Here is a 72089-nt window from a genome sequence, read left to right as displayed (position 1 = left end):
ACGATCCGACCACATAATATCACTTTTAAAAATAGCATAACATAACTTAATGAATTTAACAATTACCATTTGATTGTAATTAAAATTTTAAAATTAAAATATTAAAGTAAAATTAATTATGAAAATTAAATATACAACTTATACACAATGCAAAAATTATTAAAAGTTAACTATTTAAATTATAAATAGAGTTTAATCAAGTCTTACTTTTGAAAACAGTTCGAGGTTATTTTATTTAAATATATCATTAATTAGTTTAGAGTTATTGATTTTGCTTTTTTTCATTTATTTTATTTTTACTTTTAGAATAAAATAATAATTGAAAGAAGACTCAATGATGTGAAGACGTTTTTTAAAGTCAAAAGATAAGCATTAAACATAAGTAAGAAAAAGTGGTTATTTTATTTTTAAAAAAAATGTGGTGTTTACTTATAATTTTATCTCTTCAAATCTTCAATAGCTTTGCAATCTAGGATCACTATTTTGAACACGCTTAAATCACTGATTTGTGATAAAACTCCTTTTTTTTTTGTTTGGTTTTTGAAGAGAAGTATTTTCTACCTCTGTTATTCAAAGTCAGTCAATCCATTAAGTTTATTTTTTAAAAAAATTGCTTAATCCTTGAATTGGTATCTAGATTTTGTCATTTTTCCCATTTCAAAAATGCCTAATCCTTAAATTGGTACCTAGATTTCTTCATTTTTCCCATTTTGGTACATAAATATTTTTTGGTTACAAGTGCTATTTGTAGAAGCCTAAATTGCCCGGGCCTGATTACATCAAAACCCAACCAAACCTCTAAACCCACTAAAACCCTTAACCCATGACCCATTTATATCTACCCAAACCCATTACAAAACCCAAATATTAAACCCAATTCAAAAGCCCATTAAACCCCCCCAAAAAAAAACCTAACCTAAAAAAAAAAGAAGAAAAAACCTAACCCCCCCAAAAAAAAAACCAAGAAACCCTAGCCACCTAGCCACTTTCCCACTTACCCCATTTTTCCTCCCATTTTTTATATCCATTGTCTACCACCATCACCTACAAAATAGAAAAAGAAATAATAGAAAATCATGTAAAAGATTGCTATAAAAAGCCATTCAAAAATCATGTAAGAAAAAAGGAGGGGGATTTTACAAAGATTGAAAAAGGAGACAAACACAAAAATCCCTTCAAATTTTGAACACAAAAGAAACATCAATAAAAAGGTTGCATTTTTTCTTTTTTTTCCTCTTTTTTCTTTCTTTTTTTGTGTTGTTTTTTTTTTCTTTCTTTATATATACATATATGGTTAAGAAAAAAAAATTTACCTTTTCCTACCACCGTAGGCGGTGGCCCATGACAACGGCAACAGACGATCGACCGTGACCGACCCCCCTTGCCGGATTTCCTTCCCCTCCCTTCTCTCTTCTTTCCCCTTTTTTTAGGTATTTTATATATATTATGTATATATTTTTAATGCCATTAGTTATATATTTCTTATGTATATATTCTTAAATACTATTATATATATATATATATTTTAAATACCATATTGTGTATATATTATTATTACAAATTAATACTATTGCTAGTATTATTATTATATTAGTGTATATTTTATGTACATATGTATATATATATATATATTTGTACATATCATTATTTTATATTATTGTTGTAAATTTTTATGTATATATTTTTTATATACGTTTCCTAATATTTTCTTTTATTGTAGATATTATTATTATTATTACATACTTTTATTATATGCATATATATTTATATATATGTGTTTTATGTACATATTATTATTTTATATTATTATTACCAAATATATCATTTTTCCTATTTTATTATTAGTACATGATTTGTTTTTATTTTGTAAATATCATTATTATTGTTATTCTAATATTCTAGTATTCCATGTTAATATTTTTCATTAATGATATCATTTTTTTGTGTTCTTTATCTATTTTAATTTCTCACTTTAGGAATATTTTTTCTCATGTTTTAATTAATTTCAAAAATAAGGCAATGTACCGATTTAATATTAAGCCATCGATTTCATCGCTATGTTGGTGAAATTAAATGGCTTGTGTTAAAAACGGAACACCCTTTCTAAAAAAATCAAAACTAAAATTCTCATTTTCAATCGGATCACGATTAAATATTATATTGAACTCGTATTTTTGAAAATCAAGTCAACACATGTTTATGAGATACCAATTTTGGGCGTCGCGAGGGTGCTAATACCTTCCTCGCGTAATCGACTCGAACCCCAATTTTTCTCTGGACTTTCACGTAGACCTAAATTTGGCCTTCTTTTTGTTTTAAAATAATTTTATTAGGTGTCCGATCACACCTATAAAAAGGATAGGTGGCGACTCCTTTGCTAATAAAATCAAAAGTCGGTTTAAATTTTCAAATAATCACCTTAATTAGCGGTAAAGCAGAAATTTTTACGTCGCTACAATTGGCGACTCCACTGGGACAAAATTTTTGAGAGTCGAGTCGAATTAAACTCGTGTTGTCAAAATTTTCAAATTTTCTTGTTCAAATTAATATTTAGTTGTGATCCTCAAATTTTGTTTTCAAAAAAAAAATCATGCATTTGCATCATGTTGTAAATATTTTTCTAACTTGTTTTATCTTTTGCTTTTCAGCTTTAAGTTTTTATAGTTTTAGTTTCGTAGTTTTTAAATAAGATGAAAGGTTTGTGAGTTTCTCCCTACACACCGTGCACTTGCATTTTGCATAACATAAGCTCTCTACCCGGGCTCCATCCGTTTAAGTGAAAGTAAACGCTATGCCTTCGTGAGTTAACTCGTCCCTCCGTACAGGCTAGTGAATACTTTCGGGTTACATATGACTTATGCTTTCGTGAGTTAACTTGTCCCTCCACATAGGCATAAGTAAATGTGATCCCTCAAATTGAACTCGCAAGTCTGTGATAGGCAATGACCGAGGCTTCGTACTAATCTTAGCAGATGACAGTACGGACAATTCGAGTATCTGGCTAGAACCAAAACCGTATATAGTGAACCGTATGAGCCACTTGACTAGAGCCATGCTGAACCTCCGTCCGTTTAGTAGTCACCAAAATAAGTACACGCGAAAAACACCTCTCACATTCTGTTTCTTTTACATTTATACCTGTTATTTAAAGGAATCTAGTCCATTGGACCAAGTAGCTTAATTTGTTAGATTTTCCACAGTCTTTCTCTGGTCATTTTTGTTGTACTAACCAACGTTGTTTGTCTGTATTTCTATTTTTCACCATGCATCATAGGCATCTTGTTAGGAAATGTTGATTAGAGATTGGTTGCCAAAAACGGGTTTCTGATGGAGGAGTCAATTACACAAGTGACTGAAACATTTTGTAATAGACTCTTTTGATTAATGAAATGCCTAAATAAGGGCTATCTTGAAATTAACACCAAATTTTTGCATATTCATTCATGACTGACATTCATTTGACATTCATGCATTCATTCATGCATCCATTCATTCATTTCATATCTCATACTCGTTCGCTGAGGTTAAAACGTACAATTTGCAGTTGCAATACCACAAGACTGGAACCACGTCATTCGTATAGAATGCGCCGACAAACTAGAGTAATGGAGGCCGAATTTAATGAAAGGATTGAAAGGATGGAGGGAATTCAAAAGGAATTACAAGAGTAGTTGGCTAGGTCACAGCAAGAGACGAGAGACTTAATGGTGAGATCACGAGAAGAATCGCTCGAACAGAAGGATCAAATGGCCAAGATGATAGAGATGATGTCAGCTTTAGTTAAAGGAAAGGGACCCATGCAAAGCCCTGACATTGAGGAATCTCGATCAAGAGTTAATCATAATCAAAACCCGCTCTATCCCCCCGGATTCACTCCACTACACCCAAGGAGAACCCACAGACCTAGAGCAACGGCCGGTGCCACATACTCATTTAGGGCAAGGAATATTCATATCAAATTCTGGGGCTAATCCTGCCAATGAAATTGTTCTAGATTTGGACGATCCAGCGGAAATAGCCAGGTTGAGAACAGACGATCATGAGGCTCAAGAGAAGTATAGGAGCTTAGAGGAAAGACTCAAAGCAATAGAGGGTACTGAAGCCTTCTCTGCACTAAGTGCCAAAGAGCTCAGTTTGGTGCCCGATCTAGTTCTGCCTCCGAAGTTCAAGGTACTTGATTTCGAAAAATACGATGGCACGAGATGTCCAAAGGCGCATCTTGTCATGTTTTTTCGAAAGATGACTGGTTACGTGAATGAAGACCGGTTACTCATAAATTGTTTTTAAGATAGTCTAGTATGATCGGCTCTTCGGTGGTACAACCAGCTTAGTAGGGAAAGGATCCGATCTTGGAAGGACTTGGCATCAGCATTCTGTGAGCAATACAAGCATGTATCGGATCTGGTGCGAGACCGGATGACTTTGCAAATGATGGAGAAAAAGCCATCGAAACTTTTAGACAAGATATCTTGCGAGAGATGGAGGGATGTCTTAGCCCAAGTGGAACCCCATTAACAAAAAAGAGATAACCGTTCTTTTCATCAACACTTTGAAAGCACCGTTTTATGAAAAACTAGTGGGAAGTGCCACGAAGACTTTGCGGATATTGTAATATCCGGTGAACTTATAGAAAATACCGTCAAGAGAGGTAGAATGGAAGGTCAAGAAAGTTCAAGAAGGGTAGCGCCCGTGAAGAAGAAAGAACTAGAAACCCACATGGTGGGAATGAAAAGCTGTTATACCTCTAATCCGTATCCAAACCAACCCCGACCTCGAAATTATCCACCTCGGAATTTCTATTACCCTCCTCAAACCCCTTACTACCAAACACCGCCTCATTACCCTTCTTACCCCGTTTACGCCACAAGTAACCCGAGACCAACCACCACATTCCCACAAAATACAATACCCGCCCAAGGTCAACCCAAAAACGAGCAGAGGCCAGCAAAACCCAATTCCGAGAGACTACAATTTACCCCTATTCCTATGTCATATGGGGAACTGTACCCAAAACTTTTGGAGAAGCAATTGATATCCCCGTATTACATGGCACCCCTCAAACCTCCATACTCGAAATGGTACGACCCAAATGCTAATTGTGCATACCATGCCGGGAACCAGGGGCATTCTACGAAAAACTGCCTAGCCTTTAAAAGGAGAGTTCAAGAGCTCATCGATGCGAGTATACTACGCTTTGATGGCACTGGTGGTACATCCGGGAACCCATTCCCTAACCACGCTGAAGGGAATGTGAGCGCAGTGGGAGAGGAGGACAAACGATAAAGTAGAAGATGGGTTTCTGAAACAAGAACACCTCTGCAGAAAATCTGGGAGGTGCTAGTTGAAAAGGGTTTGCTTTGTCATCTTAACAGAGTATTCGAGGGAAGGAATACAAAAGGTCAAGGTTTTTGCAAATTCCATGGTATTGAGGGGCACGACATTCAATCCTACGAAGAGTTCAGGAGATTACTGCAAAATATGATGGACAATAAGGAGATTGAGATTTTTTATGAAGGCGAAGAGGCCGATAGAGGAGAAATATATGCCTTTGACCATTAATCGTTAGGTTTCCCGTATAGCACCGACCGACCGTTAATAATTTATTATGACGCGAAGAAGGAACTAGTGAAACCAAAAGTGATAATCGAGGTACCATCTCCTTTCCCCTACAAGGACAATAAAGTAGTACCATGGAAATATGATGTTAATATCGTCACACCTGAAGATGAAAAACCCAAAGTCACGACTGGAAGCGTTAGGGAAGTAGGTCATTTCACTCGTAGTGGAAGATGTTATTCGAAAGAGGTCGAATCAGTAAAGAAGAACAGTGACTTGAAATAGAAAGGAAAAGCACCGATGCATATGACCGAAGATGAGTATGAAACTGTGCCTGAACAAGAAGCTAAAAAGCCTGTGGACGAGGAATAAGCACAGGAATTCTTAAAATTTATCAAGCACAGTGAGTACAACGTGGTAGAACAATTGAATAAGGAGCCAGCGCGAATCTCGATATTATCTCTGCTGTTGAATTCTGAACCACACCGGAACGCTCTGCTGAAAGTGTTAAATCAAGCTTATGTGGCAAACAATGTATACGTTGAAAAACTGGATAGGTGGGTGAACAACTTGAATGCGGATAATTTCATTTCTTTTAATGATGATGAAATACCGCCCAATGGTAGAGGCTCAATGAAAGCATTGCATATCACAACCCGTTGTAAGGGCTATATAATACCGAACATGCTCATCAAGAATGGATCGGCACTCAATGTCATGCCTTTGGCCACACTTTCCAGGATTACGATGGATTTGTCCTATCTAAGGCCCCGCCATTCTCTGATGAAGGGCTTTCAATGGAACAAGACTAGAAGTCATGGGAAAATCGAGATCCCTCTAGAAGTGGGTCCCTACATATCGATGTTGAGTTTCAAGTCATGGACATCACACCATCATACAATTGTCTCTTGGGAAGACCTTGGATCCATTCTGCTAGAGCAGTCCCATCATCCCTCCATCAAAAGGTGAAATTTATCATGGATGGTTGTTTGGTCACTGTCGAGGGAGAAGAAGACATTGTCGCATCTATCTCTACTGATACGCCATACCTTGAAGTAAGCAAAGATGCAGTAGAATGTTCCTTCTGATCCCTTGAATTTGTCAATGCCACATTCATTGCTGAGGGTAACAAAATTCTCGAGCCAAAACTGTCGAGAAATACTAGGACGGGTATCAAGTTGACTGTAGGAAAGGGAGCCCGAGCAAAGAAAGGTTTGGGAAGGTACCTGCAAGGAATAGTCAGAGCTCTAAAGCTAGTACACCACAAAGCCCGATACGGTTTAGGGTTCCAACCTAACATGCGTCAAAGAAAAAGGCAGTGGAAGAAAGATCAGGAAAGAAGGATTGCGAGAACACTAGGCTGAGAACCAGAATGGGAGCCCATGGAATTCCCTCCTTTGTCAAGAATATTTACGTCTGCGGGAATGATATACTCAGGGCAGTATAGTGCACAAAGCACAATGTTAATGATCGAAGAGGGTTTTCAGAATATCAGTATAAATGTCATTGACAAAGAAGCTGACGCGAGTAAACACGTCTCAAAGATACGCCCTTGTCCCCCAGGTTTCAGGTTGAACAATTGGACTGCCGAGGATCTTCTTGTAGTTTATAAGTCTTCAGAGTAATGCACAAACGTTAACATTCTGTTGTGTCCTTAGATATAACAGAATTCTTTTGTAAGAGCTTCCATTCGCTCTTTATCATTTAAATGAATATAAATGAAGATGCATTTTGTCACGATTTCTTTTGCATTATCCCTAATTCCATAATCATTTCATAAGCCTATCTTTACAATTGCGTCATGCCATACCATAACATTCAGTTTGTTGGTTTCAATACTTAGATGCCCCTCTATAGTTTTCTTTTTCATTCAACTTTCAGGTGCTCGGATATCAATTGCATGAACAAACTCGTTACGAGTCCTGAAATCAATTTTGAAAAGGTTGTTTGTTTAGGAGAATTCGAAGCTGAAGAAAATGCTAAAGACTATGTTTCGTCTCCTGACTTCCTAAGAATGGTGGAACAAGAGGATAAACAGATTTCGCCTCATCAAGAATCTGTTGAAACACTAAATCTAGGAACTGAAGAAAGGAAGCAAGAAGTGAAGATTGAGACTCCTATTTCAGGGGGCACCAGGCATAATTTGATTGCTTTGCTCCGTGAGTACAAAGATGTATTCGCATGGTCATATCAGGACATGCCAAGATTAGATGAAGATGTAACGGTCCATAAGCTTCCATTAAAGCCAGAATGCAAGCCCATTCAACAAAAGCTAAGACGGATGAGACCTGAAATGTTGTTGAAGATAAAAGAGGAAGTCAAGAAGCAATTTGATGTTGGCTTCCTACAAGCCTCCAAATATCTAGAATGGGTGGCTGATATAGTCCCGGTGCCAAAGAAAGACGGCAAAGTATGAATGTGCGTGGATTATCGTGACCTGAATCGAGCAAGTCCTAAAGATAATTTTCCCTTACCACACATTGATACGTTGGTGGATAACACAACAAAACATTCATTGTTTTCTTTCATGGACGGCTTCTCAGGGTATAATCAGATCAAGATGACCCCTAAGGATATGGAGAAAACTACCTTCGTAACAATGTGGGGAACATTCTGCTACAAGGTGATGCCATTTGGGTTAAAGAATCTTTGGGGCAACATATCAAAGGGCTATGGTGACGTTATTCCATGACATGATGCATAAAGAAATAAAGGTCTCGTCGACGATATGATTGTTAAATCCTGAGGGGAAGAAGAACATGTAGTAAACCTGAAGAAATTGTTCGACAGACTAAGAAAGTTCCAGCTAAAGCTCAATCCGGCCAAATGTACGTTTGGGGCTACCTCGGGAAAATTGCTTGGCTTCATTGTCAGTGAAAAAGGTATCGAGGTTGATCCAGATAAAATAAAAGCTATTCAAGAGTTACCACCTCCGCGCACGCCAAAGGAAGTTAGAGGATTTTTAGGGAGGTTAAACTATATCGCCCGATTTATCGCTCAACTTACCAACCAATGCGACCCAATCTTTCGACTCCTTCGAAAACATAACCCAGGAGAATAGAATGAGGAGTGCCAGGTGGCTTTTGATAAGATAAAACAATATTTGTCTAGTCCTCCAGTGCTAGTACCGCCAATGCCGGGAAGACCATTGATATTGTATTTGACTGTGTTCGAGAATTCAATGGGTTGCGTACTGGGGCAACACGACGAGTCAGGAAAGAAAGAAAAGGCGATCTACTACCTCAGCAAAAAGTTTACTGAATACGAGGCAAAATATTCGTCCATAGAAAAATATTGCTGCGCTCTGGTTTGGGTAGCTCGGAGACTCAGGCAATATATGCTGTATCATACGACATGGCTAATTTCAAAGTTGGACCCAATAAAGTACATGATGGAATCACCTGCACTCTCAGGAAGAATGGCACGATGGCAGATCTTACTATCAGAATATGACATCGTCTATGTGAGCCAAAAGTCGATAAAAGGGAGTGTAATAGCTGACTTCTTAGCAACTCGAACAACGAAGGAATACGAGCCATTGAAATTTGATTTCCCAGATGAAGACTTAATGTGCATTACAGAAAAAGAATGTGAGTCATCAAAAGAAAAGACATGGAGGATGAGTTTTGATGGTGCATCGAATGCATTGGGGCATGGGATTGGAGCGATCTTAGTATCACCGAAAGGAACCATTATCCGTTCACCGCCGGGCTGAATTTCTTACGTACCAATAACATAGCGAAATATGAAGCTTGTATCATGGGACTTCGTGCACAATTGAACGAAACATCCAAACTTTAGAGGTATACGGAGACTCAGCATTAGTGATCTATCAGATCCGTGGAGATTGGGAAGTGAGGGACTCAAAATTAGTCAAATACAGTGATTTCGTGGCAGGGTTGATTAAAGAATTCAAAGAAATAACTTTTAATTACTTTCTACGAGAAGAAAACCAGTTAGCTGATGCCTTGGCCACTTTGGCTTCAATGTCTAAAGCAAACAGAGAAACAGAAATAATGCCTCTTCAAATGAGCATATATGAAGTCCCTGCACATTATTTCAGCATTGAGAAAGAGCCAGATGGGCAGCCATGGTTCCATGATATCTTAGAATACATCAAGAATCAAAGGTATCCTGAGCAAGCAAATGTGAATGACAGAAGAACAATCAGAAGAATGGCAGCAGAATTTATTCTTGATGGGGACATCCTATACAAAAGAGGAAAAGATCAGGTGCTCTTGAGATGCATGGATACAGTTGAAGCCATAAAAATACTTGAAGATGTCCATGAAGGAATTTGTGGAACACACGCTAATGGTTTCACTATGGCCAGAAAGATTATGAGACTCGGTTATTACTGGCTGACGATGGAAAGTGACAGCATTAGTTTCGTACGGAAATGTCACAAATGTCAAATTTATGGTGATAAAATTCATGTAGCTCCTTCGCCCTTTCATGTCATGACTTCTCTGTAGCCGTTTTCTATGTGGGGCATGGACGTTATAGGACATCTACGGGAGCAACTCCTTTCTCTCTAGTCTATGGAATGGAAGCTGTGCTACCCATCGAAGTTGAGATCCCCTCTCTACGAGTCTTAATGGAATCAAAACTAGAAGAAGCAGAATGGGTTCGAGCTCGATATGACCAGTTAAACCTTATTGAAGAAAAACGATCAAGGCGATCGCCATGGACGATGTACGAAAGAGAATGATCGCGGCCCATGACAAGAAAGTACGACCAAGAGAATTCCACGAATGAGAACTCGTGCTGAGAAAGTTTTTCCCAATACAAAAAGACTTCCGAGGAAAATGGGCGCCAAATTGGGAAGGTCCATACGTCGTAAAGAAAGCATTCTCGGGCGGTGCTTTGATTCTCACCGAGATGGATGGGAAGGAGTTCTTGAATCCAATGAACTTCGAGATCTTTGTAAAGAAATATTATGCTTGAAAAAGGAAACCAAGATGAAAACCAGAAAAGGGCATCCTAAAAAAAAAAAAAAGGGGGAGTAATCAAGGTGAAAACCTAAAAAAAGGGCATCTTGATTAACACAAAAGATTAGGATGAAAACCCGAAAGGGCGTTCTAGTGAAGCAAACACTGGCTTAAAAAGCAAGGCATTTTGAGGGGTGGGTCAAATAGCGAGACTACAGCATTTGAAGCATTTTTCAGTAGCTCGAAGTCTTCTACACAAGAAGCCATGATCGAAAAGATTCTTGATTGAGGAACGTGGAAGAGTTCATGCATTGAATATCTAGAGCATTTGTATTCGTTGAATGCAATCCCTTTTCTCTTTATGACACTCTTTTACTATCATTGGTTAACTTTCTTTGTTTGATACATTTGAAATGAATAAATGTGAGGTATCCTTTTGTCCCTACCTGACCATTTTCACGCATCTCATTATGTGATTCATTTACATGATAAATAGTGAAATGACATACTCTAAACGAAAGAAATGTTAAGCATTACCCGGGTAAGAATTTGATAAGTACAAGAGCCGCAACGCAAGGACAAAGCTCAACTAGGGGCAAAAGAGTGATATTTGAGAAACATTGATTACTCGTGAAACTTGAGGACGGGTACAGGGCCTAAAGAGAAAGTCAATAGCCGAAGTAATGAATACAGGTCATCTCAAAAATCATGAGAAGAAGGACATACGACAAACATGCCTAAAGCTCATAGCATAATCATGTAGGCATAAAGGCATTTAAGACCAACATGTGCATGTCATGATAACATTATGCATGACATATACAGGTATTCCAGTAGAGCAAGAGGATGTGATGATAGCTGTACTGAATCAAAGGAAAAGGCACCTGAGTTCCACCAGTTGACATCTTTTGGTATTTTAATGTTTTTATTTCTGTTTCAAAAAAATTCAACTCATATTGCGAGAGGTGAGTTGAGCCTCGGGGCACGCTGAGGTATTGTCAATTTTTGTTTTTAATTTAATTTTAAAAAATCAACTCATATTGCGAGAGGTGAGTTGAGCCTCAAGTCACAGTGAGGTATTTTCAATTTATTATAAAAAAAATCAACTCATATTGCGAGAGGTGAGTTGAGCCTCGGGTCACACGCCGAGGTATTTTCAATTTTTGTTTTTTCAAAAAAATCAACTCACGTTGCGAGAGGTGAGTTGAGCCTCGGGACACGCTGAGGTAATTTCAATTTCTTTTTTTCAAAAATCAACTCATATTGCGAGAGGTGAGTTGAGCCTCGGGACACGCCGAGGTAATTTTAATTTCTGTTTTCAATATTCAACTCATATTGCGAGAGGCGAGTTAAGCCTCGGTTCACATGCTGAGGTATTTTCAATTTCTGTCTTTCAAAAAATCAACTCATATTGCAAGAGGTGAGTTGAGCCTCGGGACACGCTGAGGTAATTTCAATTTCTGTTTTCAAAATTCAACTCATATTGTGAGAAATGAGTTGAGCCTCAGGACAAGCCGAGGTAATTTCAATTTCTGTTGTCAAAAAAATCAACTCGTATTGCGAGAGGCGAGTTGAGCCTCAGGTCACACGCCGAGGTATTTTCAATTTCCGTTTTCCAATTTCTGCCTTTCAAAAAAATCGACTCATATTGCGAGAGGTGAGTTGAGCCTCAGGACACGCTGAGGTATTATCAATTTTTCGTATGTTTCAAAAATCAACTCATATTGCGAGAGGTGAGTTGAGCCTCAGGACGCGCTGAGGTATTTTCAAAAAAATCAACTCATATTGCGAGAGGTGAGTTGAGCCTCAGGACATGCTGAGGTAATTTCAATTTCTGTTGTCAAAAAAATCAACTTGTATTGCGAGAGGCAAGTTGAGCCTCAGGTCACACGCCGAGGTATTTTCAATTTCCGTTTTTCAATTTACGCCTTTCAAAAATCGACTCATATTGCGAGGTGAGTTGAGCCTCGGGACACTGTTGAGGTATTGTCAATTTTTCGTATGTTTCAAAAATCAACTCATATTGCGAGAGGTGATTTGAGCCTCAAGACGCGCTGAGGTATTTTCAAAAAAATCAACTCATATTGCGAGAGGTGAGTTGAGCCTCAGGACACGCTGAGGTAATTTCAATTTCTATTGTCAAAAAAATCAACTCGTATTGCGAGAGGCGAGTTGAGCCTCAGGTCACACGCTGAGGTATTTTCAATTTCCGTTTTTCAATTTCTGCCTTTCAAAAAAAAATCAACTCATATTGCGAGAGGTGAGTTGAGCCTCAAGACACTGTTGAGGTAATTTCAATTTCATTGTCAAAAAATCAACTCGTATTGCGGCGGCGAGTTGAGTCTCGAATCACACGCCAAGGTATTTTCAATTTCCGTTTTTCAATTTCTACCTTTCAAAAAAATCGACTCATATTGTGAGAGGTGAGTTGAGCCTCAGGACACGCCGAGGTAATTTCAATTTCATTGTCAAAAAATCAACTCAGATTGCGAGGCGAGTTGAGCCTCAGTCACTGCCGAGGTATTTTCAATTTCCGTTTTTAATTTCGCCTTTCAAAAAATCGACTCATATTATGAGAGGTGAGTTGAGCCTCGGGACACGCCGAGGTAATTTCAATTTCATTGTCAAAAAATCAACTCAGATTATGAGAGGCGAGTTGAGCCTCGAGTCACACGCCGAGGTATTTTCAATTTCCGTTTTCAATTTACGCCTTTCAAAAAATCGACTCATATTGCGAGAGGTGAGTTGAGCCTTGGCTCACGTGCTGAGCTATTTTCAATTCATCTTTCAAAAAAAATCAACTCATATTGCGAGAGGTGAGTTGAGCTTCAGATCACACACGGAGGTATTTTTTTTTAATCAACTCATATTGCGAGAGGTGAGTTGAGCCTTGAGTCACATATCGAGGTATTTTCAAAATCTACTTTTCGAGTTAAGTTTCAAAAATCAACTCATATTGCGAGAGGTGAGTTGAGCCTTGGCTCACGCGCTGAGCTATTTTCAATTTCTGTTTTTAATGTCTATTTTAGAGAGTCAATTCATATTGCGAAAATGAGTTGAGCTCGAGGAGCACATGCCGAGTAGAGAATAAAGATTGAAGCTAATTGAAGACGTTAGATTCATCTCCTTAAAGTTGCGATGGAGTTGATCGAGGCATCGATCTTGCCTTTACGAAGTCGCAGAAGAAAAGACCACAAACCTTATCTCACCAAGCGATAGAAGAGCAGATTGAAGTTGTAGATCTCACCTTTCGAAGTTACGTTGAAGTAGATCAAAGCCATAAATTTCATATCCTTGAAGTTACATTGGAATAGACTGAAGCTACGAGGCGTATATCATAAGATGCAGTGGAGTGAACCAAAGCTACAAGATGCGGTGGACTGAAAAGGGACTAACTAAACAAGAAGAGTTCCAAAGCAAGTCAAGACCTAGCAAGACCGGGCAAATTTGGTCTTCCTTGAAAGTCTTTGCTCTATTCCCGTTGCACGAAAATGAGCAAACAGGAGCAGCTGTAGAAGCCCAAATTGCCCGGGCAAACTCAACCAAACCTCTAAACCCACTAAAACCCTTAACCCATGACCCATTTACATCTACCCAAACCCATTACAAAACCCAAATATTAAACCCAATTCAAAAGCCCATAACCCCCCAAAAAAAAACCTAACCTAAAAAAAATAAGAAAAACCTAACCCCCCCAAAAAAAAACCAAGAAAACCTAGCCACCTAACCACTTTCCCACTTGCCCCATTTTTCCTCCCATTTTTGATATCCATTGTCTACCACCATCACCTACAAAATAGAAAAAGAAATAATAGAAAATAATGTAAAAGATGGCTATAAAAAGTCATCCAAAAATCATGTAAAGGAGGAGAGGGGATTTTACAAAGATTGAAAAAAGAGACAAACACAAAAATCCCTTCAAATTTTGAACACAAAAGAAACATCAATAAAAAGGTTGCATTTTTTCTTTTTTCCTCTTCTTTCAAATCTTTTTCTTTTTTTTTTTTGTGTTGTTTTTTTCTTTCTTTATATATACATATATGGTTAAGAAAAAGAAAAAGTTACCTTTTCCGCCCACAGTGGTGGTGGCGTGACAACGGCAACGACGATCGACCGACCCAGCCCCCTTGGTAGGATTTCCTTTCCCCCTCCCTTCTCTCTTCTTTCCCCTTCTTTTTTAGGTATTTTATATATATTATGTATATATTTTTAATGCCATTAGTTATATATTTCTTATGTATATATTCTCAAATACTATTATATATACATATATATATATATATTTTAAATACCATATTGTGTATATATTATTATTACAAATTATTACTATTGCTATTATTATTATAACTATTATTATATTAGTGTATATTTTATGTACATATGTATATATATATATATATATATATATATATATATATATATATATATATTTTTTGTACATATCATTATTTTATATTATTGTTGTAAATTTTTATGTATATATTTTTTATGTACGTTTCCTAATATTTTTTATTGTAGATATTATTATTATTATTACATACTTTTATTATATGCTTATATATATATATATATATATATATGTATTTTATGTACATATTATTATTTTATATTATTATTACCAAATATATCATTTTCCTATTTTATTATTAGTACATGATTTGTTTTTATTTTGTAAATATCATTATTATTGATATTCTAATATTCTAGTATTCCATGTTAATATTTTTCATTAATGATATCATTTTTTTTTTCGTCCTTTATCTATTTTAATTTCTCACTTTAGGAATATTTTTCTCATGTTTTAATTAATTTCAAAAATAAGGCAATGTACCGATTTAATATTAAGCCATCGATTTCATCGCTATGTTGGCTGAAATTAAATAAACTTGTGTTAAAAAACGGGACACCCTTTCTAAAAAAAATCAAAAACTAAAAATTCTCATTTTTCAATCGGATCACGATTAAATATTATATTGAACTCGTATTTTTGAAAATCAAGTCAACACATGTTTATGAGATACCAATTTTGGGCGTCGCGAGGGTGCTAATACCTTCCTCGAGCGTAACTGACTCCCAAACCCCAATTTTTCTCTGGACTTTCACGTAGACCTAAATTTGGCCTTCTTTTTGTTTTAAAATAATTTTATTAGGTGTCCGATCACACCTATAAAAAAGGATCGGTGGCGACTCCCTTTGCTAATAAAATCAAAAGTCGGTTTAAATTTTCAAATAATCACCTTAATTAGCGACCGAAAGCAAAAAATTTTACGTCGCTACAATTGTCACACATTTATCACCACAGATGTCGTTGTAATTTTGCCAAATATTAACTTACCTTTGGGTAAATTAATAAACACATGAATCACAAAACATATAATCATCTTAATATTTCAAATAAACTAATCTACACAAAAGAGGTCACTTTGGTGGCATTTTGTTTCAACTAACTTATTTAAAATATTAGACATCCTTAATTAAAAGCAAAATCTGAATTTATTTGTTTCAAAATATTTACCTTAATTTCATCTTTCAATCAAATTAAAAGATAATAATAAATATTTATATATATATATATATATATATATATATATATATTTATCCCAAAACAACATACAATGATGTTGGCAAATATAATAATAGTTGAATAAATCATAAACCATAAACAACTTCACATAAGACTTCAAATTTAAACCAAAATAATTTGAATAAAGGTAAACCTCATCTTAAGATATCGGACACTCCGTTAATATTTCATCTTTGGACAAAATATTAATTTGTAAGTGATATCTTGGTGTAGTAATCAAACATTGACAATAAGAGCATGTCGAATAATAAATCTTCCTTTGGGCCAATTTATTACTCACATGTAAAACCGAATAACCGTCACATGTTTATCACCATAGTTGCACATGTAATTTTATTAACCTTCACCTCGGCCAATCAATATTAACATAACTTAAGTTACATGCACACAAACTTTTATATTTTAAAACAAAATAATTTATACAAAAACATCACTTTGGTGACTTTTTGCTTCAATTAAACATACCAATATTCAAATTTAAATTTCCCCAACAGTCAAATGTCAAAACTAATTTTTTATTGCTTTATAGACTCTGTAATAACCCAAAATAAGATTATCTTAATAATGCAATAAAAAAATAGAAAACCTTAATTTTTTTTTACTATTTCCTTTTTTTTTGTTCCAAAATCATATATCAAAACCAAATAGAAATAATGTAGTGGTTCAAAGCCAAATAATTAACAAGCACATGTATTCATAATTTTGGTATGGATAAAAACACCAAAACAATTCACGCATGTACATGTATTCATAATCAAATAGAAAACTTATGCTGAATTTACAATGTAAATCCAAAGTTGTATTTATGATTAAACATATATTCACATAAATACTTGAAAAATATTTTCAATCCAATAAATCTCAAAAACAAAATCATAATAGTTGGTATATCACACAATTCATACAATAAACCATATCATCATAATTTAACCAAATATTTGGAACCATAAGATGCCAAAACCTAAAATTATATAACCAAATTTAAAACCAAAATATTTAAATATGTATATAGTTGACATGAATTTGCACCAAAGCACCCAAAAATTGTATATATAACCATAACTTCAATGATATCCATTAAAACTTAATTTCACCAATTAAACTATAAAAGATATCTTATTGAATAATGATTATAGACAACTATTCACACAAACTATAATCATGCATTAATCCTTAGAATCATTGATATGCATATAATATATATACGCACACAAATATAAAAAATAATCGGCTTTGCTTACATATTTCATGTAAACTCAAATTTATTTTCATGACTAAAGACATTATCATAAAACTTCTTTATACGCATAAATACTTAAAAAAATCCATAACCACAAAATATAAAAGAATCCCTAACTTATTGGGTTGCCATTTTTCTCGTTGAATTCGAATAATTAAGTACCCTTCTAAGTTTTCTTAGAGGTTTTCTAAATGCAAGCCACTATCTTGGAATTTCAAAGCAATATGTCCTAACTTATTGGATATAGCATTTTGTTTGTTTTAGATAGGAATTTCAAAAAAAGGATAACTTAATGTCAATACTTTGACGCTAGTGAGTCCCAATTTTCAAAGTTAAAATATTTTAAAGAGGACTACATCTTAAAATTTTTTTTTCTTTCGACATTAAAGACATTTGATAATCAATCAGGTACCAATTTTTGGGCGTTACGAGGGTGCTAATCCTTCCTCTTACGTAACCGACTCCCGAACCCGTTCTTTTATTTCGTGGACCAAAACTAATGATTTTAAAACAAAATGTTTTAAAAGTGATCCAATCACACCTAAAAAGATTGGTGGCGACTTCCATTTTCGTTTTTTAAAATCGATTCCCATTTTCCAAAACTCGATTTGAAAATGATTTCGACAGCTTGGCAACTTCACTGGGGACGTAATAAGAGAGTCAGGCCATGTAATTGATTATCTCTCGTCTTAATGTCGGAAATTAAAAATTTTAAAATTTAATCCTCTTTGCATTACATGTGTTTGTATTATTACATGCTATATTTTGATCGCATTGCATTTTGCATGACCGTTGTGGTCACACCCTTAAGTGAGAGTGAGAAGCTACGCCTTCGTGAGGTTTTCGCCTCCGTGCAGGATAGTGGATCACTTTCGGGATACATCTGTACCTATGGTTTCGTGAGATTTTCATCTCCGTGTAGCCATAGGGAAATGTATTTCCCTCAACTGAACTCGATTCAAATAAGCCTATAATGGGTGAGGATCAAGGAATCTGCTGGTTCGGGTACCTCAAACTTTAGAACCAACCCCATGTCAAAGGACCAACTTAGACATTACCCTTGTAAGTTATCGTTGAAATCTATTGATATCATGTGATACTGACTATCTCTTTTCTTTTGCTTGTATGTCATTTTGCATTTACAAAGATATCGGTTCATGGTCAGTTTCTAAGTTAGGAAGTTTTATTATGGAGAACAGACTTCTTGATAAAGTGGAAGGCAACGTTAACGTCCACAGATGGTCCGAGCAAACTCAACTAGAAAAGGGAGACAGTATAGCTATAGGATATGTGTCGGAGCTGCCAGATTATACTTGTATAAGTGTCACACAGAATAATCTCCAAGAGCTTAAGGAAATTTGGGATCAGTGGGGCAAAGAGACTAAGAAATTATTCTACGGTAACTATGGAGACTTACCTTGCTTGCTTGATGTTCAGATAGACGAGCATTTATTCAGAGCCCTTGCTCTGTTTTGGAACCCACGTCTGATTGCTTCACTTTTGGGAAGTAGACATGGTACCTCTGTGACGAGTACACTGCTTTACTTCGTTGTCCCCGGTTTCAGAATGATAGGATCTATTCCTGAGCTCCTTGTGTCCCTACTTTTTGGAAGAAATTGATGATTATTACGGGGATGAGCGAGCAGTGGGCCACGGCCCGAATTAAAGAAAAGGGTGAGTGCAAGTGCATTTCGTGGAATGCTTTGAAAGATTTGATTCTGACACACCCTGATGAGACAAAGAAGATAGATGTTTTTGCTCTAAGTTTATATGGATTGATGGTCTTCCCTAAGGCTTTGGGATATGTGGATGAGGCAACCACGGATCTTTTTCATCGACTCAGTAAAAAGGTCACTTCTGTCCCTGCAATTTTGGTAGAAACACTTAGGTCTTTAGGTGCATGTAGGAGGGTTGGTGCTGGCAGGTTTATAGGGTGTGCTCAGTTGCTTTTGGCTTGGTTCTACAGTCATTTTCGATTGATAGATAGGGTGGTTTGTCGGGTTTACTTTGAGGATTATTCACCGTTGAAAGATATAATAGCTTCAACCAGGAGAGTTGATGTTCCAGAAGAGAATTGGATAGCTTTACTTCAGAACCTTCAGTCGAAAGATGTCGAGTGGAGGGCTCCGTGGATGATGCCTGGTGAGGTTCTTTACTGATGCGGTAGTTTTGATTGGGTACCCTTATTGGGGATTTGGGGTGCCATTGGCTATGCCCCTTTGCTCGTCTTGAGGCAAAGATGGATTGAGATAGTTCATACCAGTGACTCAGGGGTTGGCTCAAAGTGAGTTTGTATATAGAGGAGCCGATTACAAGAGGAGGGTTAGTGAAGTTTCTAGTGCTTGGAAGAAGACTTGTCGATTGAGAGGAAAAGCTATTAGCCTCGCTACGACACCGGAATACATAGAATGGAGAGGTAGATGAGTTAATGATAATATCCCTAACCCAAGTATGGAAGGAGCTCGACCAATGGAGGAATATTTGCAAGTAAGGCCCTCAAAGTTAGAAATTATGAAACAAGAGTTCGAGAGACAAAGCTTGGAGTTCGAGAGGAGGATAGCAAAGCTCGAAGAAGAAAAGATGTACTTGAGTTTGGACGTTGATGTTCAAAAGATGGAAGTCGAGAAAGAGAGGAAAGAAAAAAAGAAGATTGAGGAAGATCGAGATGATCTAAGGGAGCATTACAAAAGGGCACAAGTAGCCTTGAGGAGGGCGAGAGTAGGAGGATCTTCGAATCAGTGGCAGAAGGAGGAGGTTCAAGAAGAAAAGGATAGAGCCGAGTACTAGAAGAGGAAATTCCAAGAAATGCGGGGGCAGAATTTGGCATTAGAGGAAGAAAATAAAGGATTGAGGACCAAGGTAATGGAACTTGGAAAATCCCTGCGTTGGCACCAAAACCATAATTCTACGGTCGAGTTAAAGGAACTAAGAAGCAAGGTTGAAGATTTGGAAGTGGCATTGCATGACGGTGAACTCCGGGTTAAGCAGCTCAAGGCGCAAGAGGATTATCTGAGGGGAGAGCTATATCAGGCTATAGAACAGGTCAGAAAAAGGGATCATGTCATTGGTGAAGCCATAGCTCAGATTCGAGAGGTTGCTGAGTATGTGCAAGACTTGGCAATTCGAGCTGATGTATTGAGTCTGATGTATTCATCATCGTCGGATGTAGGACGAAAGTTAACCCTTTTATTAGATGGAGTTAAAGCTTTGGGCCTTAGGGCAAAATCATATTTGTAATCCTCTTATATGTAAATATATTCTTTTTCTAAATAAAATTTTCTAAATGAAGTTGAACCAGAATCAATATTCTTTTTGCATTCATACATTTGCTTCTCATAACATTTCATCATATCATTTGCATTCAAAGTTATAGAAAGACCCTGATTAGTTAAAGTTTACTTTCCAGAGAGGTAGAAAAGAGAGAGGTAGAAAAGAAAATCTGGAAATCACACATCCTTACGACACTCATACTAAAACTAAGAACATGGATTAAAGGTTTGAGCAATTACAAAAAGATATGCAAGATCAAATGCAAGAGCAGTTGGCCAAAATACAGAATGAAATGAAGAAGCAGATGCTAGAGGCTTAGAGAAACATGATGGTTGAAATGACTCACCGCTAAGAGCCACCGATAAAGGAAAAGCTCCCATGGCGATCATCAAGAGGATAATGAGGGTCCTCCTCCGGTTTTACTCCGCCTCATGTGCCCCTCGCAAACCAAACACCTCCTAGAAGGCCATCTGTCACAGTAAGGCCTCAATATGGGCCAGTGGATGCTAGAATCCCCATAAATTTCCCATCTGGGTTGGGAAATAATTTGGGTGATAGCTCAACCAACCCTATTACTCCTGATCTGGATTTAATGGAGAAGGAAAGAATGACCACTGAATCCTCAAAACAGTTGGAAGATCGTTGCAGATGATTAGCGGAGAAGTTTAGGGTTTTAGAAGGTGCTGGCAATCATCATGGGATTGATGCCAAAGACTTAAGTTTGGTTCCAGATTTGGTGCTTCCTCATAAATTTAAGATGCCAGAGTTTGAAAAGTACAATGGGACTACTTGCCCAGAGGCACACATAACAATGTTTTGTAGAAGAATGCCTGGTTATATGAACAACGATCAACTATTGATCCATTGTTTTCAAGACAGTTTAGTGGGAGCGGGGGCTAGGTGGTACAATCAGTTGAGCCGTGCAAGAATTAGTTCATGGAGAGATCTTGCACAGGCTTTCATGCAACAGTATAACCATGTGACTGATATGACGCCAGATAGGATCACACTTCAAAACATGGAGAAAAAACCTAATGAAAGTTTTAGGCAATATGCACAACGATGGAGGGAGGTGGCAATGCAAGTACAACCACCATTGTTAGAAAAGGAAACCACCATGTTATTTATTAATACTTTGAAGGCGCCATTCATCACACATATGATTGGAAGTACCACAAAAAGTTTCGTGGATATAGTTATGGCGGGTGAGATGATTGAGAATGCCGTGAGAGGCGGTAAAATCGAGGGGAAGTGGCTAAAAGATCGGCCCCAAGAAGAAATGAAAATGAGGTGAATAGTCTCAACTCGAGGGCAATCACAGTTGGTCAACCCAAAGCAGCTATAGTCGAACAACAAAATACCCAAAGACATGAATCGGGCATAAGATAGAATTCGGAAAGAATGCAATTTACGCCTATCCCTGTGACGTATCGTGAGCTTTATCAAAGCTTGTATGATGCACATGCCATTGCTCCATTTCACTTGAACCACTACAGCCACCGTACCCCAGATGGTATGATGCAAATGCTTAGTGCGAATATCATGCGGGAATACCGGGGCATTCAATCGAAAACTGCACAGGATTTAAGAAGGCAGTGGAGAGGCTTATCAAGATGGGAGTTGTGAAACTCGACAGTACCCCTAATGCTGAAAATCCGTTACCAGATCATGGTAATCAAGGAGTGAATGCCATTGATGAAACAAAGAAAGGAAAAATCAAGGGAAACATTACTGAGGTGAAGACACCTATGAAGGTAATATGGGAGGAGATGGTGAAGAGAGGTATACTGACCTCTAGAAAAGGAAGAGAAGGAATAGATAACCATTGTGAGTTCCATGGGGAAGTGGGTCATATGATCCAAAATTGTGAACAGTTCAAGGTCATGGTACAAGGCCTTATAGTTAACAAAGAGTTACAGGTTTCTGAAGGTAGTTCTTATGAAAGACAAATATATGTGCTGGAGAATGAACGACAAAGAACCAACCAACCGAGAATTATTATTTCCTTGCCAGGGAATAATGAGGAGGGGTCGCAAACTAGGCCCAAAATAGTCATCTGTAAACCCAATCATTTCCCTTATAAGGATGACAGGAGGGTGCCATGGAGCTATGACTGCAATATAACAATACCTGAGGGGGAGAGTATAGCTAGCGCATCCAGGGGCACGCAAAATGAAGGTTCTCATACACGAAGTGGGAAACGTTATGACGGGGGGAATATCATAGTAGAGCCCGCAAAGACAAAAGATGTCGAGACTGAAAGGGAGAAGGAGACTGAAGTACTCATCAATGAGTCAGTAAAAGAGGAAGAGGCTAAGGAGTTTCTAAAATTCCTGAAACATAATGAGTATAGCGTGGTCAAGCAGTTGCACAAGCAGCCGGCACGTATATCCGTGTTAGCCCTACTTTTGAATTCTGAGGTGTATCGAGATGCGTTGTTAAAGGTGCTTAACGAAACATATGTTACCCATGACATATCCGTTAATAAGCTAGACCGGTTAGTAAACAACATTAGTGCTGACAATTTCATTTATTTTAATGATGATGAAATTCCACCTGGGGGCATAGGGTCAACCAAAGCCCTACACATCACTACTCGGTGCAAAGGATACACACTTCCAAGTGTACTCATGGATAATGGGTCTGCTTTGAACGTCCTGCCACTATCTACCCTGAACAGATTACCCATTGACAGTTCGCATATGAAAACGTGTAATAATGTGGTAAGAGCCTTTGATGGAACTGAAAGAAAAGTAATGGGACGAATTGACATCCCTTTGGAGATTGGGCCGAATACGTATGAAGTTGATTTTCTAGTAATAGATATCAAGCCCTCCTACAATTGTTTATTGGGGAGACCATGGATACACTCGGCAGGAGCGGTGCCCTCTTCATTGAACCAAAAATTAAAGTTAGTGACAGATGATCGCTTAATAACCATCAATGCGGAAGAGGACATCATAGCGGCAGTTACCAGCAAGACCCCTTATGTTGAGGCAAATGAAGATGCTATTGAATGTTCTTTCCACTCTTTAGAGGTCATCAATGCTACCTTTATTTTAGAGGGAAGCAAAGTGCCGGTACCCAAAATGTCTGGAGCCACGAGGATGGCCTACAAATGATGATGGGGAAAGGAGCATTGCCGGGAAAAGGGCTAGGAAGACAGTTGCAAGGAGAGGTTCAAATCCTAAAACTGATTGAGAAGAAGGACCACTTTGGCTTAGGCTTCAAGCCAGGCTACAAGCACAAGAGGCAGGAAATAGAGAAGCGCCAAGCGAGAAGAAAGGCGCGTTTGAATGGAAGAGAAGTGGAGTGGAGACCGATGATATTCCCACCTATATCCAAATCGTTCAAATCAAGAGGATTGCTGATAAAGGAAAGTCATCAAGTTAATGCTGTACACGATGAAGGATTGGAGCAAGGAAGCCTCCAGGGCATTCGCCCTTACAAACCGGGAAGCTCTCTGAATAATTGGACTGTGGAAGACCTTCCTGTAGTCTTTAGGAGTTTTTCAGAGTAATTCTCAAAACATGTCTGTTACTCTAGGGCCTAGGAGTAGTAAGATTATATTCGTGAAATAGGCTTATGTTCATCTATAATTATTTAAATAAAACATAACTTTTTTTATCAATTTAAACGAGTATCATTCTATTTTTATCGACCAATATTCCTTCAAATTCTAGCAATTCTTATTATTTTATTCATAGCACATAAACAATCATTCTTTGATTCATTCATTCTTTGTACATTCTTTCATACCCCACAGTGTCCCTAGATATCAATGATATGAGCGCTGATACTACAGCTCTAAATTTCTCTGGCGAGCAAGACATGTGTTTAGAGGAACCTCGAGGATTTTGAAGATGTTCAGATTGTGACGTATCTCTCGATCTGTTAAGAATGGTTAAGTAGGAGGAGAAACAAATCATGCCACATGAGAAAGAGGCAATAGAGAATATAGTTCTAGAGGAAGGGAAGGAGTTGAAAATCGGAACCCTAATTGGCGTGGACACAAGGCATAGTCCGATTGAGTTGCTTGAGAGTTCAAGGATATCTTTGCTGGTCATATCAAGATATGCCTGGATTGAGTACTGACATTGTGGTACATCGTCTTCCGATAAAATAAGATTGTAAGCCAGTCCAACAGAAGTTGCGAAGAATAAGGCCAGATATCGTTTTGAAGATAAAGGATGAAGTCAAGAAACAGTTTAATGTAGGATTCTTGCAAGAAGTGAAGTACTCCGAATGGGTAGCTAACATTGTGCCAGTCCCCAAAAAGGATGGAAAAGTACGAATGTGTGTTGATTACAGAGATTTGAACAAAGCAAGCCCAAAAGATAATTTTCCTTTACCCCACATTGACACTTTAGTAGATAACACAGCGGGATATTCATTGTTCTCCTTTATGGATGGTTTCTCAGGATACGACCAGATAAAGATGCATCCAGAGGACATGGATAAAACCACCTTTATAACCTTGTGGGGCACCTTTTGCTATAAAGTAATGCCATTTGGACTAAAAAATACAAGGGTAACGTACCAAAGGGCCATGGTGAACTTGTTCCACGACATGATGCATAAGGATATTGAGGTATACGTCGATGATATGATTGCCAAGTCCCGTACGGAAAAAGATCATATTGAGGTCTTGAGAAGATTGTTTGTAAGGTTGAGAAAATTTCAGTTAAAGCTCAATCCAGCAAAGTGTACCTTTGGAGCCAGATCCGGAAAGTTGTTAGGCTTCGTAGTCAGTGAAAAAGGAATTGAAGTCGACTCAGACAAGGTCAAAGCCATACGAGAATTACCTCCACCACATACTCAAAAAGAAGTTCAAAGATTCCTAGGAAGGTTGAATTACATTGCTCGGTTCATTTCACAACTAACCGAGAAATGTGATCCTATCTTTCACCTCCTCAGAAAGCACAATCAAGGTATTTGGGATGGGGAATGCCAGAGTGCTTTTGAAAAGGTCAAGCAGTATTTGTTGAATACTCCGGTATTGTCTTCGCCCAGCCCAGATAAACCATTAATACTGTACTTATCAGTGTTCAGTAATTCTATGGGATGTGCGCTTGGCCAGCATGATGAGTCAGGGAAAAAGGAGAAGGCAATTTATTATCTCAGTAAGAAGTTTACTGACTATGAGATGAGATATTCGCCAATCGAAAAGTTGTGTTGTGCGCTGATTTGGACAACTCGGAGATTAAGACAATACATGCTATACCATACCACTTGGCTCATCTCAAAACTTGATCCGTTGAAATACATGATAGAGTCAACGGCTCTGAATGGAAGAATGGCGAGATGGCAAATCTTGCTTTCAGAATTTGATATAATCTACATAAGTCAGAAGGCTATAAAAGGAAGTGCGGTAGCGGACTTCTTGGCTAGTAGGGCTCTAGAGGATTATGAGCCACTAAACTTCGATTTTCCAAATGAAGAGTTGATGTGTATAGTAATGACTGAAAATTCTTCTTGGAGGCTCAATTTTGATGGGGCTTCTAATGCGATGAAATGGAATTGGGACAGTCTTGGTATCTCCGAATGGCGATCATTATCCTTTTATGTACAAGTTGGACTTTGATTGCACAAACAATATGGCTAAATATGAAGCATGCATCATGGGACTACAAGCAGCTATAGAGCGAGGTATAAAAACTCTAGAAGTATATGGGGATTTGGTGTTGGTTGTTTATCAGCTTAGAGGTGAATGGGAGACAAGGGACCCTAAATTGATTAGTTATCGAAAGGTAGTTTTGGGGTTACTTGAGGAATTTGATAGCATTACCTTCAATTATCTCCCACGAGACAAAAATCGATGATGATGCTTTAGCAACCTTGGCCTCAATGATCAAGGCAAATAAAGAAGAAGAAATGAAGCCAATTCAAATGAGTGTTTACGAGGCTCCAGCTCATTGTTGTAACATTGAGAGGGAGGGAAATGACAATAACCCCTGGTATCAAGATATATTGCGATACGTGAGAGATCGTAAATACCCTGAATAGGCCAGTGAAAATGACAAACGAACCTTGAGGAGGTTAGCTTGCGACTATGTTTTAGACGGAGATATCCTGTACAAAAAACGAAAAGACCAAGTACTTTTGAGATGTGTCGATGTTGTGGAAGCTAAGTTAATTCTAGAAGAAGTTCACGAAGATGTATGCGGGACGCATGCAAATAGGTTCATGATGGCAAGGCAAATTATGAGGTTTGGCTATTATTGGGCCACTATGGAAGGGGATTGCATCAGTTACACCAAGAAATGCCATAAGTGCCAGATTTATGGGGATAAAATTCATGTACCACCTTCACCTTTGCATGTTATGACTTCTCCATGGCCCTTTTTCATGTGGGGCATGGATGTTATTGGACCAATATCACCGAGAGCTTCGAATGGACATCGGTTTATCTTTGTAGTAATTGACTACTTCACAAAATGGGTAGAGGCTGCTTCTTATGCGAATGTTACTAAGTCAGCTGTGAGTCGATTCTTGAAGAAGGAGATCATTTGTCGGTATGGAATGCCTGAGAAGATCATATCCGAAAATGCATTGAACCTAAACAACAAAACGATAGCAGAGGTTTGCGACCAGTTCAAGATCAAGCATCACAATTCTTCCCCTTATCGTCCAAAAATGAATGGGGTAGTGGAGGCCGCCAACAAGAATATTAAGAAAATAGTGGGGAAGATGACTGAAACATATAGAGATTGGCATGAGAAGTTGCCATTTGCACTCTTAGCCTACCAAACATCTCGTTAGAACCTCTCTGGGCAACTCCATTCTCGTTAGTCTATGGGATGGAAGCAGATTACCTATTGAAGTAGAAATACCTTCTCTTCGAATCTTGACAGAAGTAAAGTTAGATGAAGCTGAGTGGGTTCAATCCCGGTATGACCAGTTGAACTTGATTGAAGAAAAGAGGCTAAAAGCCATTCGACATGGTCAGATGTATCAGAAGCGAATGATGCGAGCTTATGACAAGAAAATTGGACCAAGAGAATTCCATGAGGGAGACCTTGTACTGAAAAAGATCTTTCCTATTCAAAAGGATTTTAGAGGAAAATGGATGCCGAATTGGGAAGGGCCGTATGTCATGAAGAAAGCTTTCTCCGGTGGTGCATTGATCTTAGCAGAACTGGATGGGAAAAGTTTACCTAATCTAGTGAACTTGGACTTAGTTAAAAAATACTTTGTCTAAAGAAAAAGAGAATCTAAGGTGAAAACTCGCAAAGGGCGCCTTGAAAAAAAATCAAAAACGGAGAGGCCAAGGTGAAAACCCGCAAAAGGCACCTTGTGACCAAAAGGTTTTTGAGTTCAAAACCTGTAAGGGCAGCCCAAATTTTAAAGAGTACACAGTGATCTTGTTACAAATAGCAAAGAATGCTACAAACTGGGGCATCAACAGAGTACTTGGGATCTTTTAAACACATTTTGAACTCAAGAAAGACTTCATGGAGCTGGTGTATAGGCACTCAAGCGGTGATATCGGGAGGATCTAACTTCTATCTTGTTTTCCTTCTTTAGATTCTATTCCTTCCTAAAGATAGGCCTTCGGATTAATTTCCTTTGTATTCTTTCTTCTTAATTCATTAAAATCCAATTATTCTTAAAGATTTATTCATCTTCCATGTTGCATTGAAATAATGATAGATAAACTAAATATGTTTACAAACGAAGTTTTATTATTACTCAAATTTCTAGACAATACAAGAAACTAAAACAGGACAATTGTTCGAGAAATTCACGTAAGTAAAGGATGAAGGAACTCGAGGAATTTCTTTCATCCAGTCTAAAAGGAAAATGAACAAAATCAATGATTCAATTTTAAGAAAAGATTGTTTTACAGACATCCTCAGTGGATCGTAGCATTGGAGGAAGGGTACAGGCCTACAGGTTGAGCAAGAATAATGCTTTGAAAAGATAAATGAAGGAATGAGTGGTGACGTCTAGGATTGGGGTCATATTCGTAAAATTTTGCATCATAACATGTTTAATTAGGAACATCCGACTCATTTCGATCATGGCATCCTAATTATCAGGCATAATCATTCTACAGGATGACGCGCCTTAATCCCTTAAGCAGTAGGGTAATAGGCCACACATAGCAGATCTCGCCTTCAGATGTTTATGCTGAAGCGGATCCAAGATGGTTTGGCATCCTTGTGTTTACAAGGAGCAAATCGAAGACATAGCTGATTTGGCTTTCACGTGATTAAGATGAAGCAAATCTAAGATGATTTGTCGTCTTTGTATCGTCGGAGAACGAATCGAAGTTTGGCATCTTCACTTTGATGGAGAGCAGACACATAGCGATCTCACCTTCGATGATTTCACCAAGCGATCCAAGATGGTTTGGCATCCTTGTGTTTACAAGGAACAAATCGAAGACATAGCTGATTTGGCTTTCACGTGATTACGATGAAGCAAATCTAAGATGATTTGTCGTCTCTGTATTGTCAGAGAACGAATCAAAGTTTGGCATCTTCACTTTGATGGAGAGCAGACACATAGCAGATCTCGCCTTCAGACGATTTCACTGAAGCAGATCCAAGATGGTTTGGCATCCTTGTGTTTACAAGGAACAAATCGAAGACATAGCTGATTTGGCTTTCACGTGATTATGATGAAGCAAATCTAAGATGATTTGTCGTCTCTGTATTGTCAGAGAACGAATCGAAGTTTGGCATATTCACTTTGATGGAGAGCAGACACATAGCAGATCTCACCTTCGGATGTTTATGCTGAAGCGGATCCAAGATAGTTTGGCATCCTTATGCTTACAAGGAGCAAATCGAATCATAGTTGATTTGGCTTTCACGTGCTTACGTTAAAGCAAATCTAAGATGATTTGGCATCTCTGTATTGTCAGGGAACAAATCGAAGAAATAAATCTGACATTCCTGTGCTTACAGTGAAGCAGATCGAAGATTTCAGCATGGCATCCCTGTGTTTATAAGGAACAAGTTGAAGACAGCAGATTTGGCATCCCTGTGTTTATAGGGAACAGATCGAAGAAGCAGATCAAGAACTCAAGACTCGGCGAGCCCGGCAAAATTGGTCCTTTATAGTCTTTGCTCTGTTCTTGTTACACAACAACAAGCAAAGAGGGGCAACAGATGGCCCAAATTTTGCCCGGGGCCCAATAAAACCAAACCCAAATAAACATAACTCAACTACCCAATTAAAACCCAATACAAACCCAAAAAAGCCTTAGCCCAAAACTTAGCCCAAAACACTAACCCAACCCAAAAAAAAAAATCAGAAAAAGAAAACCCTAATCCCACCTACTCCACCACCATAATTAGCCACCCACCCCCATTTTGCTCCACTTGCCTACAATGGAAAAGGCAAATAAATTAAAAAAAAAAAAGAAGAACAAGTTGTAAAAGGTTATAAAAAGCCACAATCTCAATATAAGGAGGTGGTTTTTTTTTGGAACACAAAAAAAAAGCATTGTATTACAGATATATTTCAAAAAAAAGAGCAAAAAAAAGAGAGAAAAGGTTACGTTTTTTTAATTTTTGATTTCTTTTATTTCCTTTTTTTTCATTTTTGATTTTGCTTTTAAGCTTCAAGAACAAGAAATAAAAAGAAGAAGAAAAGAAAAGGAGAGGGGATTGTGAAGGCCTGCACTTTAACTCGCTTAATGTGCCTAATATGTGCCTTTAATTGAAAATGGGAAAATTGTGCATTAGGTCCTTCCCATTTGTGCAAACACTCAATCATGCCTCATTTATATCTTTTCTTTTTAATTTGGCTTTGATATTTATGTATATTAGCATTTCGGTCCCATTTCTTTTTACTTTATTATTTTACCAAATTTCTATCTAGAGTTCAAATTAGCCCCTTTCTCATCCTTTTCTTTTGTAATTTATTTTATTATTTAACATTATGGTATTATAATTGTATTTTATTTTCTTGCATATTATTTACTATTATTATTATTACCTTCATTTCATTACTATTATTGCTATTGCTATTTTTTGTTGTTTATATTTTTATTTATATTATTATTATTATTATTATTATTATTATTATTATTATCATCTCCGTGACTATTATTATTATTTTGTTATATTACTATTATTGTTATATTATCACTATTTTTCTTACTATTATTATTACTACAACTATTATTACTATGATTATATTTTCTTTTTATACTCATTTGCTTATTACATCATTAATTTTATATCATTACTATTATAATAATTATTATCATTACTTTTCATCATTATATATATATATATTTTTTCTTTTCTCTGTTTTATTACTATTATTAATATCATTATTATTATTATTTTTATTTTTATTTTTATTTTTATTACTACTACTGTTATTTTTATTAACATATTTTTTTACCATTTTATTATTTCCTTTTTTATATATATCATTATTGATATCAACATATACTATTATTATTAATATACTATTATTTTCTATTTATTACTATTATATTTATTACTATTATTATATTTTTACCCATTACTCTTTAAATACACTTGCTTTACCTTTTACTTTTCACTCACTATATATATTGTTTACTTATCTATATATTCACATACGATATATAATTTCACACATCATTCCAAAATTTTTATTTGTATTATTACTATTAATATTATTATTATCTTCACTATACTATCATTCTTTAGCCTTACATAATGATTGTTTATTTATTACTAGTTTTTATTAATCTCGAATATTTCCTAGCTTATTTGTTATTATCTTTTATTCGTTTTATTCATTTATTTGTTACCTCGAAATAAGATTTTTGCAGATAAGGCAATACTTGGTGTTTGGAAATTTCGAGAAAGCGATCTCTAACTTATTGGGTTGCCATTTTTCTCGTTGAATTCGAATAATTAAGTACCCTTCTAAGTTTTTTAGAGGTTTTCTAAATGCAAGCCACTATCTTGGAATTTCAAAGCAATATGTCCTAACTTATTGGATATAGCGTTTTGTTTGTTTGAGATAGGAATTTCAAAAAACGATAACTTAATGTCAATACTTTGACGCTAGTGAATCCCAATTTTCAAAGTTAAAATATTTTAAAGAGGACTACATCTTAATTTTTTTTCTTTCGACATTAAAGACATTTGATAATCAATTAGGTACCAATTTTTGGGCGTTACGAGGGTGCTAATCCTTCCTCGTACGTAACCGACTCCCGAACCCGTTCTTTTATTTCGTGGACCAAAAGTAATGATTTTAAAACAAAATGTTTTAAAGGTGATCCAATCACACCTAAAAAGATTGGTGGCGACTCTCGTTTTCGTTTTTTAAAATCGTTTCCCATTTTTCAAAACTCGATTTGAAAATGGTTTCGACATCTAATAATAAATTATATCTTTATAGGAATAACAATTTTACCGGTTTTTATTGCAAAGACAATTACATTCCTACTAAAAGTGATAAATTATTTTTGATTCTATGTTTGGCTCATGATTGTTTAAGCCTATACTCGAAGCAATTTATAGTACGAGGATAGCGGAAAACACTATTCTATTGAATGCTGGAAACGTCTAGAATCTGTCTTGCACAAAGCACATGTATTTTTAGAAAAAAAATTATTACTATAAATATTACAAACCAACTAATTTTAAAATTTTAATTTTTCGCCATGACAAAAAACTATTTTATTAAACTGGATTTTTCCAACACGTGGCCACATTGGAAGTTGATTGTTACACATCCATTGAGGGATTTGATGAACCATCATCATTAAATCTATTTTTTTTCCAGTATGAATTCAATGAAAATCAATATTTCCCCTCAAACATATCAATACATACCGTATTCTTTTTCTTAGTTACTTCCAATCTTAAATTAAAAACACCAAAAAATTGCTTCTTAAAAAGAAAATCAACATTTCACCTCTATCTTATCATCATACGTAATTATTCATCATAAAAATAGTAAAAAGTAACAGCATCAATAATTCATCAACGATGCCTGTCCCAGTAGCGAAAGTGGTGAAAACTCTTGATAATTAATTATTCATCATAAAAATAATAAAAAATAAAAACTTGAGTAATTCATCAACAATACCTATCCCACTATCAAAAGTGGTGAAGACTTGATAATTAATTATTCATCATAAAAATAATAAAAAATAAAAACTTGAGTAATTCATCAACAATACCTATCCCACTATCAAAAGTGGTGAAGACTTGATAATTAATTATTCATCATAAAAAAATAACAACGTGAAGAATTCATCAACAATACCTATCCCACTAGCAAAAGTGATGAAGACTTGATAATTAATTATTCATAAAAATAATAAAAAAATAACAACGTGAAGAATTCATCAACAATACCTATCCCACTAGCAAAAGTGGTGAAGGCTTTTCATACTTAATTATCAATAATAAAAATAATAAAAAGGTGACAGCGTGAAGAATTCATCGACAATGCCTAAAAATTAGTGAACTCACTATTCTTTTCTTCGATTATTTGAGGACCGTAAAGAAAACTAAACCCAAATTCAATTTAATGCTGTGAACTCAATATTTGTTCTGCTCTAATCACATCGCTTAACCATGGTTATTCCTCTTTGGATTTTTATAAATTATTTTAATTTCTCTTAAATTTTTGTCCGAGAGATCTATTTATTTATTTTTTATGGGCAAATCTGTAACACTCTAAAATTTAGGAGTTTTAAAAATTAGGTATTATTATATTAATCTAAAACTAAATTTAATTAAGAGTCTAATTTAAAAATAGTGTGTTTTAATTAAATTAGAACTTAATTTAAAAAAGTAAAATTAAATTAAATATTAATAGTGAACCTATAGTGCCTATTTCAAGAAAAATTAGAATTCCTATAAATTCTAAAGCAAACCATTAAACTTACAGTGCCATTTATCATCAGTTTCAAGTTAAAAGATCATTGAGCTAACATTTGCTTATCACAATTTTCCTATTTATGCAAAACATGAAAAACAAAAACACAAAGGTATAATAGTGAAATGTGAAATTAACTTTATTTATTTATTCATCATTCAAATACATAAAAAATAATTATATGTTTACCACAATATGAACACATTTCTCAACATATTTGAGGGTAAGGGTTAGGGTTCTTTGGGATTGAACCCAAGCTCTCGTGCTTACTACCTAATAATCTTTGCCACTAAGCTAAAAGATTATTGGTAATTTATAATGTTTTATTAAAATATTTAAAAGAATGATATTTTTCTTATTTGAGGAGAAAATTTCAATTTGTTGTATCCTTCATTTAAAGATAGTAAATTATTGATATTATATTTTTCTAATACATTAAAATAAAAATGATTATATTAACAAAAATCATTAGTTAATCAAAATTAAAATAAATATATAAATTAATCTATTGTTAATTTAGTAAAATAATCAATTTAAAATTTTAAGTTAATCAAAATTTCACGATTGGTCGTAATAAAATAAATAAAATAAAATAATAGACATTTATATAATATATTATCAAATTTTTATTAATAATGATTTAACTATACATTAAAGTATATATAAAATATTATAATATTCAATAACAAAAAGCAGCTTTATATATTTTACTTCAATAAAATCTTCAATGTTAACGGCAATTAAAATAAATAAAAATAATTAATATTTTTGCTAAAATATAAAAATATAAAAAATGAAATTTTACATTAACAAAGACCTTGACTTTAGTGGTATTAAAAATAATGATTATTTTATTATAATAAAGAAAAGAATGATGAACAATAATTTGTTTATGAATTTAAATAAAAAAAGTAGGGTCTTTATTTGTGAATAACAAATGACGAAGAAAAACATTTGAAAGTTAAACCAACGACTTCCCATTCTTCTTCCTCATCCAAAGTGTTTTTTGCTTCCAAGTTCTCAAACCTGTGTTTCTCATCATTTCCACTCTTTGCTTTTTGCTTTCAAATTCTCAAACCTGTGTTTCTGATCATTTCCACTGTTTGTTTTTTGCTTTCAAATTCTCAAATCTGTGTTTCTGATCATTTCCTTTTTTGCTTCCATATTCTCAAATCTGTGTGTGTGGTCATTTCCTTTTTTGCTTCCATATTCTGAAATCTGTCTGTGATCATCACCAAAAAGAAAAAAAAAAACTGTGTCTGTGATAATTTCCACTATTTGTTTTTCAGTTTTCACATTTTCTTGTATTGTCCCAATTCAGGGGAAAAAAAGAAAAAAAAAAAACCCTGCAAACTTTCTTTTATTTCTGAAAACTTTCTTCATACCTTGATTTCCACTTGGCAAAAGAAACAGCGCAGAGGATAGTTGAGTGAAGGTAAGTTTTGAGGAACTGCTCCTCATTGCTATATATTTTCGTATTTTTGTTGAGTGGATCTCCGTTTTATTTATTGGCCTCCTTAAATTTCTATTAGTTGGGTTGGAGTCATTTTAAATAACTTGTGATTTTATTTTTCATAAAAAAGGTTTCATACAAGTTCCGTCTTAATTAAAGAGTTTATAGATTCATTTTAAAGATTGAACAAACAAGAACAACAACCTTGGAACTAGGGGTGTGTATTTGATTAAATTGAGTCGAATCGAGTAAAAAAATTTTGACTTAGTCGAGATAATGAATCTTATTTTAGCAACCGAACTCAATTTGAAATTTTTTTTAATCAAATCAAACCGAGTAAAAAATTTCGAGTCAAGATAAGTCGAGTTCATGAATCCTAATGGTCACTAAACTAACTATAATTACGACAAAGACTAGCGCACCTATCGAACAATAAAATAGCTATGGTGAGTAGGGAATATCGTATCCACGAGGACTAAAAGTACTAGTAATTACCATTTTTCTATTATTTAGCCGATAAATTAGAGTGATTGTTTTTAATCTAAATTTACTAATCTAATTTAACTAAGAACTCAACTGAAAATGAAATAGGAAATAATCGAAGATATCTAAAGAGAAAGACAATATCAATGAAAGAATCCACACCTAGACTTCACCTATTATTCTGAATCTGAATTAAATGATTTATTCACTTGTGTCTTGATCCGTAGATATCCATAAATTATGTTAATATCTCTTTTGAGAGTAAGAACAATTGACTCTAGGTTCATTAATTGAAATCTCTTTCTAATTAAAACCCCTATTGTCCTATTAACTCGATCTATGGATTTCCCTATTAGATTTGACTCTAATCCGGTATATTTATGTCGTCTTATTTCTAGGATTGCATGCAACTCCACTCAATTATGCTAGATCTACTCTTAAACTAGGACGCTTGCTCTACTGAAATAAACATATTAAACATGAATTAATATTCCGAAAATATTAAAACATGAAATAAGCATACATAATTGAGAACAAGAATCAAGTATTTATCGCGTAAAATAGAAATTAAATAATAGGATTCATTATAGGTTTCATCTGCCCTAGGTATCTCAAGGATTAGTTCAAACTCATGAATGAAAACATCTCAAAGTCAGAAAAATCACAACACATAAAAAAATTCAATAAAACTTCAAAAGAAGTTAAAAGAAGATCTTCAATCTTGAAGGAGATCCGCTTCTGGGTTAGCTCCGATGGTGTTCTTCAAGTCTTTTCTTTAATATTCTCTGAGTCGCTCTTATGTCTTCTTCTAATTGGTATTTATAAACTTTAGAATGCTTAGAAAGCCTAAAAATTAGGTTTTTTTTGCGTAAAAGAGAAGCAAAGTGCGAAATCAACATGGGCTGGCGCATGGACATGTGGTCAGCCTGTGTAACCCACACGGGCGTGTGCTCAGGTCGTGTGGATCCTAAAAATAGCTCCTTTTGTCTGATTTTGGCTTGTTTTTCACTCCTTTCACTCACCTATGCTCACTTAGGTATAGAGGCATGAATTTAAAGGATTAGGAACATCAAATTCACTAATTTACATAATAAATAATCCAAAAACGCATCAAGAATGAGATTAAAAATATGTAACTTTTATGGCTTACCAAATACCCCTACACTTAAGCGTTTCCTTGTCCTCAAGTAAAATCCTCAACTTACAATTAAAATTAATCTTTCTCAACTTATAATTCTCATAAATAATGTTTCGAAATAATTCACACTTTTATATCTTTCTCAATTTTAACTCACTTATCCCATAAAAAGCCTAAGTGCCTTTGTCATCTCAGTATATCAAATCAAAGGTGTGGTCTCAACATGCATAATCAAAGCAAGTTCTAGAATAACAAATCAAATTGACAGACTCATAACCAATAATGAAATGAGCAAGAAAAATCTATGCTCTAAAAGCTTAAAATCTCACAAAAAAATTATGGTTTTTGATGTCAAACTTGTAAATTTAAAACTTCAAGATAATACCTCAATTCAGGGAAACAGCCTAAAATTTTTATTTCTGAAAATAACCTTGTTATGCTCGATTCTCTCATATCTTAAAGTTTAAAACACCCAATGCACAAATATCTATGAATTGAATCCAAAACACATTAATAAAAATTACAAATCGGTTAAAATTCATTCTAATAGAAGTATGAGAAAATTACTTAAACATAAGATATAATTTAAGGATTTTCTAATAATTATATAAATAACCTCCCCACACCTAAGATGTACATTGCCCTCAATGTACAAACATATATAATCACAGTATAAACAGGTTATCATAAGCTGCCCTAAATATTGGATGGAATCCCCAGAATAGTGAAAAGCATAATTGTAGTCAAATCTAAATGTAATGCATGATTCGAGTAAACTAATAAGAAAATGAACACAAATAATAAAAAAAACTAAAAGGCTATAACTCAAATAGAAACAACCATAAAAATATATTTCAAAAGATAATAATTAAAATAAGTTTAAGAAAATAATAAAAGAAAACTAAAGCAACTAAAACAAAATTAAAAAGAAAGATAAAAATAAAATAAAACGAAATAATAATAATAATAATAATAATAAACTCAATGATATCAATAAACTTAAAGGTAATTGTAATAATAATAGTAAAAAATACTAAAATAATAGATATAGCTGAAAAATTAAAATAAATTTAAAATCTAAGTATAAGAATAATAAATAAAATAATTAATTAGTAAAATAAAACTAAATAATTTAACAAATAATAATAAATAAAATAAAATAAAATAAAAAGGGTGGCTTGGTTGGGGAAGAAGAAAAAGACAAATTGAGAGAGGAATTCTAGGGTTTGGGCCACATGGTCGTGTGACACAACCGTGTGGAGTATTTTCAGCCCATGTGCAATTAAAAATTAACCCAGTTTTCCACGGCCATGGACACGCCCGTGTGTCCTCCAGGCCATGTGTGTTTTCTTTCACTTTTCCCATGCCCATGTGAGATCCCACACGGGTGGGGAAGAAGAAAAAGACAAATTGAGAGAGGAATTCTAGGGTTTGGGCCACATGGTCGTGTGACACAACCGTGTGGAGTATTTTCAGCCCATGTGCAATTAAAAATTAACCCAGTTTTCCACGGCCATGGACACGCCCGTGTGTCCTCCAGGCCATGTGTGTTTTCTTTCACTTTTCCCATGCCCATGTGAGATCCCACACGCCCGTGTGTCTAGGCTGTATGTGTTTTCCTTCGCTTCTCCCACACCCATGTGAGATCCCACATGCCCGTGTGGCCAGGCCGTGTGGGTCACATGGCCATGTCGCCAAGCCATGTAACTCACTATCGATTACCCCATTTCACACACTGCTTGTGACACACCCATGTGTCTAGGCCGTGTGTTCCACAGCCAATGTGTCCAGGCCCTGTGGGTAAAAAAACACACCTTTTTTTAAAAATATTTTAAATTAGCATGCAATGGAATTAAAAGCATTAGCAAAAGTTAAACATTCGGGTTGTCTCCAAGGAAGCACTTATTTAGAGTCTAAACTCGACTTACCTTATATTCGCATGGTCATGGTGGTTCGCGAAGCCAAAACTCCTCTTTCTCATTATCAATTCTATTATCAAAATAAGGTTTAAGTAGAGTACTATTTACCTTAAATGTGCCAAATTTAGAATGAGTTACCTCGACTGTACCGTATAGAAAGACATTCAGTACCGTAAAGAGATTTGATCCGTTTGCATCAAGCTCCGAAGTGGTAATTCAAGGATCCGTTTTATCAAGTAGTACCTTGTCTCCAACCTTAAATTGGTTCGTTCCATCCACATGTTTATCAAAATAATGTTTCGAAATAATTCACAAATCATACATTGATAATTCAACTAAAAGAGCACTACAGATTCAAACAATCCAAGTCAAACATTTTTAAAGCATGAAAACATAGGTATTTCCCCTTATCTAAGTAATTACCTTTAATTCAAAATCGACAACAATCGACATCCTCACTAAAGGTTCACTTAAATCATTCAAAGTGTTTAAGGTTTAAGAATAAGCACTCAATAGTCAAACAAGAAAAGTCATTACCATAGGCTTGCATGAAAATCAAATCTCCACCACTATAAAATGATATTGTATAGAAATCAAAAGGTTTTTAAGAGGTTGTAATGGGGATTAGGTTAAGGGTGTGGAGTAAGGCTGAAAAAATTGATTAAAATCGAGATTGAATTGATAAATTACCAAGCTAGAAAAATAAACAAATGTTGAATTAAAAGCAAGTGAATAAATTAAAAACTATTCAAGAATAGGAAAACGAGCTTCTTATCAAAATATTAATTTAACTATTCAAGCTCAATCATAGAACTAAATAATAATCAATTTATTTTTTTCAATTTTTTAACAATAAGAAATAATTCAGCAAATCAAACAAAAGAGCACAGTTAGACAACTAATCATATCAAATCTCAACACAAAGGGAATCAATAAAACAGGAAAAATTCTCAACGAACAAAAAAATAAGAGTTATGGGTCAAAATTAATGGGTAAATTAAGAAACGGTGTGTTAGGCTCAACGGGGTTCACTAAGGGTTAATTAAAAAGGCAGGCTTTTTATGGGATAAGTGGGTTAAAACCTAAGTGCCTTTGTCATCTCAGTATATCAAATCAAAGGTGTGGTCTCAACATGCATAATCGAAGCAAGTTTTAGAATAACAAATCACATTGACACACTCATAACCAATAATGAAATGAGCAAGAAAAATGTATGCTCTAAAAGCTCAAAATTTCACAAAAAAATTATAGTTTTTTATGTCAAACTTGTAAATTTAAAACTTCAAGATAATACCTCAATTCAGGGAAACAACCTAAAATTTTTATTTCTGAAAATAAACTTATTATGCTTGATTCTCTCATATCTTAAAGTTTAAAACAACCAATGCACAAATATTTATGAATTGAATCCAAAACACATTAATAAAAATTACAAATCGATTAAAATTCATTCTAATAGAAGTATGAGAAAATTACTTAAACATAAGACATAATTCAGGGATTTTCTAATAATTATATAAATAAATTATATACATTATCCTCAATGTACAAATATATATAATCACAGTATAAACAAATTATCATAAGTGTCCTAAATATTGGATGAAATTCGAGAATAGTGAAAAGCGGAATTGTAGTCAAATCTAAATGTAATGCATGATTCCGAGTAAACTAATAAGAAAATGAACACAAATAATAAAAAGATTAAGGGCTATGACTCAATTAGAAACAACCATAAAAATATATTTCAAAAGATAATAATTAAAATAAGTTTAAGAAAATAATAAGAAAAACTAAAGCAACTAAAACAAAATTAAAAAGAAAGATAAAAAATAAAATAAAACGAAATAATAATAATAATAATAATAATAATAATAATAATAAACTCAATGACATCAATAAACTTAAAGGTAATTGTAATAATAATAATAAATACTAAAATAAAAGAAATAGCTGAAAAATTAAAATAAATTTAAAATCTAAGTATAAGAATAATAAATAAAATAAATAAGTAGTAAAATAAAAATAAATAATTTAACAAATAATAATAGATAAAATAAAATAAAATAAAAGGGGTGGCTTGGTTGGGGAATAAGAAAAAGACAAATTGAGAAAGGAATTCTAGGGTTTGGGCCACATGGTCGTGTAACACAACCATTTGGAGTATTTTCTGCCCATGTGTAATTAAAAATTAACCTAGTTTTCACACGGCCATGGACACGCCCATGAGTCCACCAGGCCATGTGTGTTTTCTTTCGCTTCTCCCATGCCCATGTGAGATCCCACACGCCCGTGTGTCTAGGCTGTATGTGTTTTCCTTCGCTTCTCCCACGCCCATGTGAGATCCTACATGCCTATGTGGCCAGGCCGTGTGGGTCACATGGCCATGTCGCCAGGCCATGTAACTCACTGTCAATTACCCTATTTCACACACTGCCTGTGACACGCCCATGTGTCCAGGCCGTGTGTTCCACAGCCAACGTGTCCAGGCCCTGTGGGTGAAAAAACACACCTTTTTTAAAAAGATTTTAAATTAGCATACAATGGAATTAAAAGCATTAGCAAAAGTTAAACATTCAAGTTGTCTCCCGAGAAGCGCTTATTTAGAGTCTAAGCTCAACTTACCTTATATTCGCATGGTCAAGGTGGTTCGCGGAGCCGAAGCTCCTCTTTCTCATTATCAATTCTATTATCAAAATAAGGTTTAAGTAGAGTACTATTTACCTTAAATGTGCCAAATTTAGAATGAGTTATCTCGATTGTACCGTATGGAAAGACATTCAGTACCGTAAAGAGATTTGATCCGTTTGCATCAAGCTCTGAAGTGGTAATTCGAGGATCCGTTTTATCTAGCAGTACCTTGTCTCCAACCTTAAATTGATTCGTTCCATCCACATGTTTATCATGGCGTCTCCTTAACTCTTTATCGTGCTTTTTCGGTTTCTCCTTAACATGTGTTCGCCATTCATCTAGTTCATCGATTTGCAACATTTGTTCACCAAGAGTCATTTTGTTTCTATTACATGGACTGAAACGTGGCTCCATTACGTTCCGAGGTGTTATTTGTAGAGAAGGTTAAGTCACATGGTTACTTGTATTAATAGAACTTGTAAAATTATCTCGATCACTAGATGTTTTAACATAATCACGGGCTTGGAGAGTAATCTTTTCGTCACCTACACGAAATACTAATTCACCTATGCCAACATCAATAATAGTTCTAATAGTTGCTAAAAAGGGTTGTCCTAAAATTAAGGGTACTTCACTATCTTTATCCATATCTAAAACAACAAAATGAACTGGGAATATGAATTTATCAAATTTTACCATAACATCTTCAATAATACCCCTAGGAAATATAATTGATCTATCTACTAATTGAATACTCATCCTAGTTTGTTTGGGTTTCCCAAGACCTAATTGTTTAAACATTTTATAGGGCATGACATTAATACTCACTCTTAAATCAGCCAAAGTATTATTAAAATTCAAATTACCAATTAAACAAGGAATAGTAAAACTCCTAGGACCTTTCAATTTGTTGAGTAGTTTATTTTGCAATATGGCTGAGCAAACTACATTTAGCTCCACAGAAGATGAATCATCTAACTTCCTTTTGTTTGCCAAAAGCTTCTTTAAAAATTTAACGGAATTCGGCATCTCTGAAAGAGCTTCAACAAATGGTAAGTTAATATGTAATTTTTCAGAAGTTTAAGAAATTTACCAAATTATTCGTTCATGTGGCCTCTTTTCGTCGCATTAGGATATGACACTCGAGGTTTATATTCCTTACTGACAGATCTTTGTTCATCTTGGCTTACCTCAACCTTACCGTTACTTACCGCACTTTCTTGCCTCCTTCATTTAACCCTCCTTCATCTTGAATAGTAATTGCATGAAGCTACTCCCTTGGGATAGTTTCAGTATTGCTAGGCAAGATACCTTGTAGTCTTTCTGAGATTAGCTTAGCAAGCTGACCTATTTGGTTCTTGAGCTCTTGAATTGACGCTTGCTGATTTTTAAGTGCTACTTCAGTGTTTTGAAAGTGGGTTTCTAACACTGAGATAAACTTCGTCAACATCTCCTCAAGGTTCAGCTTCTTCTCTTGCTGGTAAAGTTGTTGTTGGAAGCCTGGAGGGGGTTGTGCTATTTGATTTCCTTAACCACCCCAAGAGAAATTGGGATGGTTCCTCCAACTTGCATTATAGTAATTACTATAAGGGTTATTTTGAGGCCTAGAATTATTACCCATATAATTGATTTGTTCGTTCTCTATGCTAGGAACGAAGCGTAAACATTCTAGATTAGTCATTCCATCTCCAATTGTATAGTATTGCATCACCAGATGTACCAACGTAGGAACATAAAAATCTTCAATTTTCTTAATTAATTGTTCTACTTGATTCGATAACAAGGTGACTACATCTAAGTTGAAAACACCAGTTGCTCTCTTCGGCTTCATCCTCATGACCTGCCATTGATAATAATTCAGTGTCATCTCCTCAATAAAGGAACCTGTCAAAAGCAAACAAAAGAAAAATTAGAATATAAAAATTAGACTATAAACAAAAATAAATAAAATAAAAATAAATGGATAAATTAATAAACATAAAGTGTTCCTAATATTTTAGTCCCCGGCAACGGCGCCAAAAACTTGACGGTCACTAAATTAACTATAATTACGACAAAGACTAGCGTACCTATCGAATAATAGTATAGCTATGGTGAGTAGGGAATATTGCATCCACGAGGACTAAACGTACCAGTAATTATCATTTTTTTATTATTTAGCCGATAAATTAGAGTGATTATTTTTAATCTAAATTTACTAATCTAATTTAACTAAGAACGTAGCAGAAAATGAAATAGGAAAATAATCAAAGATAACCAAAGAGAAAGAAAATACCCAGGAAAGAATCCACCTAGACTTCACCTATTATTCTGAATTTGAATTAAACGATTTATTCACTTGTGTCTTGATCCGTAGAAATCCCTAAATTATGTTAATATCTCTTTCGAGAGTAAGAGCAACTGACTCTAGGTTGATTAATTGAAATCTCTTTCTAATTAAAACCTCTATTGTTGCATTAACTCGATCTATGGATTCTCCTATTAGATCTGACTCTAATCTGGTAGATTTATGTCTTCATATTTCTTGGGTTGCATGCAACTCCACTCAATTATGCTAGATCTACTCTTAAATAGAGACTTTTGCTTTACTGAAATAAGCACATTAAACATGAATTAATATCCCGAAAATATTAAAACATGAAATAAGCATGCATAATTAAGAACAAGAATCACGTATTTATCGCGTAAAATAGAAATTAAATAATAGGATTCATCATAGGTTTCACCTCCCCTAGGTATCTGGGGAATTAGTTCATAATCATGAATGAATACATCTCAAAGTCAGAAAAATCACAAGATATAAAGAAATTCAATAAAACTTCGAAAGAAGTTAAAAGGAGATCTTCAATCTTGAAGGAGATCTGCTTCTGGGTTGGCTCCGATGGTGTTCTTCGAGTCGTTTCTTTAATCTTATCTGAGTCCCCTCTTATGTCTTCTTCTAATTGGTATTTATAAACTTTAGAATGTTCAGGAACCCTAAAAATTGGGTTTTTCCTCGTAAAAGGGAAGCAGGGTGCAAAATTAACACAGGCTCGCACATGGGCGTGTAGCCAGCCCGTGTGGCTAACACGGGCACATGCCCAGCCTGTGTGGAAATGTCCAAGCCGTGTGCATCCTAAAAACAGCTCTTTTTGTCTGATTTTGCTCGTTTTTCGCTCCTTTCACTCCCCTATACTCACATAAGTATAGAAACATGAATTTAAAGGATTAGGAGTATCAAATTCACTAATTTACATCATAAATCATCCAAAAACGCATCAAGAATGGGATTAAAAATATGTTACTTTTATGGCTTATCAAATCCTATTATTTATATTCGATGTTGTATTTACATGGAGCGATTATTTAACTAGTAGATGAAATATAATATTATTTAACTAGATAAACAATATAATGATTTTTCCTCTCAACTTAATGAGTAAACATTTATCAAAATAATGTAATTTTGCCTTTTAACTTAATGGTTTTGATTAGGGGCGAGCAAAATTCGATTCGACTCGAAAAAATCAAAAAAAAATTGAATTTTGAGTTAAACGAATTGAGTTATTCGAGTCAACTCAAATTTTTTTTTGAATTTCGAGTTCAAACCTAGTTGAGTTTCGAATTCGAATAACTCGAATAATTTGAATATCAAACTATAATATTTTACATTTTTACCCCAAACTCCTAAACTTTTTTTATTTTTCCCTCAAAACTTTTACTCCTCACTTTTCCCTCAAAACTTTTACTCCCCTCTTATCACAACCTCCCAATCTACCCAAAATCCATTTCCCACCAAAATTTTACTCTCCCATTTACTTTTCCTCAAAATTTTACTCCCAAAATCCCTTAAACTTTTTATTTTCCCCCTAATTTTTACGCCTCCACTTTCCCCCAAAACTTTTACTTCCTTCCCATCTCACCCCATCTACCCCAAACCCATCCCCTATTTATTTTTAATATTTTCCTCCAAAATTTTACTCCCCCTATTTACTTTCACTCAAACTTTTATTCTCCAAAACTTTTATTTTTCCCTAAACTTTTACTTCTCACTCTTTACTCCCAAATAAAAATCAAAATTATCCAAAAAATCCCTAAACATAAGTAGTAATAATTTTATTTATACCTACTATTTATATTATTAAATTAAATTTCATATTTTTTATTATTTATATTATTGAATTGTTTAGTCATATTGAATATTTATATTAAAATTGAATTATTAATGATGCCATAAATTATTCGTGTTAAAATTTTATATTGGTATCAATTTTACATTTTATTTTTAAAATAACTTTTATTAAAAAATCACATTTTACATTTAATATATTTTTAATTTCAAAATACATAGTGACAAGAATATGAAGATAGTTTAAACAACTAAGCCAAGAAAGAAGCTAACTCATATATAAAAGATTAATAAATAAATTATGAGGTGATGAAAGGTAATAAAAAAATTGATTACGATGGACAAATTTTATTACAATGATCCAAAATTATTTTTTAAAATTTAACTTGAACAAGTATATTCAATTCGATTCGAATTTCATCTCACTCAACTCGATTCGAGAAAATTTCAAATCAAATTAGGATTATAAAATATGATTCGTAAACTCGATTAACTCGAAATTTTTTCATTCGATTCGATTCAATTCAATCGAACGCTCACCCCTAATTTTGATTTTTAACTTTAGAAAGGTACGCATTTATCATAACGACATAGTTTTGCCTTTTCTAATTCTGATCTTCGGATAACTCGAATTGTTTAATTCATATTCAAGTTGAACAAAAAAATTAATTTTTTATTTGGGTTTATCTGAATAATTTGATTAATTCAAATAACTCGAACTAGTTACTTCAAAATTTAAATTCTTATCAAAATTTTCAAATCGGATCGAATTTTACCCATCCTACTTGAAAGATAGAGTTGAAGTGTATAACATGCGGATCAAACAGGAAAGAGGCAAATGAAGATTGTCCTTTCTCCATTCATTAGTCTTCTCGTTTTTTTCATTAACCATTTTAGAGAGCACACAAATTCTAATTCTATAGGAACTTAAAAGCACCCAATCTATAACCGAAAATGTAGAAATAAATATAAAATATGTTTAAGAGAATGTAATCTTTTTTTAGGATTTCTTTATGAGAAATTGTTTTTGAAAGAAAATGATGGTATTTCACATTCAAATTATAGCTCCGATTTAGAATGAATATAATTGGAAGAGTAATTACGATTGAGTGTGAATATATTTGCATTACATTAATTATTTATTTATTTGTGATTTGAAGGTTAAAACATGCCCTCAGTTTTAATATTATTATTTTTCTATTACCTGCACTAAATCAATTCTTTTCATCTTTTACAGCTACTTATTTCTCTCAACCTCTATTTACTTTCTGGTATCACGGTCAGAAAGACAGATAATTTCTACCTCCTTCAATAATAATATCTTTGGTTTACAACAATATTTACAGCTTCTTATTTGGTAGCTTCCACTCGATTTTTTACTACAAATACCCATTTTATTTGTCACAATTGCTTTTATTTCTCTTTATGTTAATCTTCTTACTAATAACCAATGTTTTTGCTCAACCTCATCAGACATATCAACAAAAATGGTCGAATATGTTGCCCCTGCTGCTGTCAAAATTGTGGCAGACTCGGCAAAGGAATACGCATCACCCTATTTCGGTTACTTTTTCTCTTATGAAAAGATTGTTGAAGATTTCACGAATCAACGAAACGCACTTGAATTGAGGAAACAGAGGGTGGACACTGATGTCGACGAGGCTAAAAGGCAAAATAAGATCATCTATGATGACGTTGACAACTGGCTTAAAAGGGCTGAGAAAGAACTGATAGAAACCCAGAACTTGAAAGATGAAATAGATCGCGTCAAGTGTTTCAAATGGTGTCCTAAATGGGGCTGGCGATATTCCTTAAGTAAGAAACTGGCAGAGGAGATTCCCAATATCTCTAAACTTTTAGAGACTTCTAACTTTGCACAGGTGGGCTATCGTCGTCCTCTTCAAGGAATAGAGTTCATCACATCCACGGATTTCATGGACTCTGAATCTTCAAAGTCAGCTTTGAACCAGATCATGGAGGCTATAAATGCTAAGGGTGTCAACATGATCGGACTGCACGGAATGCCAGGAGTTGGTAAAACAACTTTAGCCCAAGAAGTCGGGAAGCATGCTCGAGAACAAAAGCTCTTTGATAAAGTTGTGATTTTTACCATGTCCCAAAATCCAGACATCAACAAAATTCAACGTAAAGTTGCAGCGATGTTTGATTTAAAATTTCGAACAGATATCGAAGACACAAGAGCAGAAGAGCTGTGGGTGAGATTGAAAGCTGAGAAGGACATCCTCATAATTGTCGACGACCTCTGGGAAGAATTCAAATTGGAGAGGATCGGAATTCCATTCGGTGACAAACACAAGGGTTGTAAAATTTTTCTGACTACACGTCATCAACAAGTCTGCACTAAAATGAACTGTCAGAAGGAAGTTCAACTTGGCATCTTATCCGAAGACGAAGCATGGGTTTTATTTCGAGATCAAGCTGGTTTAGAAGATGACTGTTCCATCTTGAATGAGGTAGCCAAAGAGGTTGCTGGTGAATGTAAGGGATTGCCTCTTGCAATTGTTACCGTGGCAAAAGCTCTAAAAGGTGGGAGTTTAGATGAGTGGAGAGACGCAAATCAGAGATTCAAGGACTCAACGCATTTGTATGATGAAGAAGTCTTCGGGGGTGTCCTCGAACCTCTTAAGCTTAGCTACGATTATTTGAAGAAAGGCAATAACCAAATGACGGGAAATGACATCCAAATGTGTTTCTTATTGTGTTCCCTTTTTCCTGAAGACTTTGAAGTCTTTATTGAGGAGTTGATTATGTACGGAATTGGATTAGGATTGTTCCCTAATGTTTACTCGATTGAAGATAAAAGGAAGAAAATTGTTGGAGCACTAAAAAAACTCAAAAAATCTGGCTTGTTATTGGAAACTGATGATGGAGAAACGATAAGAATGCATGATGTGGTTCGAGATTTTGCTCGTTGGCTAACATCAACTGGAGAAAATAGGTTTATGGTAAAAGATAAGTTGAAAGAATGGCCTGATATGGATGAAAGTTCAGAATGTTATACTGCAATCGCTTTATTTCATTGTAGTAGTAACATACAAAATTTTCCTGAAAAAGTGAATATTTCAAAGCTCAAGACTTCGTTTCTTTATGGGGTGGAGGAGGGGAATGATTTAGCAGTGGTTTCCAGTACATTTTTTGAAGAAATGAAAGCCCTCCAAGTTCTATATCTACATAATATCAGTTTCTCACCGAAAGGATTCCATTCCTTACCAAATCTTAAAACTTTGTTTTGTCTTAATTGCAAGTGGGAACACTTGTCATCATCACTAACAAATATGAGAAGCCTTGAGATTCTTTCATTGTTTGGCACTAAGATTGATGAGATAAGTGAAGGATTAGTGAAATTGTCTACTCTGAAGTATTTACGTCTTTCTAGCCGCCGTATTGAAGAGAGAGCGGTGGAGGAAGAGGAAGAAGAAATGATTTTCCCCCCCAAGTTGGTATCAAGGTAAGAGTGCATCAGATTTAATTATCTTTTTATTATCATATTTGCCATCATTTATTTTCCTATTAATTACTTTGATTGGTATTTTATTTATTTTAGAATACTAGTTTTAACACGTGAAGATATCACAATAAATATTTCAAATAATCAAACGCAATAAATATTAAAACCAACTTAATAAATTAAGGCTAATGCTCTTAACATTTAAATCATTTATCAATTCAGTCTTTATCGTTTTTAGTTAACTTTGGTCTTGAAAAGAGTTTGAGCATAACCTTTTAAAAATGTTGAATTATTTTTTAACAAAAATACTAACTATAAATGTTAAGTTTTTAAACATGATTTCTTTTTTTTTAATTTCAAATTTTTATTTATTAAATATTTTTATAAATTTTAAATTATTTGTTGACTTGACAAATAAGATAAATAGTGTAATGTCTACATTAAGTACACATGGATTGACCTGTAAGTTGCCACCACAAAATTTTTTTTATTAACTATAGTTAAGTTATATATTAAAATAGATATTAAAAATAAAAATATTCAATAAAAATTAACTAAGGAAGTTTGATACAATAAAGACTTAAATTTTCAATAAAACATCAAGATAAAATAGTTAAAAAAAAAATTTCGCTTAATCAAAATCAACAGCTAACAAAGTTGAAGAAAAATAAAAATACAGCAGAAACAATACCAACCCAGCCTGAGAACAAAAACCAAAACACAGACACAACACAACATAGCAAGTAAAACCCCCACAACCCAACAAGTCCCATCAGATAAACAGGCCACCAAACAGATAAAAACCTGCACAAAGCACCCCTAACAACCACAAAACAATCTTCAAAAACACCTACAAAAGCACCTCTAAACACCCAAGAGAAACATACTAAATCACCATCATGCCTTAAACATACCCTACTTTTTCAGACTAGCTGATGCGTCGTTGAGAGCACCACAAATATCCTATTCCCTGTAAAATAGTAAAAATAACAGTAAAGGGGAAGTAGGGTCGAATTCTCAGGGACCGGATTGTACGAATGCTCGTTTCTTGAAATCCTGGACAATTTCTTGGCTAAGAAAACCTACGTTCCTGAAAAATAAAAGAATAGAATTAAGAATCTGGAAAAATAAAAACAAAATTTAAAGTGAATTAAAATTACGATATTAAATAAATTGCAGAAATTAAAATGAGGAATATAAAAATAAATAGAGTTGGGTAAAGAGAAAGTTTCTTATGTGGCAAGATTTCAGCCTCCGGGTGTCTCGTTCCGCCTTGGGTTCAATCCTTGGCTTTTAAGCAACCATTCTAGAGCAGGATAAACCAGTTATAGTGGAAGAGGACGCCTACGACCACCAGCTCCAAGGATTAGATTTAAAATTTGGCGGAGCCTGACTCTAGCCAATAATCGCTTTTGTGGGACTATCTTCTGCTAGATCATCACTTCCCAATGGTGAATACCACACCTTTTTATCTCTTGGATTCGCCAACCTCTGGCGTAGAAAGCCAACGAACCGACTGTGCAACCTTCGCAAAACGAACAAAGCAGCCGTTCCTTGCACAAATTGAAAAGATCACCTATTAAGGGACATGGATGGAAGCATCAGCCCCGTAATGAGAAGAAGCGATGAATACCTTGTTGACAAGGCTAAGCGCGAGTTCTAAGCCTCATAAACCTTTTTGGGGAATTTCGACAACCTTCGGCTAGATTGGTTTAGTGGCTCATGATTTTTGGGGAAAGAAATAAAAATAATGGAAAGGGAATTTTTATTGAAGAAAATATGGAGAGAACAAAAGACAGAGTTTTTGGGAGAGGGAGTGTTTACAGAAAAAAGAGATATCAAATATGTGCCACTCCATCCCCTATTTATAGTACTAGAAAACCTAGTCTATTCCTAATGAAATTCTAAAAGATAAATACAAATAAATAAAGATAAATAAAGATAAATGAAAATAAATCCTAAAATTAAATCTAAATAAAATTCCTTAATAATTATCCTAATATAATTGAAATTAAAATAGAGTCTTATGCTATAAAATCTCTTCTTTTGCATTTTAGTCCTTGGGTCTTCCATATTTGCATTTTTGGCACCACTTCTCTCTTTCTTTGCATGTTGGCCCATTATATCTTCAAATTTGCACTTTTTCTCTTAAATTTCTCTTGCCTCCAATTTAGTCCCTAAAAGATAAAAGACCATAAATGGCCCAAATTAGTAGCATCATACTCAAAATAAATATATAATTAGCGCATAAAAATATGACGTTCTAGAGTATTATCACTAGCAACTGCCAGCGCAAAAGCCATCGCATTACCTTGCTTGTCCACTCTCGAAAAGGATACATTTCCAATACTAGGCAACCTGAAATCAATTTCCTTAAAGAAAGAAAACAGCGACCACGGTCTTGAACATTTGTTCTCGACCCAGCAAAACACCTCTATGGAACCAACCTCGATAATTAAAGAGCAACAACCCTTCCACCCCATCTCTAAAAAAACCTCCAAAGTAAAACTAATTGCTTTCACCTCCGCAGCAAATGAATCTCTCACTACACACGGACCAGAAAACACTGCCTTTACCACCCCTTCCGAATTTCTTAACACCCCACCACACTCGACTTCCTCCTCAATCTCCACACCACTCACATTAAATTTAATCTAACCAAAACACGGAGGGCACCAAAACCTTCCACTCAACCCGGATTTCTTGACATCTCTCCAACTTCTAATAGAACAGACCCACCAAATTCTCTCATTCACTTTCAATTCATCATGCACCGATCTAACTCACATCAAAGCCCAAATTTTTGAAAGAAATACCAAACTGGACATTTTAGGCCATCTTCTTTCAAACACCAGCTCATTTCTTGCTAACTATATCGACCAGCAAGCTGCAGGCATCGAGATCAACCATAAACTTTTAATAACTCCTGGATACAAGACATTATTACAAAAAGAGAAAAAATTCTTGAAATCAACAAATGATCTCCACTTCACCTCCCACCATTCCAAAGTAATTCTCCAAAAGCCCACAATAAAATTACAATGGAAGAAAAGGTGCACTGAAGTCTCCGGTTCTCTCTCGTACCAAGGACAACCGTTCCCCATTTGACCAAACTTCACCCCTCTTCTGCTAAGAAACTCTTTTGTAGGAATAAGATCAATTGATACCAACCACAAGAAACTTTTGGCTTTAGGAGGCACCTGTAATTTTTAGATTCTATCAAATGCAAACCTACTATCTGCCACATCAACGCTAATAAGCAATTCTGTTAATTTTCTCACCGAGAACACCATTTTTTTGTCTTGAATCCAAATTAACCGATCCTTCTCCTTAGGAATCAAAACCATACAACTAACTGCTTTCTTTAATCGAGAGACCATAATAATCTCCCTATCTAATAATGAACGAGAAAAAATTCAACCCAATTAACCTCTTTAAACCCGTATAACGACGAAAATTCTTTAACCAATCCGCTCTTATTCAAGGCTAAATGAAACAGCCTTGGCAATTCCACTCTCAGCAGCCTATCACCGCACCAAATATCCTCCCCAAAAATTATCGAATTCCCATTCTCCACCAACCAGCGAAAAGACTCATTCCTCAACCATTTTGCCACAATTACTTCGTTCACTTTTATTCCTAATCGCATTGAAATCTTCCCCCACAATCCAAAATTTTGTGAAATTTTTCCTAGCCTCTAACATTTCTTCCCAAAATATTTTCTGCTCCCTTAACAAATTTGGCGCATAAACATTAATTAGAACCTTCTCCCACCCTTCAGAACACCAATTCCCTTCCACCACAATTAAATGATGAGCACAGAAATCCTTTTTCAACATGAAACACGATTTATCCCATATGGTAATTAGGTCTCCCGAACGTCCCACTGCAGCAGCAAATCGAAATTCAAAATTATCATCGCCCCAAATTCTTCTAACTAAATCCCATGACATTTCCTCAAACTTAGTTTCTTGTAACAAACATACATTCACCCTATGTAGTTTGACTAATCTATTAATCGCAGCTACTTTTCCATCTGATCCCAGACCCCTAACGTTCTACGATATAATTTTCATTACACCCAATTAAATACCAACCACACAAATCTTTAGTTCATAAAAAATGCACCTGATAAAGCAAATGTATTCAACGATACGAGACCTCCTTTACTGCTGCTCTTCAAGCCTTATAATCTCCTCGATAACGTCTCTTTCATCTCCCCTCATCCTAAGCCCCAATTTCTTCCCAACTTCTCGGATCGCTTAGCCTTCCTAAGAATAATTTTTCTCCTGTTGTGATGTTCGAGTCAAACAAAGAAAGATTTACTACTTTATCTTCACTCCATGGCACGACCTTTGCTCTTATCATTTCTCCTACTTGATCTCTTCTTTGAATTTTTTGGAAGGCAATGACCCATCCTGAATGACGCGTATGGACCTGATTCTTTTGTTAAATTGTTTCTTCTTCCTCCTGCTTCTAATTGTGTTATAAAATTCCTCTTCAATCTCCTGACTTATGCCCCGATCCTTTGTTTTTGGAATTTCTGTGTTAATATTCTCATAAGGGGAAATCTGATCTACTACCGAAAAAATTCCCCCTTTTCAAAAGATGCCCTTCAATTCTGGATGAACCCAATCTTTCTTCAATATCTGCTAGCCTATCTTGACCCTACTTTGACCCAAAACCAAAGCCAGACCCATATTGGCAACATCCTCACATGCCCGATCCATACCGCTGATCAGCTTGCTAACACCCAAATCAACTCCAGCTGTAATTCTTACGCTAACAGCGTTAGTGTCGCCTTCATTTAATTCCCCCAACATTTCCTGACAAACTTTTCCTAGGCTTACATTTTTTATGACATTTTCCTTTATTGATTCCGACGAGAGGATTTAGGTACTATCCAGCCCCTTCTTCGGCTCCAGGCCAAACATTGATTCCGATTTTGACATACTTTCATCAACCACCACCTAGTTGCTAACCTTTTTCGAAACATTATTTTTAAAATCCTCCGACCATCCTAACTCCCTTACACTTACCAGAAATCTAACATCGCCCACCTCCAAAAATACCCCAGAAATTTCAACCCATATAATTCTCTCAGTAAGCACCAACCTTTCTGACCAGGGTTCAATGTTTATGAAAAACTCCTTCAAATAAGACCACTCTCTCTGTTTCAAAATTTCAAACAGTTCTTCGTCCTGAATCTCTATGAGAAAATAATTCCCTTAAATTCTCTTCACACATATTTCGCCGAGGCCCATTCTTGCAACTCTATCAGCTAAACTCTTCAATTCACAGTACGATACCACTTCCCCGCCCAAATATTTCTATAATCTCCATAGCTACTCGTCCTCTAGGTGACCTTGAACTACTTCTGCCATTTTCATACCCTCTAAACCCGAGCCATCACCTAAACTTCTTTCGAACAAGTTCAGTTTTTGCACTTCTTCCAATTGGTATTTGCCTTCCTTTCCTCTTCCCACGTATTCCAACCCTTTCTGATTAGTTTCTTCATAACATGATGAGTTTCGATGCTTGATAACCCTTCTCCAAATTGTCCTCTTACCTTTAAAACTTGCTACCTTCACCCATATTCTACTCCCAAGGATCACAAAGCCATTCAATCCCGATATCGCCCTACGTGCATCTGAATAATTAGCGTATCACATGAATCCAAATCTCATACCCCTTTGCTTTTTTTCTCTGAGATGAAAGTATCTACCACTTTTCCATGATAACTGAAAAGGGCCCATAACCCTTTCCAATGCATGGACGCCGAAATATTGGACACAAACACCGTGATCTGAAAACCTCCCGAAACCATGCTATATTATCTAATCCTGCTCAATTTCGATATTAAGCAAATTGGCCCCTGGATTGCATTTAGCAAGTGACCATAATGGGGGAGGATAATTGGTTTCGGCAAATACCTAGGAAAATGCGTTGTTCTTGAGGTTAAATTATGGGGCATATTGGATGGTCTGAAGTTTATTACAGATCGTAGCTTCGATAGAGTTTTAATTCAATCTGATTGCCTCGAAGCTGTTAATGCAATTCAAGAAGGTTCCTCTGGTGATTCTAATTCTACCATAGTTAGAAGAAACCATCCAATATTACAAAGGATAAATCATTGGAGGATTCAACATATCCCTCGAAAGAGAATTTATTTGCAGATAGTATTGCCAAGTTGGCAATAGTTAAAATTTTACTATTTACTATTAGATATGTTTATATATATGTTATGGATAAAAAGGCAATGGAGAATGAATAATTTAAAATTTATCAATGTAAACATAAAATTAATAAGAAATTAAAATTTCACTTTAAAAATGACTTTAGCTTTACCAATAATAAAATAGTTAATATTCCTTTTATTAAAAAAATTGAACAATTAATTTAGAAGTTTTAATGGAAAACATGTTGTTCAGTATTTATTAAAATTTTATTTAAAAACTTCAAAATTTTATACACAATTAATCAAAGTTTAATTTAATAAAAGAGGCAATTAAAGAATTTTACTTTAAGGACTTACTTTTGTGGTAATAAAAATAATTAATATTTAATTTTAATAAAACCAGTAATTTAAATTTAATAAAAATAAATTATTTTATCAATTTAAAAATAAAAATGTTAATATTTAACTTAATAAAAGCAATCAATTAAGAAATTCGAGTTTAATGGTAATGGTAATAGTAAGATTGTTATATCATATTAGTATTTTAATCAATTAAGAAATTTTAAGTGGAATATATTCTATATATTCAACACGAGATAAATACATGATTTAGGAATTTAAGATTCAGCGATAATTATGAAAAACTCTTTAAGGCCTCTTTATTAATTTCTCATATTCACTCTAGGATTTAAAAAAAAAAGTTATATAACTTTTTAAAAAGATTTCCATGTAGCTCTAATTTTCAAGTCACATAATCTTGTTTTGTCAACTTCACAAGGATCATCTATATATTTTCATTTTCATACTTTTCAAAAGGAAAACATGTAGCATTTAATACCCTTGTTTAAATCCAACTTTTTTTCAAAATTATATCTTTTAATCTTTCCGCAAAATAAATAAAACTTTGTTCTTTTAAACACACATAAAAAAAAATTCACACGAGATGTCTGTTTTTAAGCCCCCAACCAATATGTATTGTGTCATATAATTTAACAATTAATGCTATTTTTATGAATATAATAGGTTGACTTCACTGCAAGAGTTACATGTGCCAAACAAAAACAATATCAACTTGTTGGAGCTGAATTCATTGTCTCGTTTAACTGCACTATCACTGGAACTTTCTACCACACAATTTTCTCAAAAAGATTTTGTGTTCCCTAAACTACAAAGGTACATTATATTTGTAAATGGCTATATGAGCATTCTGAAGGTGCCAAACAATAGAAAATTGAGAATTGAAAACTTCTCATCTTCATTGAGTGCATTTAACAATTTATTTTGCAATGTGGAAAAGTTGAAGTTGAGGATGGTTAGTGGACTGAAGAACATTGTGCCAAGCATAGGTAAAAAGGTACTAAATGAGTTGACTTCTCTGAAGCTTGATTCTTGCAACGATATGGAATTTTTAATTGATATAACAAGAGATCAAGGGTCAACTGTTGCATTCTCTAATTTGGTGGAATTAACTATAAGATGGATGGTTTCTCTGAAAGGGTTGTGCTATGGTCCTTCTCCATCCCATCGTGCAATTGCAAGCTTCACAAGACTAACGGTTGTGACAATTGGATATTGCCCTAAACTGAAAACAATCTTCTCACCTTGCGTTGCTCAGAGTATGTTGTGTATAGAAGAACTCTACATAAAATGTTGCCATGGACTACAGCAAGTAATTGGTTTTGCCCAAGAAGAAGAAATTACTAAGGTAGAGATGCCTATTCTCCCCAATCATTTCGTAAATCTAGCTAACTATTTTTACTTTTTGATAGCATTTTTTTATAGGGATGAAAACAATACGAGAAAACTAAAGACCAAGGTGAATTCCATTAATGAAAATATCTTACATTAATGAAAATATCTTAGACAATAATATTTTTAAAATTTTTAAAGAAAAGCAATAAATTGAATTTATATGAATGAAGAAATTCAATTAAACTAAACTTTTAACGTCTGGTTGTTCAAGAGCCATGTTACTTTTGTTCCAACTTATTATTTGTATACCAAAATAAATGAATGTTTTATATTTTATCTTCTTATAATTGTGATTTATTGAATTTTAAAGTTGAATGTGTATTCAAGTTTAATATATAATTAATCTGTCTAACCAATTTATAAGTCTTTCAGTTAATATATATTTTATCTTAAGTCTTTCAGTTAATATATATTTTATCTTGTTATAATTGTGATTTATTAAATTCTAAAGTTAAATATGTATTCGAGTTTAATATATAGTTAAATTTTCTAATCAAGTCTTTCAATTAATAATTTATCTTTATATTGATATGCTCAGTTCTTTATAATATTAAAATAAATAACTTATTAATATGCGTGTTTGAAATATGCAGAATGACTCTCGTCTTTATTGCTGCCCCAAATTGAGAATTCTTAAGATAGAATATTGCAGTAGTTTAAAATATGTTTGTGCAAACACTTCGACTCAAGGGCTTCAATCATTGGAATTTGTCGATATAAGTGATTGTCCTCAACTTATGCAAATCTTCAAGATGAAACAAAATGAGAATGGGCAAGATGTTGTGTTTCCTCAGGTACTTCTGTATTTAAAAGTTTTAAGGTTAACAAAAATTTGAAAAAATTTGAACACAAACCTTTTATATAACAACTGTTAAAAACAGATAAAAAGTTATAATTTAAATTTTAACTTACAATTAAATAAAAATTATATGTTTTTAATTTAGTACATCAAATTAATTTATAATTTTTATTATCAAATACTATAATATTCATATTTTAAATAATTCACGTATAAAAAAATTAAAATAGAGAAATATTATATATTTATTTTCTATTGATGTTACACTTTAATATATTTATTTATATTTTATATTTATGTAATATGATAATGATCATTTAAATTATGTTTTATAAATGATATTCCTCAATTTTATTTAAAGAAATATATTTTGTATAATATCTAAATATTTGCTTCATTCATGCAGAACCATTGCTGGCCAAAATTGAAAACTTTTTGGATACATGATTGCCAACTATTTTCATGCTTCATTGTACAAGCTCCGCTCTTGGAGGTATTATTTAGATCATTTGCATTCTGTATATGGATTTTGACACTATAGTAAACCAGTAAATCGACATGTTGCTTAATTTATGAGATAATTCATTCCCCTTTTTATACTTAGTTTGTAAGTGAATTCCATTGTTCACTTTTTAAATAAAAATGTAAAATCAAGAAATGGCCTCTCATGTTTAAATAATTTGGTTGAAATTTTAGGAGTTTAAGTTTTAAAATCTACCCTTTTTAAGAAAACCAAAGATACATGTAGCATTGAAATTAGAGAAAGTAGTATTCACTATTACTTGAAATTTGTAAAATTATGAACATTCATGGGTAACATTTACTCTAATGTGTTTTTATGACATTTATTGGCATTTCTGTGTGTATGCAGAGCTTGATTCTTAGTAACGTGGGAATCATATGGAAAATTGATATGCCTGTATTGAGTGAAGATTGTATAGTAGTTGGGAATCATGAAAAGGTATTTCAAGTTCAAGGTGAGTACTCATTCTCAAGGATAAAAGGATTGTACTTGTGGAATTTATTTGAAGTGCGGATTATATGGAACGATTTTGCTCAAGTTGTAACCCTTGAAAACCTTACAACTTTAGAGCTGAGAGATTGCAAAAAGTTAAGATATATATTTTCATCTATGATGGCTCGTAGTTTATCACATTTGATGAATCTTTCCATCGAGGGTTGTGAAGAAATAGAACAACTCATTTTAGCCAATGATCAAATTTCTTCTTCATCATCATCAAATGCTAGCCTTCAACCTATCAACTTTCCAAATTTGACAAAGATCACTGTTACAAATTGTGGAAATTTGAAAAGTCTCTTTCCTTTTGGATTTGTTCCTATTCTTCCAAAACTTGAATGTCTCAAAATTAAAAGGAATTCTAAATTGAAACAAGTATTCGAATTAGAACATGAACGGAAAGGGGTAGCTGAAGAGGATATGAAATTTGATAAATTACGAAAGTTATCACTTAAAGAACTACCGAGTCTCATTCACTTCTGCCCCAAAGGATATCATTTTGTATTGTCAGCATTGGAAGATTTGAAAGTAAGAGATTGTCCTAAGTTGACTACTAGCTTCTCTATTGATTCACAGGAATTTGTGCATTGTGAAACAAAGGTATAAATTCTACAACCCTTTAATTTACATAAATATTGCACATTAATTATTTTTTAATCAATCAAACCAAACTATTTTCACATTAGCCGTTTGCTTTTTTGCATATAACTATTGATATGGGTTGATATCATTTTTGTTGAGTTTAGAAAATGGGGTGAGTTGATTTTATAGTTGGTGGACTAAGTTATAGTTGGTGGACTAAGTTATAGTTGGTGAAGTATAAAATGGGGTGAGGCACTGGAGCCTATGCTCCTAACACTCACTAATGCATAAGCAAACATTTTAGAATAGAGGAAACAAGATTGAAAATGATAATAAAGTATAAATATGTATAAGAGATGTCATACTTGAGTAGAGGTTAGGGCTTGGCATTTATAGTTGCCTAGGTCTAAATACTACTCAATGATGGCAAAGCTGACATAATTGTCCAATTAATATAGCTGCTATAGAGTCACTCCTTTTGTATTTTTATAATATTTATTAGGTTAAATCAAGTAACATGTATTTTATAAGTCCAATTAATATTAACATGTTACTAAATTAAGAATTATATTAATATGTTAACTCTAATTAATTTTGAACATCTGCTTTTACATATTGAAGATTTTGTTAAAATAAATTAGTAAAAGGTTAGAACTTTAAGTAAACAATTCGTAGCATATTAATAAACTTAATACTTTAAATTTAATAAATTTTAAGTAAATAATTTGTAAATTATTAGAAAATATTACTTTATAATATGTATATATATCTTATTTTTGGTTGATGACATGAGATTAAAATTTCAGTTATAATTTTTCTTCAATTGTTTTTTAAGACATCCCAATTGGTTGAGGAAGATGCGATTAAAGAATCTGTCACTGTTTCAAATGCAATTTTCAATGAGGATACTTATTGGAGTCGTCAGGGGTTCAATGAGAGTCAACTACCACACATTACATGAAAGAATGGATGATTTTAGAGCAACTTTCAAAGCCATGTTACAAAAATCAATAGGTGGAGTTTTATGTTGTTCGGATTTTTTTGGTTAAGTTTATGATATAATTTATGTCTAACACAATTTTTTTTAAAAAAAATTAATGTTTTTTTATATATTTAGAGGACCATATATATCCATATCCAAATGGACATGAATGCAAAATGGAAAATGAAGATTCAAAGTATCATAAGTTCAATATATCAACTAAATGCAGGTAAAAACACGGTTGTCGATTTCAATTTTTAGTTTTTCTTTTCTAAATTTTGCCTATGTAATAATAAAATTTAATGTGGTTCACTTGTGTTTATGTTTTTTATTTTTGTTAAAAACAGGTGCGTTTATAATTGTGCTTCTAACTGGTATGAAAACTTGCTTTAATGGAGTTGTGAAGCAAAATAATATATCGTCTCTTACTTCAAACTAATAACTGAGCTAGTTATAGTTATGTTGTAGCTTTTATTGTATGCTTTTGCGTGCGAGTGAAAATTCCATTGCATCATGTATTTATTTGTGTGTTAAACCATAACCAAAACTGGATAGATTTTATTTTGTGAGGTTTCCAAATGTGTTTGATAGATTTTATTTTGTGAAGTTTCCAAATGTGATTTTGTTGAAATATTGAAAGTTTGTTAGTTTCAACTTAATAATAAATTATTTTGTTCCCGACCTTTTCAATATTGTTTTGAGTGTTAAAAAATTAATTATTATGTAAGGGATCAAAATGTCATATAATAACTTATTTGAGCTAAATTTTGCTTCTTCTTTTTTTTTTTAATTGAAGTCAGTTTGAAGTTACAAGAAAATTCACTTAGAATGATGAGTGCTCTTTTCTTGTATGAAGTGTGTGGCAATTAAACATACAAAGTGCAGTCCAATTTTGCCCGGCCCTAAATTACAAACAAACAACTAAATAAAATACAATCCCAAATAAAATCCAATAACCCAGGCCCAAACCCTAAGCCCATAACCTAAACTATTTTTAGAAAACTAAAAAAAACCCTAGCCTCCAGCGCCACTCCCTCACAGGCATGCCACCCGAGGTCTGATGCCACTGCCGCCATTTCACCAAAACGGTAAGGGCACCCTTCTCTTCCCATCGTTGACCGCGCACCGCCACCGGCAAAGAGAAAGAAACAAACAGTAGCAGAAACAACAGTAGAAACAACAAAAAATAGGAAAATAAAATAAATATATTGTAACACATTCTGCTATAAAAGCCAGAAAAACCATGTAATTTCGGACACAGGAAGCAACTGAAACAGAATAGAAATAATCTAAAAGGTGGTTCTTTCATTACTCTGTTTTATTTATTTTCTTTTAAAAAACATAAAATAAAAAAAGAAATCGGACACTTACGATAAAATCAAAAGAAATCAGCTATAAATAATTATATTTATTTAATATAAAAATATATTGATGTATTTATTTCTTTAACAAAATGTATGATATTAAATCAAAATTAAAGTCTCAAGTATATATTTGAAACCGAATAAGAGTTTCATGTGTATAATTACACCAAATTAAAGTTGATGTATGCAATTGCACATTAAATCAAAGTTCATGTATAATTTTAAAATTTATCCCGAATATTAATTATTTTATGAACAAAAAATTTTGAGTGAATGAAAAAATCAGAATTAAATGAAAAGAGTAGAAAAGAAGTAGTTGTAATCCAAGTCCTTCCTTATCTTTTTCCATGTTGAAGACTTGTATTAGTTGAGGACAATGCCATATTTCATCAAATTCCAAGGATTGAAGCCCTTCAATCATATTTCATAGTTGAGTAAAATGCTATTCGAAGAATTGTGAAAATACAACATTAATAATGACAATGTATCGTAAAGAAAAGAAAGAAAATAGAGCACAAAGAATTTTACGTAAAAATTTTTTTAAGAAAAAATTACAGGCAAAGGAGAAAAATTAATTTTTGTAAAATTACATTATAGCTTGTATTATGAATAAACCTATTCATGGGTTCGGCTACCCGTCTAGATCTGAAGGTTCGCTCGAAATTTGGGAGGGTTTGGGCAAAAAATTAAGCACGTTTAAAAAATAGGTCGGACTCGAGCTTGAACATTTGAGGTCCGAACCCGGCCCGACCCTCTTAAGTTTATAATTTTATATCAATATTGTAATCTTTTTAATGCCGAATTGGATATATATAAAATAAAAATTATAAAAATAACTTAAAATTAAGTTAAAATTTATATATTTTCAAAATTACTACACCAAATTAATTAATAAAATTTTATTGTAAAATATTATAATATTTATATTTTAAAAATTCATGTGCAAATGCATATAGAAAAATTAAAATAGAGAATGTTTACATATTTATTTTTATTGATATTACACTTAAATTTTATTATATTTATTTATATTTTGAAATTAAAGTTAAATTTAATTTGATGTAATATAAGGACGAGTATTTTAATTATATTTTTATTTATAAAAATTTATTAAATAAAATATGTTGTAAGATGATAACAATGGTTTAGATGTCTTGGTCTTTGTTATATTTAGTTTTTCTTCATGCTTATCTTTTGAATTAGAAAACCTTTGGTCCACATCATTGTTTTCTATAAATAAATATAAAAAGTGAAACCAATAGCTGCAAATAAAGCAGATGTCTTAGTCTTCCACTAATTAATTATATTTTAAATAAAATAACTCCAAAAAGTTTTAAAAGTTTAAGTCTTGATCAAATTCTATCTATAATTTAAATAATTAAATTTTATTATCGATTTTTGTATTATGTGAAATTTTATATTTAATTTTTACACTTTAATTTAATTAATTTTTTATTAATTTTTAAAACGTTAAATTAATTAAATTAAGTTATCCTATTTCTAAAAGAGTTAATGCACTATTTGCTTCCCAAAGTTACACTCAATTATCACTTTAGTATCAACTTTTAAAACAAGAACATGGACATAATTAGGTGATTATTGGTATAGTTTACCCTAATATATTTATCGCGTTAAATTTTAAAAACTGCATAACTTTAACCTAATAAATTTAACAATTAGATTTGAAGTCTTGATTTGAATGGAGAGGTAGTTAAAACTCTTATTAAACACTTGTTTCGTACGAGTTCGAACCATATTACTCCCATTCCTACCCTTAATATTGTATAAAAAATAATTACCATTTAATTTTTTTAAAATTCAAAAAATTAAAGACAAAGTAATAAAATCAAAGTGTAAAAATTGAATATGCAACTCAAAAACTAATAATAGAATTTATAGATAAGAGTTTGATGAAATCTTACTTTTTGGAGTCTTTTATTTAAAATATCTTTAATTAGCGGAAGAAAAAAGACATCCGTTTAACGCGTTATTGGTTTCACTTCTTTTTCTTTTCTTTATTTATTTTACTTTTTTTTTTTAGAAAAAAGAAGTGATTGTCGATAGAAGACATAATGACATTTTTTTGTCACAAGTGGTACATAAACTATTTCCCCCTAAATTAGTATCTCCATAAATCAAACCATTGAATCTATTAAAAAGAAACACTTAACCCACAAATTATTACTTAAACAATATTTTTTTCCCAAGTTGATATCTAAACTTTTTTTATTACAAGTGGTACATAAACTATTCTTTTGTTACCCATTTTACACCAAATTATTATATCTATTAAAAATTCCAACAAATTATAGAATGCCACATCATATAACCTTTAAAAATAAATTTTAATTATTTTATTTTCTTTTACATTGTTTCTCTCTCTTTTATTTTTTTATATTTATTTCTTATTCCTATATAATGTTTAACAATGTCAGTGATGTTTGAAATTGGCCCACATGAGGTTGAAATGCTATCAATTAATTTTATTTTTTAACTTCATCACCTACTTGGTCGACTTAACAGGATCGAAAAAGGTCTTTCATCAATCAAAACCAGTATTTTCAAAACTATACCGGATCAATCAATTGAATAGGAAATCAATTCGGAGATAAAAGTTGAACTGATTGACTCACGAACCAATACAAATAAGTTGAACCAAGCTAAAAAAAAACCTAGTTGAACCAATTCTTTGATCGTTGTTCATCAAAGTTCTATCACTGACGTGTTACCATGCCTTCTTGTTCATCTGGTATCTTTAACAGAAAATATGAAGAAATAGTCACAATTTAGACTGTTCTTTCTCAAATGTTTCCAACCCTTAAGTTTGATTAGTTCTGACCAGTGGTCCTGTTTCAGGTCCTTGTACTATTTAGAAAACCTTTCAGAGCGATATGCAAGAAATCCTTTTACTTGAATATTATTAGTCCATTAATCATTATTTCAATGAAAAATGCAAGAAAATATTGGTTGTGGCTCCTATTTGCTACGCTCATTTGGCAGCTTCACAGTTGGGGGCAATTTATGAAGATTAGGGATGCTTTAGAAACATCATCAAGCCATGGTGGAATAACAACTCCGGGAGCGATTTTTGTACTTCAGCTTCCCAGAATGAAAGATAATGTCAGCAGCTCCATTGAACTATTTTTTATATAGAGCTTTTGGATTTTAGCTACTATTCACTTTCTTTGTTTGACAAACGTCAGCCCGGATTTTTGCTAGGGCAAAAGATTTCATGAGGGGGAACTTGTGTTACAAGAGATTCTTCCCATGCAAAGGATTTCAAAGGAAAATGGATACCAAATGGGAAAGACCATAGATTCTGAAAAAGCCTCCTCTAGTGGTGCGAAAGATTTACCCAATACAGTAAATTCAGACTCAATTAAGGAGTATTTTGTCTAAAAATGAAGGGAAGCTAAAGTGAAAACCCGCAAAGGGCACTTTGAGATTTTATTTCAAAAAAAAAAGGAAAAGAAAAGAAAAATGGAAAATGAAAAAAGAAAAAATGGAGAGGCCAATGTGAAAACCCGCAAAGGGCGCCTTGAGACCAAAAGGGTTTTGAGTTGAAAACCCGAAAAGGCAGCTCAAATTTGGAAAGTCATGCAGTGACCTTGCTATACCGGATTCGAAGAGAAGTGAAGTATATCGAGGCATCAATGAATTACTTTGGATCATTTAAACACATGTTGAACTCAAGAAAGTCTTCATGGAGCTGGTGTATAGACGCTCAAGCGACGATATCTAGGGCATCTGATTTCTGTCCTATTTACTATCTTTGGATTCTTTTTCTTCACAAAGATATGTTCTCAAGTTAATCTTTTTGTATTCTTTCCAATAATTTGTCCAAATCTAATTATCCTCAGGATCAATTTATTTGTCTCCCATTATTCATAAAGCATGTTGCATTGATGTAATGATAGATGAACTAAAATATCTTCACAAATGAAATTTTGCATATTACTCTGGAAATTTCTAGATAATACAAGAAACTGAAACAAGACAATTGTTTAAGGAATTCCCATATGTGAAGGTCGGATGTACTCGAGGAAACTGAAATTTCTTCTTCAGTCTAAATGATGATTGAACAAATCAAAAGATTCGATCCTAGGAGAGGATCATCTTATAGACATTTTTAGCGGGTCATAGCATTTGAAGAATGGTACAAACCCACAAGTTGAGTTGGAATGAGACTTCGAGAAAAGTAAGGATAAACTTCGATGAAGGAATGAGTGATGACATCTGAAATAGGAATCATTTTCATAACTTTTTGCATTATAACATGTCTAATTAGGAGAATTTGACTCACTTCGATCATAGCATCCTAATTATTAGGCATGAACTCATACGCATTCTATAGGTTATGTCTTTTATGGGACAATGTAGATCAAAGAAATAAGATTTGGCATCCCTGTGTTTATAGGGAACAGATCGAAGATAGCAGATCTGACATTCCTGTGCTTACAGCGAAGCAGATCGAAGATTTCAGCATGGCATCCCTGTGTTTATAGGGAACAGATCGAAGATAGCAGATCTGACATTCCTGTGCTTACAGCGAAGCAGATCGAAGATTTTAGCATGGCATCCCTGTGTTTACAGGGAACAAGTTGAAGATAGCAGATTTGGCATCCCTGTGTTTATAGGGAATAGATCGAAGATAACAGATCTGACACTCCTGTGCTTACAGCGAAGCAGATCGAGGATTTCAGCATGGCATCCCTGTGTTTATAGGGAACAAGTTGAAGATAGCAGATTTGACATCCCTGTGTTTATAGGGAACAGATCGAAGATAACAGATCTGACACTCCTGTGCTTACAGCGAAGCAGATCGAGGATTTTAGCACGGCATCCCTGTGTTTATAGGGAACAAGTTGAAGATAGCAGATTTGGCATCTCTGTATTGTTAGAGAGTAGATCGAAGATACCAGATTTGGCATCTCTGTATTGGCGGAGAGTAGATCGAAGACATAGTTGATTTGGCTTTCACGTGTTTACGTTGAAGCAAATCTAAGATGATTTGGCATCTCTGTATTGTCAGAGAACAAATCGAAGTCTGGCATCTCTACTTCGACGGAGGGCAAACACATAGCAGATCCAACCTTCAGATGTTTATATTGAAGTAGATCCAAGATGGTTTGGCATCCTTGTGTTTACAAGGAGCAAATCGAAGACATAGCTGATTTGGCTTTCACGTGCTTACATTGAAACAAATCTAAGATGATTTGGCATCTCTGTATTGTCAGAGAACAAATCGAAGTCTGGCATCTCCATTTTGACGGAGGGCAGATACATAGCAGATCCAACCTTCAGATGTTTATACTGAAGTAGATCCAAGATGGTTTGGCATCCTTGTGCTTACAAGGAGCAAATCGAAGACATAGCTGATTTGGCTTTCACGTGCTTACGTTGAAGCAAATCTAAGATGATTTGGCATCTCTGTATCGTCAGAGAACAAATCGAAGTCTGGCATCTCCACTTCGACGGGGGGCAGACACATAGCAGATCCAACCTTCAGATGTTTATACTGAAGTAGATCCAAGATGGTTTGGCATCCTTGTGCTTACAAGGAGCAAATCGAAGACATAGCTGATTTGGCTTTCACGTGCTTACGTTAAAGCAAATCTAAGATGATTTGGCATCTCTGTATTGTCAGGAAACAAATCGAAGAAGCAGATTTGGCGTTTTTGTGTTTGATGGAGAGCAGATCGAAGATATCAACATGACAGTCATGAGTTTGCAAGGAGCAGATTGAAGAAGCAAATTTGGCGTCTCTGTATTAGACGGGGAGCAGATCAAAGATAATAGATTTGGCGTCTCAGTATTAGACGGAGAGCAGATCAAAGATAGCATATATCACCTTCCTAAGTTGCAGTGAAGCAGATTGAAGCCGTCAAGAAGCCATTTAAAGAAGATCAAGGATCAAGAACTCAAGACTCGGCGAGCCCGGGCAAAATTGGTCCTTTTATAGTCTTTGCTCTATTCCTGTTACACAGTAATGAGCAAAGAGGGGCAGTGTAGACACTCAATTTTGCCCGGCCCATTTCAGTATTTAAAATAATAAACCCCAAAAAATAAAAATAAAACAAAGTCCAAGTCCAGTACAAAATTACAAACATATAATTTGGCCCAATCGGAATGGCCCATTACTTGAAAACATTTAAGGTCCATCTATAAGCTTGACTCATATAGAAATATAATCTTTAAGGATATGCAATCTTAGATATGATATGCAATCTTGAAGATATGATCTTGTAATCTTGGAGATTTAATTTGTAGATATCCTTTAATCTTAACCGTTGATGTAATTGATTTGTACCGTTAGATTTGGGGAGGCTCAACTATAAATAGAGGCCTCTCCCTTCATTGTAAATGACTTGAGTTTTGGGAAGCAATAAGAATTCTTGAGAGCATTCACTCAAATTTCTCTCCCTCTTGCGTTCTTACTCTCTATGGTTTGTTCATATTTTATTCTTCGTCTATCTTAGTTTTTCAACCTTTTTTATTTTAATTTCTTCATTTTTCAAATATGTATATTTATTCCTATCTTTTATATATTATAATATTTAACCTTTTATATAGTTTATTTTCAAATATATATTTCTACGCATGTATATATATTATATTATCATTTCATGTATTTTGAACTTTTGCATTATATTTTTATAATTTGTAAATGTTCTATTTATTCAGTTTTTTGTGTATGTCATTTATCTTATTTGTGTATAGTTTCATTTTTTATATGCTATGTTTAATTATTTCTTTTATGTGCTATCTTATGATATATATTGTTGTATAATTTTTGCATGTATTATGTTTTTCTTTTAGTTTACTCATTTTTTTATCTTATATTTACCCTAGTATGATTTTTTTATTAAACGTATGTTCATGTTATCTTAATGATATTATTTATGTTTGTATGGAAATGTTAGAATATTTTGTACATCTATGCTTTATGATGCATTAATATGTTGTCGAAACCATTTTCAAATCGTGGTGTTGGAAAATGGGAATCGATTTTAAAAATGAAAACGGGAGTCGCCACCAATCTTTTTAGGTGTGATTGGATCACCTTTAAAACATTTTGTTTTAAAATCATTAGTTTTGGTCCACGAAGTAAAAGAACGGGTTCGGGAGTCGGTTACGTACGAGGAAGGATTAGCACCCTCGTAACGCCCAAAAGTTGGTACCTAATTGATTATCAAATGTCTTTAATGTCGAAAGAAAGAAAAATTTAAGATGTAGTCCTCTTTAAAATATTTTAACTTTGAAAATTGGGATTCACTAGCGTCAAAGTATTAACATTAAGTTATCCCTTTTTTGAAATTCCTATCTCGAAGCAACAAAACGCTATATCCAATAAGTTAGGACATATTGCTTTGAAATTCCAAGATACTAGCTTGCATTTAGAAAACCTTTAAAAAAACTTAGAAGGGTGCTTAATTATTCGAATTCAACGAGAAAAGTGGCAACCCAATAAGTTAGGGCACTACTTTCTCGAAATTTCCAAACACCAAGCATCGCCTTATTTGCAAAAAAAATATCTTATCTCGAGGTGATAAGATGTCATATCCGATGAGTTAGGACACAACACCTCAAATATCGAGAGTAAGTATTTTATTTAACACTCGTATTATGATTTAAAAGAATATGCCGTTATTTAGGTTAAGCGTGAGAGAAAAAAAATCGAAATCCAGAAGTTAGGGAACGATTGTCTCGGATTACCAAATACGAAATATTTACTTTAGTGAAAGAATCACTATCGGATTGGATAAAACCTAAATTCGTAATGAAACGAGATAATAAAGAATGCATAACAAATAAAAATTGATAACCATAACAGGATAAACATAAACACAAATATGAATACTAACGATAAATACGAAGGTAAGATAAATGAGTCGAATAAAAAATAAGAAAGGAAATAATGAATAAGCTAAATGTTTGAAATTATTTAAGAAAACTATAAATAGAATATATGATGAAATAATAATAAAAGTAATGATATGTAAATAAAATAAATATGCTAAAAAATATACAGTTATCAAATTAGTTAATATAAAATAATAACGTATAAGTAAATACAAAAATAAAGGAAAATATAATAACAATAATAGAAAAATACAACAATAATAATAGTAAAAGATATAATAACATAATAATATAATAGTAATAGTAACAATATGACGATAATAGTAAAAATAATATATTAAATAATAGTAGTAAAAGTAGTGCTAATAATAATAATAATAATAATAATAATAATAATAATAATAATAATAATATAGAAATACAAAGAGCAAATAAAAATATTAAATTTAAAAACAATACTATATATATAAAAGTATATACATACATATATGTACATAAAATATACACTAATATATAATAATAATAATAATAATAATAATAATAATATTAAAATGCGAAAGTAGATATGATATAATAGTAATATTAAAATGACGTAATAAAAATAGTACTTATATATAGAAATGTACATACGTACATATATAATAAACATACATTAATTAATAGTAAAAACAATAGAAGTGCTAATAATATTAGTATTAGAATGAAATAAGAGATAAATGCAAACATAATAGTATAAATAAGGTAAACAGAAACAAATAAAAATAATAATAGGAAGGACATAATCGAATCTGAGAGCAATATTTTGGGGCAAATCCGTAATAAATAAAAGAAGAGGGGATTAATTCGCACATGCAAATAACCGGGAAGGACTCAAAAGGACAATAGCCCTTTGACCCTTTTTGATTACTATTGATATACTGATTTTTTGTTCTTGAATCTCAAAAAAAAGAAAAATCTCCTCTTGAATCTCAAAAAAAAAAAAAATCTCTTCTTGAATCTCAAAAAATTTCTTCTCTCCAAAAATCAATAAATTCCTCTCTCCAATCCTCTCCCCCAAAATACAATCAATTCCTCTCTCCAACCCTCCCTCCTTTTTTTTACATTGAGATTGTGGCTTTTTATAAGCTTTTACCACTTGTTCTTCTTCTTTTTTTTAATTTATTTGCCTTTTCTTTTGTAGGCAAATGGAGCAAAATGGGGGTGGGTGGCTAATTATGGTGTGGAGTAGGTGAGATTAGGTTTTTTCTTTTTTGATTTTTTTTTTGATTTTTTTTTTTTGGGTTGGGTTAGTGTTTTGGGCTAAGTTTTGGGTTTGGTATTGGGTTTTAATTGGGTAGTTGAGTTATGTTTATTTGGGTTTGGTTTTATTGGGCCCCGCAAAATTTGGGCCATCTGGTGCCCTCTTTGCTTGTTGTTGTGTAACAAGAACGAGCAAAGACTATAAAGGACCAATTTTGCCCGGCTCGCCGAGTCTTGAGTTCTTGATCCGCTTCTTCGATCTGTTCCCCATAAACACAGGGGATGCCAAATCTGCATCTTCAACTTGCTCCTTATAAACACAGGGGATGCCATGTGAAATCTTCGATCCGCTTCACTTTGTAAGCAGGGAATGTCGATTTATTTCTTCGATTTGATCCCTAACAATACAGAGATGCCAAATCATCTTAGATTTGCTTTAACGTAAGCACGGGAAAGCCAAATCAACTATGATTCGATTTGTTCCTTGTAAGCATAAAGATGCCAATCCATCTTGGATCCGCTTCAGCATAAACATCCGAAGGTGAGATCTGCTATGTGTCTGCTCTCCATCAAAGTGAAGATGCCAAACTTCGATTCGTTCTCGACGATCTGAGACGACAAATCATCTTAGATTTGCTTCATCGTAATCACATGAAAGCCAAATCAGCTATGTCTTCGATTTGTTCCTTGTAAACACAAGGATGCCAAACCATCTTGGATCTGCTTTAGCGAAATCATCTAAAGGTGAGATCTGCTATATGTCTGCTCTCCATCAAAGTGAAGATGCCAAACTTGATTCGTTCTCCGATACAGAGACGACAAATCATCTTAGATTTGCTTCATCGTAATCACATGAAAGCCAAATCAGCTATGTCTTCGATTTGTTCCTTGTAAACACAAGGATGCCAAACCATCTTGGATCCGCTTCAAATAAACATCGAAGGTGAGATCTGCTATGTGTCTGCTTCTCCATCAAAGTGAAGATGCCAAACTTGATTCGTTCTCGACGATACTGAGACGACAAATCATCTTAGATTTGCTTCATCGTAATCACATGAAAGCCAAATCAGCTATGTCTTCAATTTGTTCCTTGTAAACACAAGGATGCCAAACCATCTTGGATCTGCTTCAGGGAAATCATCTGAAGATGAGATCTGCTATGTGTCTGCTCTCCATCAAAGTGAAGATGCCAAACTTCGATTCGTTCTCGACGATACTGAAACGACAAATCATCTTAGATTTGCTTCATCATAATCACATGAAAGCCAAATCAGCTATGTCTTCGATTTGTTCCTTGTAAACACAAGGATGCCAAACCATCTTGGATCCGCTTCAGCATAAACATCTGAAGGTGAGATCTGCTATGTGTCTGCTCTCCATCAAAGTGAAGATGCCAAACTTGATTCGTTCTCGACGATCTGAGAGACGACAAATCATCTTAGATTTGCTTCATCGTAATCACATGAAAGCCAAATCAGCTATGTCTTCGATTTGTTTCTTGTAAACACAAGGATGTCAAACCATCTTGGATCTGCTTCAGTGAAATCGTCTGAAGGCGAGATCTGCTATGTGTGGCCTATTACCCTACTGCTTAAGGGATTAAGGCGCGTCATCCTGTAGAATGATTATGCTTGATAAGTAGGATGCCATGCTCGAAGTGAGTAAAATGTTCCTAATT

The 72089-nt window shown here is 33.9% G+C and overlaps 1 protein-coding gene across 2 annotated transcripts; it reads left to right on the top strand.

Moving 5' to 3' along the window:
- Positions 1 to 34328: 34328 nt before the first annotated feature.
- Positions 34329 to 60626, top strand: LOC108451624 (probable disease resistance protein At4g27220). Of its 2 annotated transcripts, XM_053027755.1 has the most exons (10): positions 34329 to 34868; positions 46403 to 46522; positions 46639 to 48634; positions 55836 to 56517; positions 57158 to 57358; positions 57770 to 57856; positions 58235 to 58981; positions 59799 to 59977; positions 60081 to 60174; positions 60293 to 60626. In XM_053027755.1, exons 3-8 carry the CDS (start codon positions 46653 to 46655, stop codon positions 59922 to 59924), a joined length of 3825 nt encoding a protein of 1274 aa, XP_052883715.1. In that variant the 5' UTR covers positions 34329 to 34868; positions 46403 to 46522; positions 46639 to 46652; the 3' UTR covers positions 59925 to 59977; positions 60081 to 60174; positions 60293 to 60626. The 2 variants fall into 2 exon arrangements, with proteins under 2 accessions (XP_052883715.1, XP_052883716.1); XM_053027756.1 differs by lacking the exon at positions 46403 to 46522.
- Positions 60627 to 72089: the final 11463 nt, after the last annotated feature.

This window comes from Gossypium arboreum, chromosome 5 (assembly GCF_025698485.1).
Source record: "Gossypium arboreum isolate Shixiya-1 chromosome 5, ASM2569848v2, whole genome shotgun sequence".
Taxonomy (NCBI): Eukaryota; Viridiplantae; Streptophyta; class Magnoliopsida; order Malvales; family Malvaceae; genus Gossypium; species Gossypium arboreum.
Note: the sequence above shows the minus strand (reverse complement) of the source record. Positions and strands in the feature narration are given on the sequence as shown.

Bases quoted from the DNA above. Each gene is read 5' to 3' on its own strand.
- LOC108451624 (XM_053027756.1), top strand. From the start codon at position 46,653: ATGGTCGAATATGTTGCCCCTGCTGCTGTCAAAATTGTGGCAGACTCG. The intron at 48,635-55,835 runs GTAAGAGTGCAT...TGAATATAATAG, and splicing joins CCCCCCAAGTTGGTATCAAG to GTTGACTTCACTGCAAGAGT. The intron at 57,359-57,769 runs GTACTTCTGTAT...TCATTCATGCAG, and splicing joins AAGATGTTGTGTTTCCTCAG to AACCATTGCTGGCCAAAATT.